This window comes from Gavia stellata, chromosome 16 (assembly GCF_030936135.1).
Source record: "Gavia stellata isolate bGavSte3 chromosome 16, bGavSte3.hap2, whole genome shotgun sequence".
NCBI classification, from domain to species: Eukaryota; Metazoa; Chordata; class Aves; order Gaviiformes; family Gaviidae; genus Gavia; species Gavia stellata.
This window is the reverse complement of record NC_082609.1, coordinates 21,846,053-21,903,655: the sequence shown is the minus strand read 5'-3', so window position 1 is coordinate 21,903,655 and position 57,603 is coordinate 21,846,053. Positions and strand designations below refer to the sequence as shown.

At 49.0% G+C, this 57,603-nt stretch overlaps 1 protein-coding gene across 1 annotated transcript; it reads right to left on the bottom strand.

Annotated features, from left to right (window-relative positions):
* Positions 1-45,991: 45,991 nt before the first annotated feature.
* Positions 45,992-46,954, bottom strand: PURA (purine rich element binding protein A). Its single transcript, XM_059825474.1, has one exon. The coding sequence runs from the start codon at positions 46,952-46,954 to the stop codon at positions 45,992-45,994; it is 963 nt and encodes a 320-aa protein (XP_059681457.1).
* Positions 46,955-57,603: the final 10,649 nt, after the last annotated feature.

Genomic DNA, 57,603 nt, shown 5'->3' with positions numbered 1-57,603 from the left:
CCTGAGATACACTAATGTGATCATTTGAAAACGTTGTCTGAGATGCTGGAAGACAGAATGGCTTTTGCACCTATGAAACCAGTCCCCTTTGCACTTTTCTTTTACCAGTGATTTTCTCCCTTGCTTTCTCCTGTTCCCTGATACGACCTACCGTTATTAGCAGACGTGGGAAGGGAGGTGTGAATCCTGTTTACTGGGAAGCCTGTGCTGCCTGGAAACTCTGGTTTAGCAACATTTATCTCCCATAGCCCTCCCCACGCCTGGCAAACTCAGTGGCCCTATAATCACAGCTTTTGTCTTTGGTGTTTACTTTTTTTCATTCTGATTGCCTGAAAGACAGAAACCAGTGGGAAGGACTTGACCTTGCAGAGGACGAATGCGGAAGCTGGACCTACACAGTGCGTCAAGCTGTAGAGGAGAACCGTAAGAAGGGGAACAGCAGAGTGCAAGACCATTGCCCAGAAGACTTGCCGTGGTTGCTTGCCCCTATTCTCACCACCTTTCGTACCTCTTGCCACACAGTGATTTGGTTAAACCTGTTGCAAAAGCCTTGTGAAACACCCCACTGTCTTGCAAGATGGTTATGTGAGACTACAGGTTGCAGGCAGGGCAGTGCAGTTTTGCCGGCTATTGGTTTCGGCAGAGGTGTCTGCAGGGCAGAAGGGATCAGGGAGGAGACATCCTCATCCTTTCTCTGTGACAGTGCCAGCTGAAGACATCCCGGTCTATCTCACACTCCCACCAGCCTGTGTGTTCATTCCTACCACATGCCAGCACCTCCGCACAAAAATACCCTTTAGGACCTTGTGGGCAGATCCAGGATCGATATAACACCTGAAAATGAAAATGCTGCCTGGGAGGATAAAGTCAGTGGATCTGCACTCTGTGTGCTGAAATCCCAAGGCCTGCCTGGGACAAAGGTCTTTCTTACTCATCACCTGTGCTATCAGGAAATTTTTCTGACTTGCTTGATAAAAATTAGCTGTTTAAAAGTTCAGGTCCGTAGTTTCTTTCAGGGACACAGATGGCTTTAGAAGGCGGTATTTGTCTGCCCTGCCAGGAGCTGTGCCCGGATGTCTGACCTGAATCAAATGAGCACTGCTAGATCTGGGAGTGGATGGGGCTGGTAGCCCTGATGGCAAACCATGGTCCCATCAGCAGAGAAGGAGCAGCAACGCAGGCTGCAAAACCCACCTGTGAAGTGGGTCACTGCCGTGCTGGCTGGTCCAGCCTGGGTCATACCCTCCTGGCATGATGCTGTTGAACAGCTACAATGTCCCTTCATATCTTGCCAGCCTCATCTGGGTGAATCCAAGCCCTGCACTCTAAAAACTGGCTCTGCGACAGAGAAGTGGTGGTTGTTCATCCCTCCTTCCTCAGGATGGGTTCTGATGTGCCTCCTGCTGACTTACAAAACTCTCCAACTGCTCCTTGTCTCAGTTTCCCTGTCCGGTGGTGAAATGGAGTATTATCGGCAGCATCTCCCTCTCTCCCTTCCCCTCTTCAAAGGGATGGGAAGCACCACCTGCTAGAGCAGTGCAGAACGCTGTTACATTGCTAGCTGGGCCCTGACCCCATGCAAGATAGTCCTGAAGTTGATCTGCTCTTCTGCTTGCACATCCCAGGGCTCTGTGTCCTTCCCAAGTTGCTGTCTGCTGCTGGGTCTCTCTGAAGACTTGGGTCTCTGTGCTTCATCATGCTCAGTGTCTTTTGATCTCTGCCTGCTTCATGCTCATCTCTCACTCCCACCCAGTAAAGTAAGATTTATGCTGGAAGATAAGATAGGAAAGCTGTTATATTTGGGTATGTGAAAATAAAACATCATCAAAGGCCAGGCTGATCACTAATGGAAAGACAGCAGATTACCTGGCAAAGCCCTAAGCTCCAGGACCCCCATGTGGAGGTGCCGACTGCAGGGGATGCTAGAGACATAGCTCTTCTCCTGCTGTATCAGGGAAGAGAGGCTTGGGATGTATCTCAAATACATGAATGCTCCCTGCACTCCAGTGTGGCTAGAAGTAGATCATTTTGCTATGCCTCAGTTTTCCTATCTGCAAGTAAAGGCTGAGCGCAGGCCACCTCTGAAAGTGTGGATTTCAACCCACCGTCATTTGTAAATGAGGTGAAGGAACTCAAGGCTGGGTGCTGTTGAAAGGACAATGTCATTTGTACAGGAGAAAGCACGCAGCAGAGCCACAGGGTTGAGTTCAAAAGGCAGATGTGATCACTTTGCTCTCCAGCTGGTGTATTCCCAAGGGCTGTCACTGAGTGGTTTGGGCAGACAAATCCTGGTTGCTCTCAAGGGGATGGTTTAGTCCATTGCTACTACGGCCATCAGAGCTGAGTGACCTGATAAGGAAATACCCCTTACCTCCTTGATTGAGTGCTCTGCAGCAGCTGAGGCAGGGCACATTTCAGTTCAGCTGACTCCGCGCCAGAGGCATTTAAGCCATGGGAAACCAAGACAGCAGCAGCAATAAGCCAACAACAATACATCATTCCTGGGCTGGCCTGACTGCAATTCAGCAGAAGAGATCGATGGAGGCTTGGCAGGGCAGATGCGGGCTACGGAAATCTTACCTTTGTTTAGGCCACAGGGCCCCTGTGTGGTTTTCTACAGAAGCCCTGAGCAATGCCAGAGAGCCCTGCCAGCTGCATGGGACTGCAGGGAGATGTGGAGAGCAGCAGCACTGCAGGCCTTGGATGCAAAGGAGTGGAGAAGGCATGGGGATGGTCTGAAAGTGATCTTTGTAGAGCCAGAGCAGCTCCCAGCCAGATAGCTAGGGGAATTCACCTGTGGACGCAGGATTTGCAGACCTGTCATATTTAGAGTACCTGGTGCCCATGATGTTGATGCTCTGCAGAACATACTGGCTGCTGGGAGGCCAGGCAGCAAATGCCATAATGCATGTAGAGGGGAATTGTCCCCGAGAGGTGCTATTTTAAGAGGAGCCTCACAGATGGGATCACCTGTTCTTGCCATAGTCCAGGCTCTCATGGCAGGGCTGTGTGGATCTAGCCCTCCAAAGGGCCAGGATTTTCATCTCCCATCAGGACCCTGTTTCATGGCTCTGATGCTGGCCCCTGCACAGCTAAGAGGCTGCAGGCAGAGGCCTGGTGTTTGGAGGACGTTAGGGCAGACCAGCACTGCTCTTACTATAAACAGGATCTTCTTAGCTGAACTGATGCAAAAGAGCTTCAAAGCAGCCACAAATCAGCTTCAGAGCAACCCCAGCTGGGCCTGGACCTCAGGCAGACCCCTGCTGCCTCCTTGCACTGTAGGATTGAGGAGCAGGGGCTGGACATGACCCACTCCCCGCTCCAAAGGGACCTACCTGCATGGCCAGGAGGCCAGGGCAGTGCTTGGAGTGGCCTAGATAGGTCAACTGCTGCCACCGCAAAGAGTGTGATGCACGTGGAGGATGGCACTTGCCCATGTGGATGCAATGCTCTGAGGCCAGGCAAGTCTGGGGAGAGGAGGGTGTGCAAGATGAGACTGAGCACAGGAGATTTCAGTGTGGGTTTTAGCAGGGTCCTGCATGATGGCTGGAAAGGGGGAAGAGATGAGATTTCACAGGGGGAATTATATCTTCATGGTTGCAGTTTTATGCTGTTAATAGGTAAACCACCACCCTTCAGAGCAGACCAGCTGCCGGTACCCTGTGGTATCCAGGAGCCCTTGGCTCCTGGAAGGCAGACAGAAGAGCATTAGAGAGAAGACAGTAGCATTGGCGCTCTCATAACAGTGCCTTGTGCTTCCTACAAAGCATTTTATCCCAAGAATGCTGAGTTCTTTGCAAGATCCTAAATAATTAAGCCTCAGGGCAGTACCACGCAAGATAGAAATATCTCCCTCCGTCCTAAAATTCATCTGCCTGGGGTGGCCCACAGTGGTGTGACCCAATGGGTAGGGCAGGAAAGGAAAAATTGTCCTAAGGCCCCCAGCAAAATGTGCTGGGGGGCTCAGAGTAAATAGTGAGCTGGGATTTCCCTGGGACACCCCCAGTTCTTCAGGGACATTTGATGGGATACTAAACCGTTACCAGGGTAGGAGGCTGTGGCTCAGCAGCAGTCCTCTCTGGATGTTGATTTTGTTCAGTGTTTCTCTATTAGTAGCTGGAATGATCATGGTTTCTGGCCCTGGTCCTGGAAGAACTGGGCATGACACATACCTGGAGAACAAACCTCCTCTATCCCAGGACTCTAACTGTTGCATGCGAGAGTTGCTTTGAGACCTGTGACCGGTGTTGGAAGCTCTCTCTGCCACTAACCAAGGGGTTTTGACTCAAGCAATACCAAACTTCACAGGACACCCACACAATTTGCCTACAGCCCTTCTGCCGGCACTGTCCCAGGGCCAACCCCGACCCACAGGACCTGCTGAAATCAGACCCTTGCAGAATTGTACCCTGGCTGCTGACAGGGCCCTTCCCTTGCACTTGTGAATCTCATTCGCACACTGTTTATATCTCATGGGACAGCATGTAGGTGCCGCTTGCTATTAATAAAGGGCTATGCCAGCCCCTTTTCAGCCTGCTCCCCTATTGCTGTGAACTGACCTTACTTCCAGATGCCTCAGCAGCAATTTAGCAGCTTGAGGGCACAGGGAAAGCCCACATCTGTCTTTGTGGGTGTTCTGGTTTGTTTCCGATATTGGCTTTCCACCTCCCAGCAGTGGGACCCAGGTCATTTCAGCCTCGTCTGTGCTGGAGAGGCACAGCATGGCAACTTCTGTATTTGAACTCCACTTTTCTGGTGCGAACAGCATCACTGCTGTGTTGCCATGCAGCTCAGCCCAGGAAAATCTCCTGCTGCTTAAGATGCTGGCAGAGAAAGGCAATGGAGGGAGGGAGTTGAAAACTGAAATCACTCTAGGAAGTATTGTGAGTAGCAGCTGAACTTGGGGAAAATCTGAAAATCTGGGCTCTATCTGAATGACCTTCACTGCCAGCTGAGCCTGTTTAGGTGTGGAGGAGCTGGCTTGGGCTCCGGGAGGCTGTGCCAGAGGGATTGGCTGCTCCCCAAGCAGCAAACGCTCCCTTGAGCCCAGTTGCATGGCCTGGGTTCCTGGCCTCTCCTCTCCAAAAGAGCAGGTTGGGAATGGACTTCTTTCTTCCACCTACTGTGAGAGTCCCTCTCCTTGCTCATGGCTACCCCTGGATGGGACCCCGTGGTTCCCAGATCCTTTAGGGTGCCCAGTCCCCACTTCTGACACAAGACTGGAAGGTTTTCTGCAGAAAGCCTGGCTTGTGCAGCTCTGTTCCCTGTTCTTACATCTCCATTTCTCTCTGCTGGGATGCTTTATCCCTCACAGGGCGAGTCCTGTGTTGTAGAGCCCCTTGTCCCACCTGGATTAATGGGATGACTCTTGAGTCCTCGAACCTGTGTAGGGAGAGAGGGTCCATCAGCTGAAGCCAACAGTAGCAGCAAAGATCTCTGCTTTATGCCGAAGGACTGTACCCAGCAGCAAAGGGGACTGGGGTGATGGTTTGTACCGACATCCCTCCAAGGTGCCTGCTGTAGTTCGGTTAGTGGAGACAGGGCCAAATTTTCTTCCTCTGGTGACAGGAGGCTTTCCAGATGTTGGGGTCATGGTCACAGGCACCCAAGGACTGTCATAGCCATGCTGATGTGGCCCGAGAGTCCCCAAACCCGGCTAGAATGATGCTCACTACCTTGCTCAGCAAGCCAAGCCTTGCAGCTCATCAGAGTAGGTTTTGGAGCCCGTGGACTGTCCTTCCAGGGGGATTAATGCAGATTTGTGTTTGCTGGGAGGTCTGGAAGCATCTCCCAATGGGGGTCCTGACATTAAAGCATCCTCACAAAGAAAGCAAACTATGGCTCCTCTGTTGTGGGACATGTGTAAGCCCTTGGCCCCATCCAGGGGCCTGTTTGTGATGTCCTGGAGTCCCAGACCCAAGCACAGCTTTGGCTAAGCCTTTTGGTTGGGGTTTATTGGGCTCACCAGGCCTGGGCTGCCATGGGGAAGCTTGGAGAGGGCTGCAGGGCTGGACAGGTCAGTTTTTAGTTGCTCTGTGCTGTTATGAGCACTCTGCCCTGTTGGGTGTGCTAATGGCCACAGTGGTGCAGATGTCCTAGCATGGATGAGGCTGAGCAACCTCTGCAAGAAGTGCTGGAGACACTGGCATAGCTCATTGCACAGCCTCGTAGCTGCCGCTGCTGGCATCCCTGTGTCGTACCAGGTTCCCCTCCCAGACACCCAGGCTTTTGCATCTGCTGCTCGAGTCCTATGGCTCCACAGCCGGGCTGGCTCTGGCATTTGAAGTTTATTTGAAGAAATTTAGATCCGCAGTCCTCGCAGAATCATGCAGCCCCAGGACCCCTCCTGCGCCTGGTTACTGGAGAAACCCTTTGCCCCAGCCGGGACAGGAGAGGGGGGGACAGGCTTGTTCTGCAGCGCAATGCACTGGCACCCTCTAATGACACAGTTATGTATATTCACTGGATGCCTGGGTTGCTCGCCGCAGTCCTTCCTACCACGCTGGCACTGACTGGTGCACTGCTCGCAGGTATTTTGGAGGCTTCAGTGGGGCAGGGCCACAAGCTGGGTTCCCCCTTCTTCCACCCTGCTCTGCTCCAAATCCTCAGCCTCAGCTCCCCGCGCTGCAATTTCCCAGGGCGTAAACAGGGACTGTGCGAGGCAGCAAGAAGGGTTTGTGTTTGTGCATTGCTTCTGTCAGGTGCGGTGTCAGAGAGGACAGTTCCCATCCCTCTCAGCTCCAGGAGCAAAGCCACCTGTGGTTGCAACTGCACCACTGGAACGGGAGAGCTGGTGAGCTGCTGCCACGTCGTGTAAGTCCAGCTTTTGGCCACGCTGCCCAGGCTAGCTCAGGAAGCCCCTTTGCTCTGACTTGTCCTGTCCCAGTGACACCGGGAGGGTTTGCCAGCTTGGTTTCTGCAGGCTCCAATCTCTCCTTCCCAGCCCACTTTGGGACAAACCCAGAGAGTGTGTGGCTGAAATGGGATTTCTGAACTTCATCCCATATGATGCTGAACCTAATGAGAAACTCTGCTGCATAATAGCCACAACATTTGTCTGCTTGGTAACATCATCCTTTGGCCAATGGTCTGGGTGGCCAGCGTGGGCTTTGGAGATGCACAGCTGGGCACTGTGTCCTGCATGGCAGACTGGGGGGAGGCTGGGCTTCTCTGCCAGCTGCCCCAGCCCTGTTGAACCCCCACAGTATGGCTCTGAAAGCCCGGTAGAGTTAAATTCACTGTAGCAGAGTTTGGTCTTGCTCAGCAAGATTGGTTCAGCCATGCTCAGCAAGGTGTCAAGACACAATGGCAATGGCACGCAGCAGCTATCTTGGCATGGGGTGGACAAATACGGTCAGCTCTTCCCTGGGTGTTGTGTTAGGTTGAAAAAAAGGCTTTGGTGCCCTGGATTTGAGTCTGGACATCTGGACTAGCAGGGCATGTCCCAGTGCTGTCCTGCCAGTCTCATGGGCAAAGTCAGCATCTTTCTACCTCTCGACACTGGAGAGAAGAAGAGGAGCTGGGAAATGGTCCTGGCAAAACCAGGGTTGTGCATCCTTGTAAAAACAGGCCAACAAGACTCTTGAACAGTGAATCAACATCAGGAGCAGGGCCAAGTGCTCCAAGGGATGCCTTTCCCTCCTGTGGCTGAGACCCAGGCAGCAGAGTGCAAGGGAGCGAGCACCGGTCCACGTCCCAGCCCACCCCTCCAACAGCTCCTGGGGGAACTGCCCAGCACTATGGTCCTCCCAGGAAATATCCCCAGAAGCCTCTTCTTGCAAGGGTGGATGGTTGTGGTTGGGCAAGGCTTTGGGGACTCTATACAGAACAGGAGGATAGGGATAGGATCGGATTGGAATGGGTATGACTATGGATATGGATATGGGTATGGGATGGGGATAGGGATGAGGATGTGAAAGGAGTGGGGTGGGATGTGAATGCGGTGGGGATGATGTGGATGGGATGGGGATTGGTGTGGCGTTTAGAAGGGGTGGGGAATGGGATGAGATAAAGATGGGGCGTGGGATAAAGATGGGGAGGAAAGGGGAAGGCGGTGGGATAGAAGTGGGGAGGTGAAGGAGTGGGAGAGGAGGGGAAGAAATGGGGCTGAGATAGAGATGGGGAAGGGAAGGGGGTGAGAAAGAGTCAGCTCTTGTTCAGAGGAGCACAAGTTCAGACAGCAGCTTGCACTAGCTCAGCCACATTGGACACAAGCAGCATTGGAAAGCACTGAATGCCTTTCTCTTGTGTTGTTATCCCAAGGGGCTGTGCTGCTCAGCCAGCCAACTGTACCAGCAGGTTTTTATTTTACATTTGTTTTTCTAATGGCTTGGGTGGCCTGAAAACTTGACCAGTGAATTGTGACTGCTCAAGATTGGGTAAAAAGCCACACAATGGATGTGCACTGCAGTGTGGCACCAGGGATGAGTCACTGAAATTGCAATTAGGAAAGAAAATAACAGTGGGTTTACAAGCTTCTTTCCAGGAGCATTGCATTTCTCCTGGATTACAATGATGTTTTTGACTGGTTTATGAGACATTGCCCCATGTCAAAAAATACATAGAAATGGAAGAAGTGGTAGCTGATATAAAACAGTTTAACAATAAGGCAGGAAGAAAAAAATGGCATCGATTTTTACAGTGACAGCATAGGTGCTTTGGGAGGGAGATATAGGGGTGAGCAGAGGAAACCATAGCACAACCCAGGGATGTGGGACAGTGGAGTTGTGCCCTGACATGGAGTCCAGGGTGATGCAGGTAACCTGGGCAGAAAGGGCACATAGGGAAGAAGTCCCCAGGAGTGATGGGAGTCCCACAAGTGTCCCCTCCTCAGCTGTCCAACTCTCAGCACTTTGCTGGAGACAACCTCTGCAGAGTGCAGCAACCAAGGAAGATGCATCACCCATGGGTTGCAGTGTGGCAGGGAGTCCTGGAAAGCAAAAGTCAAACTTTTGATTGCCTTCCAGTAGCTTTATTTTATCTTTCTAGAAAGGCATATACTGCTTTGCAATGAGCAGGGGTGTAAAGCACTGAGCAAAAAAGCTCTGTTGTTAATGGGCCCATATATAATCTTTACGGCCTTGCACTAGCATCAGGTTTCAGCAAGTCCTGGCAATGAGGCTGAATGCAACCCTCCAGTCCACGTGGTGCCAGAGAGACTTCTGACCCCTGCAGTTGCTGTCACCTCTTTAGCAAGCTGCCCCAGCGCTGGGAGGAAAGGCCAGCAGTTCCCAAGGGGCTCAGCAGGGCTCAGACACGGGGAGTCCATGTGCATTCATCGGGCTTGGATTCATTCAGAGATCAGCAACTGCACAAGAAGTTCTGCGAAACCCGGGACCCTGGGGATTCAAACATTACCTTCACCCCAGCAAAGAGACGCAGCTGTGCCACCCACACTAGGACCAGGGCAGAGGAAAGCTGCTCCTCACCCGTCCCCAGGCAGGCAGCAGGCGTCAGCCAGCTCTCGCCTGTGGGCTCTGAACAATCCTCAAGTTCATTTTCTAGGATTTACATGTTTTTAATTATTTTAATTAAATACAGAGATGTTCCAAGGTGGAGACCAGACAGCTGCTGCTGCCATTGGGAAGCAGAGCCCTGCTTGCTTGCTGTGATCACTCCCCCGCACCGCCTTCATCCCCAAAGTGACAGGACACAATACTAGGAGGGAGCCATCAGCACAAGTGCCATTTTCCTGTGCCGTGATGCTCTCAGGCAGCCATCCGGCAAGCCATCTGGTCTGACCTCCGAGGACAGACTCCCCAGCTCACACTGTCCCTGGGAAATCCTGGCAGGAGGCTTCTGGGGTGCTGGCATTTCTTCCCTCTAGTTTTCCCTCCTTTTCTGGGGACTCCCTTCTCCTGGAGCAGCATGTCTGGCAGCCACCATGCCCATGCCACTGATGGCAACCAAAGCAGCATGTCCTTGGGTTGTGCTTGGTGCTGGTGACACCATGTGATGAGGTGTCTGCCAGCTACTGGCTCTTTTCAGTCCAAGATTTCATTAGTCCTTTCTGTCCCAGGACTCCCAGATGTGCTAGACCTCAGCCCTTGTTGGAGCACGGTTTCTATCTCCATCACTAAGACCACAGGAAGAAGCAGATGCTAGTTAGTCCCCATTATGCAGGGTTTGCACTGTATTAAACAGCAGCATGGCATGTGTCCTGATCTCCAATGAAGTGCCGGTCTCAGAGTGGCCAAACCACAGGGCAAGCTGTGAAATGAGATGTCTGTGCAGCACTTCACCCCGATGTGCAACTTTTGGCTAATCAGACTAATCTCAGTCTGCCTAATTACACCATATCCTTGTCCTGAGATCCCAGGAATGTGCTCCACAAGAGCGCTTTGTAGCTTTGACTGCAGGGCAACACCAACTTGCTGCTTTTAGGAGCACATCCCAGTTTGTAAGGAGCTCAGTGGTGTCTACTTCTGAACACCTCATTCCGAAGACAGCCAGAGCCAAGCTGGCGAGCAGCAGGCACGGCTGCAGGACATGACGTAGTGAGAAGCAGAGCAAAGATGCTCGGTCTCTTCAGATTAATTGACACAAGGGAAGACTCAGTCCTGGTCAACATGGGGTGAGATGTCTGAAAACAGCTGCCTTTTGGCTCCAGGAGGAGAAAATATGGAGGGTCCACAGCTGGTTAGACAGGTTTGGACTAAAAATACCCTGTCTGAGGATTCATGGAGGGTGATGTTGGAGTCTCAGATGCCTCATCCTGAAGGTCAGGACAGGGTGAGGCATGGACCATAGACTTCAGTATTCTGAGAGGAGGGTGAAAAGCAAGCTCACAACCCTGGTCTTCAGGAGAGCAGACTTTGGCCTCTTCATAGATCTGCTTGGAAGAGTCCCATGGGAAAAGGCCCTGGAGGGAAGACGGGCACAGGAAAGCTGGTTGATATTCAAGGATCACCTCCTCCAAGCTCAAGAGTCCATCTCAACAAGCAGGAAATCAGGGAAAAATGGCAGGAGGCCTGCATGGATGAACAAGGAGCACCTGGGCAAGCTCAAACACAAAAAGGAAACATACAGAGGGTGGAAGCAAGGACAGGTAACCTGGGAGGAATACAGATACACTTTCCAAGCACAGGATGAGGTTAGGCAAGCTAAAGCCCAACTGGAATTGGGTCTGGTAAGCAACGTCAAAGGTGGCTTCTGTAAGTACATAGGTGATGAAAGGAAGACTAGGAAAATACAGGCCCACTGTTGAAGGAGATGGGGGACCTGGTTACACAGGACATGGGAAAGGTTGAGGTACTGAATGCCTTCTTTGCCTCAGCACAACCAGCCTTCAGGAATCCCAGGGGCCAGAGACCAGGGGCAAAGTCTGGAGCAAGGCAGAGGTACCCGTGGTGGAAGAGGATCAGTCAGGTCAGGGAGTTAAACTGGACATACATAAGTCCATGGGCCCTGATGGGATACACCAATGAGTGCTGAGGGAGCTGTCAAATGTCATTGCAAGGCTGCTCTCAATAATCTTTGATTTATCATGGCAATTGGCAGAAGTACGCAAAGCCTGAAGGAAAGCAAATCCCACTCCTATCTTTAAGAAGGGCAAGAAGGAGGACCCAGGGAACTACAGGCTGGTCAGCCTTACCTCCATCCCTGGAATGGGAGCCGCTAATCCTGGAAATCGTTTATAGGCACATGAAGAACAAGAAAATCATCAGGAGCAGTCAGCATGACTTCACCATGTGGAAGGCCACAGCTGGAGTACTGTATCCAGTGCTGGGCTTCCCGGCACGAAGAAGAGACATGGACAGCCTGGAGACAGTCCAGTGAAGAGCCGCAAAGATGGTGAAGGGAACGGAGCATCTCTCATGAGGAAAGGCTGAGAGAGCTGGGACTGTTCAGCCTGGAGAAGAGAAGGCTCAGGGGGATCTTGTCAATATATATAAATACCTGAAAGGAGAGTGGCAAGAGGACGAGAGCCAGGCTCTTTTCAGGGGTGACCAGTGACAGGACAAGAGATGATGGGCACAAACTGAAGCATAGGAGGTTCCCTCTGAACACCAGGAAACACATTTTCACTGTGAGGGTGACTGAGCACTGGCACAGGTTGCCCAGGGAGGTTGTGGAGTCTCCATCCTTGGAGGTATTCAAAAGCCACCTAGACAAAGTCATGGGCAATGGGCTCTGCATGGCCCTGGTTGAGCCGGGGGTTGGACCAGATGACCTACAGAGGTCCCTGCCAACCCCAACCGGTCTATAGTTGTGTGATTCTGTGACTTGACACAGAAATGTCTGGGTGAGCTTTGGGGCAGGTAGGACAAAATAGGCTGTGGAGCAGGTGCTGCCAGGTGTCCATCCAAAGGTTGAGGACAGACAACCTGTGGAGGTTCCCTGCTAACCTGTGCTGACTGCACTGGAGGCAGGACAGTCACAGAGCTGCTCACTTTGCTGCTTTTGGTGCTGAGCCAGGACATGCATGTGTGTTTCTTATGTTGGACTATGATCATTCACCATATGGGCACTGAGGTATATGGTGTGACCTGTCTCCATTGCCTGGCTGACACTTGGATGGCGAACACCTGGGCTGAGCTCACCCAGGGAAGAGCAAGTTCAGAGCATGACAGTTTGCAGGGTAAGCTGATGTATCATATGGGCCAGGAGAAATTGTAAGTACTTAAATATCTGCTTTAGTCTATATTTAAACAGCTACATACCTACTTTGAATTTTCAAAACTGCTGTGCGCTGAGCTGCTCCTGTGAGATACAAACTGTTGAGCTGGCTGAAATACAAATTAAAGATGTCAGCTTTGGGCAACTTTATTTCACAGTCCTGGGGCTGGTATTTAACACACACACACACACACACACACACACACACACACACATTTTATGTGAGCATCTCATCTGAGTGCCAGGAACAACGTACACTGAAATGAAGTATTGTCAGCCTTGCCCCTAATTTACAAGGCTTTCAGCCAGCCAAGTCCTTCCTCCAGAATGAAAGCCCTTGGCAAAGCAGAGTTTTAACCAGATGTGAAGGGTCACTCCTCCTTTTGCTGTCAAACCAACCCATAGTAATATGCAGCCCATAGCTGACAGCTCTGCACCTTCCTGAGCAGTGGCTTGGGTGGTCCCGTGCCGCTGAGGGGGCTGCGTTGCAGGGTGGTGAGACCATTTCCCCATAGGGACTGATGTGAGAGAGGAGGGATGTGCACAAGGGTTTGGACCCTGCAGTTTAAACACGCGGGTGCAGCCCACGTGTGGTGGCAAGTGGAGAGGCTGGTGGGTCGCTGTGCGGTGGCTGCGGCCCCCCTGTGCCCCTCTGCCCTGGAGCAGGAGGGAGCCCCTGAGATGCTGTATCCCACCAGCATGCCTCCGACGTCTGCCCACGGTCCGCGGGATCCCAGACCCGGGGAATATTCCCCCTTAGACTCACTTTTAGTTTGCAGTTCCCCATTTCTGCCCTTCTCATGAAGCAGAAGAGAAAGAGCCAGTGTAAGTGTTTCCCTTGCTGGGGGAGCTGGGTGGCAAGACCTCGTGGTTAAAAATGTCTGCTTCATGTTCAAGTAAGTGGTCAGGCTGGATTTCGATCCTGTTGTGGGCATAGCACGCATTTTCTGTTATATCCCCCTTCTCCCCCACAGCGGTCGAAGCTATTGTGCAGGCATCTCTAATGCTTTTTTCTAAAGAAAAATTAATGTCTCTGTAAGCTATTTTATAGAAATTAAATAGAACAGTGAGTTGCAAAAGGAGTTTCAGGAAAAGCAGTGTTACAAAACCCGGTTTCCTGCGGTGTCTCTGAGGGCTTGTACCGCGGTTGAGCTTTCACTGCAGTCTTTCCATACTGGAGGAGCAAGTTTAGGTTTTGTTCTCCTGCTCGGCCACCACTTTTCATGCAGCACAGGGGAATGCAATTACCCTGATACCTCACACATCCTAATTTTAGTCAAAATTGTCTGAAATACAAATGTTAGTGGAGAAAGAAAGGGAGCTGTGAAAGTACCCACTCTAAGCATCCTCAGCTGAGGTGGCTCTCTGCTGTTGGATGCTGCCGTGGAGGATGAGCTAACACATGTGCAGCAAACTAGGCCAAGTGCTCAGCTCCCGGGGCTGTCCTGGCCTGCAGCAGGAATGAAATCAGGGACATGCTGATGATTTTGCTGCAGAACCTGGCAATGAAGCGGGACATGAAGCACCTGTGAGTGCATGGGGGCTAGCAGAGCAGGAACTGTCCTGGCACTGGCGCAGATATCCCAGCACAGATCCCAGGGGGATGTTGAGCAGAAAGAGGGGGAAATCCCAGCAGTGACATAGGGAATTACCACCAGAGGGCACTTAAATATTGCTCTTGCTGAACAAATGGTGTTTCCTAGCAAGAGGCCAGCTCTGGATTGCCTGACAATGCACATCCAAGCCTGACTCATTGCTGGCACGGAAAGAAAAGGAAAGCACTCAGAAGGCATTTGAGAAATCACGCATGAATGGGAGTTTACTAGCAAGATGCAGAGGATTGAACTTTTCTTCCAGACTTTTTCAGAGAGGTCTGCCAGTGGGTCTCCACCCTGCCTAATCTGGAGAGCTGAGTGGTGCATCATTAGACACTGACCTGTGTGGTACACACAGGGCTTGGCACAGAGGAAAGGAGACCTTTTTTACACCTCGATCCTGCTTGCTATGAATATGTCCTGTCTGCTACTCATCATGAGTGCTGAGGAGAGAACAGTCACAGCTCTGGCAGGGATCCTTGCTCAGCACGTGCTATGATGCTCACCTGGGTGCATCTGTGCCCTGCTTTTTATTCCAGAGCTGGGCGGGGATAGAAATATGATCTGTCTTCTAGAAGAAATTGCAGGGAATGGGTAAGGAAGGAATTGGGTAGGATTTCAAACCCAGTTCTGAGAGCTCCTCAATACCCATGAGGATCTGGGTGCCAAATAAAGTCTGCAGATGCGAGGACAGCCACGTACTGCAGATGGAGAATCCATGTTACAAGGATGAAAGAGAAAAACTTCCATCCTCATTTTGAGAGCAAGCCAGAGCACCCTGTTCGTCACCCACATTTGCCTCAGGGAGGCACCCTGGGGGTCAGTAGTGGGATGTGATGATTTGGCCGGGGTCACAGTGCAGCTGCAGGTCTTGGTGCCATGCTTGGAGATCTGCTCTGAGCACAAAGAGCTTCATGAGGATCCTGGGGCCAAAGCAGCAAAAGCTGAAAGTGCTACAGGTGTAGGTGATGGAGAACTGAAAGGAGAGTGGTCTCTAGAGAGAAAAAGAAGACTGCAGATGACAGGAAGCAGATGCTGTGTTGGAAATGCTATTATTTGACTTCTGCAAATATCTGGAGAAAAGGGGCCTAACCCCGCTGGGAGAAGAGGGTCCCCAAGGCCTCGCAGGAGCACCCATGCGCACTGAGAATCTCACCTGCGTGGGCCCAGGGTGTTGGGAGGTTGGGAGCAAGGCTTGCTTTGCAATGTGGCATCTCCCAGCAGCTCCTAGGATCATCTCCCTGGTGATTCTCCTGCCTTCGAAGTAGCCAGAAGCCCAGAGAAGCCCAGTGGCCCATCCTAGGCTTTGCAGCAGGATTTCCCAAGATGCATAACTTGAACTCTTCTGGCTGTGGAAATTGCTTCCAAGGGACATGAGACAGCAGCTTGTGAGGAGCCACGTGTGTGCTGCAGCACGTAGGCACTTCTTTCTGGATGGGATATGGGAAGAGTGGGCGATGGTGTGGGGAGGCCGTGTCGGGTCCCCATCTGTGGGGTTCTCCCACCACCACCTGACAAGCAAATGCCCTCCTCACTCCAGCTGGCGCTATCGGCTTTGCCAGGACTAGGTTCCTTCACGCTCTTAGGTTTGGCTGATTACTTGCAATTAGCACTAATTAGTGTCTCTTTTGACAGTGCCTTGTCTCTACTTCTCTGTGTCTTTTCCTTGACACAGCATGCTGGGTGCTGGGCCCCATTTTGTCCTGAGGCACTTCCACCGATCTCAGAAGAAAAGCCAGAGGGTTATTTTGGGGCTGCAACCTGTTGTCCTGGTGGGCCTGCCCGTAGGGGTTTCAATTTGGGGGAGCCTGTTGCATCTCAGCTTTCCTGGAAGCTCCCTGATTTCTTTTGCTCTGCAAAGCCGTAGTGCTGGGTGTGCTGTCCCACTGCCCAGGTAGTTTTGGCTTTTTCCCAGGACTGTGGTATGGAGAGCAATGTTACAAGGCCTCTTTGACCGCTGCTGGCAGAATGGGTCCGTGGGGGGCACTGCTGGGCAGCCCTGCCCTTTCCCAGCCTCCTTGAGCCATCCTGAGCCCTTTCATGGGGCTGGAGCAATAAGGGCAGGCTGGTGGGAGCAGGATGGCTGGCACTGCCTGTCCCTGCTCCTGGCTCCATGGGAAAGCCCAGTGCAGGTCCTCGAGAAATTAAATACTGCTGGGAATTGGTGCAAGAGTGATCTCAGCAGAGGGTCACATTTACTGGAACAGTCTTGCCCTCTAGAAGAGAGCGAGTGGGGTAGCAGCGAGAGGTACAGGATGGTCTTAGGAGAGACCCTCTGCTTCCCTGTGAGCAAGTCCAGGAGAAACGGAGAGGAACCCCCAACAGGGAAGGATGTGAAAAACCAACATGCAAATAATATATATTTGAGCATTGGCTCTGCAGAGGTTTTTGGAGAAGGGGAATATAAGAAACCCTCAAATGATGCCCCAGATGACTTGAGCAACTCAACAGGGAAAGCTGATTCACAAAGTGTCGTGCCATTGGAAACCTCCATCGTAGCCACTTCCTCTCTCTTGTCTTGATGTGTTATGTTCACAGCCTACCCCAGCTCTGGATATCTGCCACTTGGATGGCGCGTGAGCAGAGGAGGACAGGACACGTCAATCCAGCACCACTGGAATATTGCATTGTCTGCAGGAATTTACCTTCAAGAGGGAAGGTGGTGCCTCTCCTGCTATGGGAAGTCACAGCCTCGGCACCACGAGCAGTTGGCCACCCTGGCCCCCGCCTGCACACGAGTGTGCAGACACTGTGCAAACCTGGGAGAGCCATGAGTGTGGCTGTGGTGCCACGCGATGGCATGGGCTGGAGGGGCCAGACACATCAGTGGTTAAACCATTACAGCAAAGTCTAACAGAGCTCAGCTCCGGAGCCGTCCAGCGCAGCTCCTGGTAAATCACAGTTTTCGCACATTTTCCCAAAAGTTCCTCTATCAGACTGCCAGGAGAAAGAAGGGCTGAACCCAAGTTTTTTGTGAATACCAGTGGAACCACTAAAGCATTGTTTACTAAACCCACAGTATTTTATAGCTGATTAATCTAAAAGGCTGCATAGGAAAGTATTATCACCTCCTTCTCCCCAGGCTTGGAACCTGATTGCATCAAACATAAATCTTGTAAATGGATTTGTACTTTTCTCTGGGAATTATTGAAATAGATGAGCATTTTATTTAATCTCACAACCATTAAATGTGTTACGGCTAGGTGGAAAATCTGGGCAGGAATAAAGTGCATCACATTTGGGATGGGGCCATTTCAGTGGGGGAGTGAGGGTTGAAGTGATTGCACCGTTAGCAGTCTTCAAGCACCAGTGAAAAGCGTCTGTGCCAGCCAAAAGCTGTTGGGAAGCAAAAGGGAAGCCCTGTTCCTGCTGGGAGGTGTTGGGGAGCCGGGTGCAGGGATGTCGTAGTAATGAACTTTCATTTGGATGTTGCTGGGTTTAGACACAACTTTGGTGGATCTTTGCACACATGCGTTGGCTTTGTATGTCTGGTTGGAAGAAGACAGGAACTGCCCAGGAACTGCCGAAATCCCCCATCCTTTGTGCTTTGGCTGGATTAGAGCCCTGAAAAGCTTTGATATGTATTTTTTCAATACTCACAATAGTGTGGTTTTGTGCCTAGTAAATAGCTGTTTAACAGCAGAACACACAGCGGTCGGCTTCACTCATCCTTTAGAAATGCTGAAATTGGAGAAAAAGATTTAAAAGGCAGAAAAAAGAAAAGGATTAAAGAAAAGATGAAAGGAAGCAGAGTCAGACCAGACACAAGCACCTCAGGAGAGCCAAATCCAGCTGTTCACGGTCAGGAGTGCGGCTGGGAGCAGAGTGCAGGGAAGCCTGTGAAGTGTCAGGGCTCCAAGAGCAGGACGCACTGAGCCTCACAGGGCATCTCTTTCCCATCTCCGATGTTTCAGAGCACCAAAGCCCCAGGTCGCCGCCATTTCCTCTTACCTCCAAACCCATGCTGAGCACCTTGCAGGTTTCCTTTCTTTTCCTCTCCAAATTCACCTTGGGCACCCAGTGGCCTTGGTTAGAAATGCTGGGTTTGCACATGGCTTGCTCACGATTAGTTACTAAAGCAAGTGGAAAAACCAGCTTTTTACCTCATTTCAAAGCTATTCAAGCCAAATGTTCCCATGTGGACATTAGGTGAAAATCACCACATTGTTTTGAGCAGGAAATCAGCTTTCCTAGAATAGGAAGAGAATAATTTTTTAGCCAAGCTTCTTGGTTAGATGCTGGGACACAGCAGGAGGGCTGCGCTCTGCGCCCTGGGAAAATGGTCTTCCTCCAGCCTGGTGGAGGGACAGTCCCCTTAGACCTGGGACAGCCCTGTAGACCTCTTAGGCTGTGGCAAAGGAAAGGTGTTGAGCAAAGGTTTGGCGGAGCCATGGCTGGCGAAATACAGGTGTGTGGAGGCGGCAGGGCAGCACGCCCTGCGGCAGAGCCTGCTGCACTTGGCTGACACCAGTGGGTGCCCCCTCCCAGCACAGCAGCTCCCAGAGCACTCCAAATGCGGGCTGCTGACAGAGAAGCAGCAGCATGCCTGCCTTTCTCTGCTGTAAATAATTACTATTAATATTCTACTTGAGATCAAAGCCCACATGCTGGACACTCACAGGAAGCAATGAGTTATTCCGTTCAAAATAGCAGTGTCATTAAAAAAAGTTGTGGCTAACTCTACTTTGCCTAAATGAGCAAGTCTTTCGAGAACTCACATATGTGAATGATCCAAGAGGATCACTGAGCTGCTGTTACACTGCTCAACAGATGGCTTACATTTTTCTGAATCACTGATTCCCATTTCGTGTCAAGGATCTGTCTGGGCAGAATTACCTCAGGGTGCACAACTGAAAGGCAAAAAAGCCAAAAAGCCAGTTCTGCTCTGACTGACCAGGGACCCCGACCCAGCTCTGCACCACAAAGGGGCCCAGCAGGAGCATGGCTGTCACTGCACTGCCTTCCCCGTCCTCTTTTTCCTCAGGTACCACTATCCTAAGGGACTGAGAGCTGCCCCAGTGCATCCAGCTTCACCCAGTAACAGCAATTCAGGTGCTTTCATTCAGGTCCAGCAATCCTGGCTCCACAAGCAGTGTCTATCTGTCTGTCTGCCCATCACCAGGACTTGGGCTGCATCTTTTCCAACAACCTGCAAGGGAGAGCTGGGGTCAGAGGTGAGCACACAGGGCTGGGACACCTATTCTGCTCACAATGAGCTGTGGTACAGACTGAAATTTGCTGTTTGATGCAGGATTGTTTGTTTGACAAGCGACCTAAACTGCACGTGTTCCCGGCAGGACTGGGCTGCTGCCAAACTCAAGCTTAAAGGTGAGCTGGGGTGCTGGGCAAGGACACCTGGGCCATCACACCAGGGAGTTCACGAGATGCCTCACTGGGCACCTTTGTGATGTGAAGTGAAAAAAAGAACTAGAGATGTATCCATCTGGCTTCCTGATCCATCCCTGGAAGACTAAATTCTCTCTTTCAGTAGGGGATGGACAACTGGGAGACACATAGGCCACCAGTTCTCTAGTCTGAGGTTCATTTCCTCCTCCCCAGAGGGGCTTGGTTAGCATGTGGGCTCTCCTGAGAAAGCTTGGAGGTGTTGGCTACTCAAGCCATGTACCTGGCATCCCACTACCCATTCGGGCAAGATTAGGCATAAGACCATGTTGCTTGTAGGGAATGAGTCTGCATGAAGGACAGCAGAGCTCAGGAGACCCTGCCCAGCATGCTCCCAGTTCAATGGCACTGAGAGCTGAGTGGCCATGACTTGGAGCTAAGAAGGTCTCTTTCCTGCCTGTTCCTCTTCGCATTTCCTGCTGTGGCCAAGAGAGGTGCCAGGTTTGCGAATGATCCACACAACACATTAGCAACAAGGTTTGATGGCCTTAAGACTGACAAATGTCCTGGGATGGGCAGTGGTGGTTGCCAGATGTTCCCCCTAGCAGTCCCACGTCTAATGGCTGTGTACCCACAGCTGTTTCAGGAGGATGGACTGGGTAATCCTCCCACTCCCCAAAAAGCCATGGCTGCACTGCTCTTCCAGCCAGGGGCTGCAAAGACCATGCCAGGGATCCTTGCGTCCTGGCACTGTCTGCACTTGGATAGAGAAACCATGACCCAAGGTGGCACATAGGCGGTCCCCTGGCTGTGATACTAGCAGGACTCAAGGGTACATGTCTTAAAGGTCTTTTCCAACCTAAACGATTCTATGATTCTATGTCCTGGCTCCAAACAGGGTCCTTCACTCACTGAGAGACTTCCCGGTGCTGCTCCTGTCTGTAGCTCACCTTTCCCAGGTGCACTTTGCTATTGCCCAAATGATGGTGCTTCAGAAGCTTCTTTAGGTTCATGAATGTTTAGCCCTTGGTAGAGCTGCAGATTTTTAAAACCGGAAGGTATTTCTAGGGGTGCTTCATCCTATCTCCCGCTTTAGCAAGGGTGTAGAAACACCCAACCACCCCTTCCACATGACAGCACTGAGTTGCAGGGCTCTGCTCTCAATTTCGAGGTCTTGGGTGACTGTCAGTCCAACATCATTTGCTCAGCCTTATCTTAGGCATGTCCTCGGTGCTGTCATCTTCAGGCCACTCTCTCTTTCTACTGTTTTATGCATGATTCATCTACTACCAGAAACCTCTTCTATGAAGGTACCTGTAGAGATGCTCAGGTCAGCTCTTCTTTCTGCACTGAAGACGTGACACTTCTGAAGTTTCCCAGCACGTCACATGTGCCATACCTTGAACGGTATTTATGGAAGGGCTGCAAGCTTTTATTAAAATAATAGAAAACCCATGGGTTTGTTTTTTTTTTTTTTGCTGCCAGTAGGTACGCAAGGGGGTAACAAAGTATAATAATAATTTTCTACGTAAAGCAAATTAAGCTGGTATTTAGTTTACTAATTACTGACTAATTATTTGCTACTGCTGTATCCACTGTTACTAATTCCATCACAGAGAAGCAGAGGCTTGCTGAGAAATCATTGAGCTGCAGGCTAAAAACGAACTAAGGGAAGTCCGCCACAGAAAATGCAAGGATTAGGGGCACTTAGTGCCATGGGGCATCAGGAGGGCTGGGAGGAGAAGCAGGGCCACAGGACACCAAAGCTGGGCACAGGGATTCCCTATGCTCCTACTGCTCTCCATGATGGGACTCACAGCTCAGCCTGCCCACGACATTACTATTAAGGTGCTTAGACCTAGTGTTTGGCTAAACGTGTGTCTGCAGCCCCTTTGAATTGCACCTCCAGCTAAGGTTTCATCTGCGGGGTTTTGGGTACACAGTAGGAGCCGTGATGGGGAGAGCCCTGCACTGGAAGGTACCTGGGTGTTGAGACGCCGTTGCTCAGGCAGGGATGCTCCTGGGTGCCAGATCTGGCACCGTGCAGCCCCAGGCTCAGCCACTCCTGCCAGACACCACCATGACTCAGCCCAAACATAGGAGCTCTCAAAGAGCAGTGGAGGCTTGTCTGTCCCCAGCAACCCCCATTTCACCCTCCATTAAACTCTCAAACTCCCTTCTTGTGGCCACTGATTAAAGCAACGTGTCAATCACAAAGTCTTTGGGGACATCAGCATCTACTATGAGCCAGAGCACACACTTACAGGGTGGGGGGACACCACCAACCAGACAGAAAGTTGTTGTTATTGCTGCTAGCAGTGATTTTTGTCAAGAAGCGACATGATCTTCCGGCTGAAGGGTATTATCTTGGGATAGGTTTACTGATTGGCAAAGCGAGGGGGAGCATGACCATCAGTAGCTGGTTGAGATAAATCTGATCTGCCTCATTCAGAAAAGTTTCAAAGATCCTCTAGCACCAGGAACTGCTCACTCTTGGGGTAAAGCAGCTCCTCCTGTGCTTACGGGGAGCCCAGCAACCATGTAAGGCCATCGACTGCTCTTATTACCGTCGGGAGGCCATTCCACCCCTCTGCCGGTGCAGCAGTGGAAAGTGTCACAAGATGCTTTTCTGTGGCCATTCCTAGAAGAGACGCTTGAGGCAGGTTCATTTCCATGACCAAGATGACCAGCCTCAACTGGAAATGCTTTGTGGGATGCGAACTGCAGTGAAGGTTACAGCCATAGTTACTGTTTGTCTCACCCGGGAGGGTAGGGAGATGGCACTTCAGGGGATCTCCTGCTTCTAGTTTTAGTACAATTCAGTTTTTCTGGTCAATCCTCAAAGTGGTTGCTCCTCCCTCTGGGTAGCCCGGGTGTGATGAGTGCAGGCTAGCTCAAGGAGACACTTCTGGGAGGGACAGCGAAGGGAGGCGCAGGGAAATCAAGCGTCTGATGTATGGGCAGTAGGGCTGGAATGGGCTTTGCCATTCAAAACCAGCCCCTTCCTCTTTCCCTCCGTGTTTACTGCTCTCTCAGGGCATCCTTGTTGGGGGTCAAGCTTTTCTGGGCATCCGTTGGCATTGAGTGATCAGTGTAAGTGCTAACAGGCTTTTGCTGCAGTGCAACATGAAGACAGCTTCCCACAGCAGAGTCTGCATGACAGCTGCCCAGGAGCGTGCGGCTTCCTCCAAAACGCCCTGGTCAAACTCCAGAGCAGCTGTAGATGTTTGTGCACCAGCTTGTCCGGGAGGTGCAGAGCAATGGCTTGCCAGGAGTCACGCCACCTTCCTCCTTGCCCAACAGCAGAAATCAGCATCCGTCTTCGCCATGGCTTTTGATTCCCAGGCCAACTTAAATGCTGGATGAGTTACAAAATAAAATACAGTAGGAGACAAGCCTCTCCCACCCCTCCTGTGGGTGGCTACAACAAATGATCAGGTTGGTTTCCCATCTGAACAACTATTTGATGTTATCATCAGTATGGCTTCTCTCTTCTAAGCTCCTCCCTTTCCCCACTTTTAGCATCTCCATATCTTACACTTGGAGAAACAAATCTGGGGTGAAATAATTCAAATTATATCTTTACAGTTACTATGCTCTGCTGCTTTCAAAGGGAAGCTGTTTGGAGATGGATCGAGCTCACGTCTGTGCCTCCTCATTGCAATTATGCATTTCTTGAAATCAAGAGCAGTCTCTACCCTAAACACCTATATGGCAGTACTGGGGAGCTCTCAGTTGGCTTTCAAGTCACCCTTCCATGCGAGCAGTGGTGGTGGAGACAGCAAAAGTACCTGCTCTGGTTTCCTATGTCAGAAAATGCCACCCTGCGGCACTTCCTTTTTTCTTGAATAACCTACTTCAGCCAATTTCCAGAAAAGACGTCAAGTTCTCTGCAATGCCAAACAAGCCAGCGTGGAAGGAATTGCTTTGATTGGAAGCCATCATGTGAGGCAAAGCCAGTTCAAGATGCCCTGTATCCGAGTTACTGGAGTGTCTCCCCATCAGTTACAAACAAATGTGAGCAATTACTAATAACACAAGTTTGTGATCATTGTTTTTGTCCGATGTTCAGTTTGGTTTTTGTTTTAAGCAATAAAATAAGAAGAGGAGCCACCAGATGCAGCGGGATCAGAGCTGCAGGCATGTCCCCGGAGCGGGTCGGGCCATCCACCTTGCTCTCTCCTGTCCCCCGTATTAAAGCATCATTAGAACTGCGAGGCTCAGCAGTGGGTTGAATCACTTCCTGAGCTATGTTTGTAATTCCACATGCTAGAAAGAGAGTGTGGGGTGTGGGAAATAAAGCTAATGAGGAAATATTTTCTTCCAAAATAAGGGCTTTGCATGGCTCAGCAAGGTGCAGAGCAGCTGTTTCCAACTTCTTCTGAAGCACCAACCACTGGCCAGGGCTGGTAGGTATCAGCTTGGAGAAACATCTGTCCCAAATAAGTTTCCTGATGTTACTCAGAAAAATGTAGCCATTTTATCAGGGTGCTCAATTTCCCCCAAACTAGAAAGCAAATTACTAGGAATATACTAATCATAACCACGTGCTAGCTCTCATATGAGAAAAAGATGCATATAAATACACTATTCAGAAGAATAAGCGGAGAGCAGAATTATTCCTAATGGAAGCAGCGTGGTGTGGATGCGTGTTGTGATCAGGGAGCAGCTGGGTGTTAAAGGCTCAGGGAGAGCTGAGACTGCACTGCCGGGCCATGGGACAGAAATCTTGGACCTTTCCAAACCAGCAAGGGTGAAAGGAGCGGGAAGGGGAGCAGGTGGTTGGGGGAGATGCTGGCCGTGTGCGTGGATCAGGGTCCGGGTTCACCACTCCTCTGCTGAGTCATGGCTCCCGCAAGCGCAAGGCAGCCAGCAGCGCCGCTGCGGTGTGAGCACGGTCAGGGAGGACGGGAATCCTGCCCTGAATATGAAGCGTGAAATCCATGTCCAAAAAAAATTTCAAATAGTGCATAATGTAAGTGTTTGATAGGCTTTCTAACCAGGGATCTAGCATTGAGAGCATTAAATTAAACATTAGGTGACTTAGCATGCTGTACAAGAAGGCCTGGGAAATGAGAAATGCGGGGAGAGATTGCATTATTTATAGTTTCATTTTTTTCCCAGTTTTGAACGCCTAAGAAAGAACAAGCCTATGCAGTGCTTAGAGGGGGACACAGTGTGGCCAGACTCTGCATTTGCAACAACTGCTTGGTCCTTTTACATGGATTTCTTCATCCAGCCTCTCACTAACGGCACTCCTGCTGCTTTCCGCCTGCGGCCAGAAACCCTGTCAACCCCGCTCCACACCGGGCTGGAACCCCTAGGCAGGGCATCACCTACTCCATCCTCCACCCCCAGGAGTGCTGGAGTGCGTTGGGAGCCGCGCAAGCCAGCTCCCCCACGTCAGAGAGCAGCCCCTGTTCTCTGCTGCTCGGAGGGGTAGAAGCCCCCCAAATTCGCCTTCAGCCTCGATGATGATCCAAAGCACTTGTCCGCTTCAGCTTCTGGTGACTGCCCGGGGACCCGAGGGCCTTGAGCAGGGCCATGGGGCCAGGAGCACAGGGCTTTCCTGCAGCCTTGTAACAGTGGAAAGCAGGACCAAGCCACACTGGAACTGTGTTTGACAACTTGTTACCTTGAAGGATGATGATTTACTTCTATCCCAATGCTTTCTGCTAAAACAAAAATTATTTATATATACATGCACCAGGACTCAGACCGACGAAAACTCCATCTAAGCCGTACCATTTGCCGCAGGGCTTTCAGTTCAGAGCATCCTGCTCTGTCTCAGCAATGTAATCAGTTGTTTGGGATATGAAGGGGCAGTCTCATGACGTGGAGGGGTTTGGATAACGTTAGCTAGCACTCCTGTCAGACCTCGCAGGGAGAGGCATGCTTTGCGTCTTCCTCAGAATCTGATTTAAAACACAAGGATGCATTGAGAAAACCTGCTTTGGAAGATTTTAAAGAACAGCACAAACTAAAAAAACAGCTGCCGAAATTAATTTCCAGCATTAAAAATCAGAACTGATGAGAGCCATCTTAGATCAAATAATTTATTTAGTAATTCCATGTAAACACTTCAGATTTACTAGCAAATACAATGCTTGCTGTTCTTTTAAATAGATCATTCAAAAAATAAGAATCTATTATTAATGGCAGGTTGACTAGAGATCTCCATACTACTGTACAATAAGGAATTTGTTTTCTAGTGGATTTAACATCTCGATTTTTCTTGTTGTGTTTGCTTTACACAAAGCCCAAAGGACGCATGTTTGAACTGCTCCCTGATGATGCCACTGCGGACTGGGGTGTTTTGGGGAAGGTACGCAGGCAAATCCTCCCATCCTGGCATTGGTATAAGCTGATGTGAGAGTGGGATGGCAGAACTTGCGTGAACTCTGTTCACAAACACACGCCTTTTCGGTCAGAAAACAGAAAATGAACTGTGGAGAACTTCTCTTTGGGATGTATAAAAGCAACAAACTCCATCGTTGGCATTTACTTATCAACACAGCAGTACACATACACGTATCCACAGTCTCGGAAAAGCATCCTATGAGCTGGAGAAAGCAGAGGTTCTGAGGCTTGGTACACCAGTGCACTAAAACCAAAAGAATGATACCTTCTTACATAGTCAAATGAAAAATAAATATCTTTATTTTCTGCCTACTTTATTTCAGTTTTCAAATAAATTTTAAATAAATCTGTACAAAGTATACTGTTACAGTATATATTCGTAAGTTAACTGAAATGCCTAAGTGTAACAACACTACAATAAAGCAGTATAGATTGGCACATCTCTAATAAAGATTAACTTTTACACTCAAAAAATACCAAATCCTGTGAAAACCCTTGATATATTTTTGGTATTTTTATGCAAGTTACGTTGCAAACATATTACAGACCAATTCTCCCCTGCCTTAAAAAGAAAATCACTTCTAATGTTTTTTTCAGAGAACGTGAACATCTTTATGCTGTTAAAGGGACACCATCAGGCTAAAAGAGAGAGAGATTTAAAAAAAAAAAAGCAAAAACTTTGGTCAAAAATTGGCAAGTTTTAGACTTGTGCACTTCTACCCATCTCACCGAGCTCCGACTGCAGTCAGTGCCAGGGATGGCAGGAGCACGGCAGCACTGCTGGGTGTCTTGCCTCTAGCTGGGACCAGAGAGAGTCCTGGTAGCGGCCGGATTTCCACCCCGCGCCCCGGCTGCAGGGATGCAAACTGCTGCGGGAATGCTTCCAGCCAAATACCCAAACCAATAAGAAAAGGATTTTTTCCCCTTGCGATTGAAAAGGAGTTAACACACATGTACTGGAGGTGAGTTTTGCTTTTTTTTTTCCCCCCTCCCTAAAACAAGAATGTAAAATTGATCTGACAGTGTCCCTTTGCTCAAAATAAAGACTTCCATACTATGTAGATTAGATATTGAAGCAAACTTGTTCACAGGGTGAAAGAGCCAGGTACATTTCAAAAGTCAAGTTTTCAAATCCAACTGAGCTCTTGAAACCTCCTCATATTTCGTTAAATAATTCCAAACTGGGAATTGGGGGATAAATATTACAGATTAGAGCGAGAGTTTTCTCTCTTGATCTTTCCAATGATATATTAAATCAGTGTTTACATGCTGAAAGTTAATCTTACATTAGAATGTAATGCAATATTGGCTGCAACATAAACCTATAAATAAATCAACTACCATAGATTAAACTCTGTTAAATATTTCTAAGTTAATAAAATATTGACAGTATTATAAAATTACAGTATTTACAATAAGAAAAAATCTAGACTAATATATACCTTTAACAGATCTCTTCTCCAATTTGGGATTGCAACGGAATTATGAATATATGAACAATTTATTAGAAAGTTGCATTGCAATTATCATTTTTCCATTAGAGCTAGAGAGGCTAATCTATCACTGCCTTTGAAAAAAAAAATAAGTGACTTCTGATGGTGGGGTGTAGCTTTTGAGTACCAAACTGGTAACAGGAGTCCTCCGCAAGACGTCTGAAGATAATGTAGGACCAGCCTCAATTGCTCAGATTAAAGTTGTATTACAGAACTGCCAGCAATCAGAACCACCCAGGCTGCAAAAGGGGAGGAAAGGTAGTTTTCAGCTCAAAGTGCACAGCTGGAAGGGCTCCCCTCATTCTGGACTCCAACTAGGGCAGCAGGAGCTTCGATCTGCACTCAAAAACCTCAGCTTTTGGGTTCATTAGGAGGAAAGCCACTGGTGCTCCTTAAAGGGACATAGTTAGGTTGCAGCTACACCAAAAACGCTCTTGCCAACCATGTACGATAAACCAGACTAGGCATTTGAGATCCTCTTTGGCTTGCTTTTTTGGGAGGTTGCTTTTTTTTGGGGTCGGGGCTGTGTTGGTTTGGTTTTTTTTTTGCTTTTTGTTTGCTTGGGAAAAAAAATTGGCTGGGACCGTGCAGTCAACTCATTTTCTATTCCTCACCAGCTTCTCTCTTTCTTGAGTATTAGCATAACGCTGCTGTGTTTGGGTCGCAAACACTTGTGGAAAAAAAAGGAGGCTTCAACGCTCCCAAGTCGATTTGTCTTGGTATAAACCAAAACTCTGAAAAAATGACCTAAAGCAATTCCCGTCATTAAAAAGCGCCAGCTGCTTTTGGGGTCCCAGACACCTAGCAATGTCCTTTTAAGGATCAGACCTTTTACTTGCCCTTTCTCCCAGCCTTGGAGGAAGAGTTTACAACGAGTTTAGGAAGGGCAATGCTCAAATTCTCTCCCTCCTCCCCACGTCACACTTGCTTTCTAGCAGTAAATTAGAAAAAAATGGGGGGAAAAAATAATTTGCAAATTCCTTTCCCGCCCTTCCCTCCCCCAGTCCTGCTCAATGTAAAACAGAAATGGCATTTTTTAGTGTATATTTTTGGATATATTTGCTCAGCCCCAAGCCTGAAGATGCTTGTGAGAGACCTACCCGCAGGCTTCGGAGAGGTGAAGCGATTTATGCATTTGCAGGGGTTTCTACCAGTTCCCGTAGTGGGCAGTCAGGAACACCTCTGTCCTTAAAAGCAGGCTTTAAAATGGTAAAAGAATAATTTGTAAACTCGGGTCTACATTACCAACAGAAGGCTCTAGGTCCTGCGGGCTCCAGTTCCCAGAGATGCAGAGCAGGAAAACTAGAAAGAAAACTCGGTACCTTTCAATCACCTGCTGGGTTGTACTGGGGGGGAGCGGGGAACGAGAGAGACAAAATGACAACTGACCTTATAAACAAAGGTATGTTTAGGGCTTCTGGTTTCAGGAATAAACCGATATTTACTGGTAAAAGTCTGCCAAAAAACAAAAACAGAAACACAGGATTACTGGTAAATATTGGTTTATATGGAGAAGTTAAAAAAAAAAAAAAAGAAGTCATCGTGCTCCTGATCTCCACGTGCTCCTGGGCAGGAGCCGAGAACCGCCCCACAGCATCCCTACACTTGGCAGCATCTTTGGCACCCAGACACCTCAAACCAGAAGCCTTGTGTTGAGAGGAAAGTCATGTTTCTTTCCTTTACTCCCCTTAAACTACACGTTTCTTTCTGGGCTTCCCCCCCCTCCTCCGCAAGGCTGGTCCAATGGGGGTTTGGCTCAGGAGGTGGAAAGTCTTCTTCCGAAACCACTTGGAAATGAATTTGTACATAATATGGTATCTCATCACCAAGGCTGCTGGTGCCTGAGCCTCATCTGCTCCCTGAGATACCATAAAACGTACAAGACTGAGTGTATATTTTAAATAAAGCATTTTCTTGTAAGTGGCATAAACCCATTCATTTTATTTACATGCTTATTTATTTCCAAAAATAGAGTTGGTCCACATTGGACAAGAGAAATCAAGAAGCCATACAGTAGAAGAGTTAAAAGTCCAACATTTAACCAAAGTACAATGAAATTCCAGAAGTCTGTGGCTGACTTGAACCACAGAAACATACACATGAGCCACACAGACATTTGTACATAGAGCATTATATTACCAGTAATATTTGCAAACGTGAGGTCAAGATGGCTAAAAACCCAGCAGAACCGAACCAGGGGTCATGGCTGAATAGAAGCGGGTGGTGAACGTCTGTCACTACCGCGGGGAAACACCACTCTCCAGAGATTTTGTTTCACTTTGTGTTTTTTTCTTTAACTGAGAAAGTCCTAATTTTTCTGCCCTGGGGATCAAAATTGAGGACATGGTGAAAGCCAACCACACGTAGCTCCCTAAATGCACACTGAGCGGCTGGGCAATGCGCAGGCAGCATCACCTGCGGAGATGCCGGGGGTCTTGTACCCGTGAAGATGCAAGGAGCGCGAAACAGCGCAGATGCCAAATGGCACTGGCAATCCCCGGGGCTGGCTGTGCCAGGGCTGAGCTCTGCTGGAGGACAAAAGCCCAGCCTAAAAACCGTCAGGTTTGATGCTGAAGCAGGGCAAATCTGCAGGGCAGGACCCCCATCTCATCCGCCCAGACAGACTGACCCTGCCCGCTGCTACCTGGCCTTAAAGATCACCTGGAAAAGAAAAAGTAGGTATTTATACCCTTGTGGTGTGCTGTGGGGTGTCTGAAAAGGGTCTGGATGGGTTTTTGTCTTAAAACCAAGGATTTCCCTCCCTTGCCGTGGGCAATTTTTGGCATTAGTAATTCCAGTCCTGTCTACCTCTTCTGGAAGACCACAAATAATCCAGCCTGAACAGACCTACAGTATTAGAGGATGTTGCGTCAGACAGATGAGGGAAGTGATTTTTACTCAAACAATTTAACTTTTTAACATTTAAAAAAAAAAGCAACTCAGAGGCCTGATTGACAGCAGAAGAAAAAAAATGGAAAAGATGCATTATCTCTACGTTATGGCCTGGTTTATCTAGGTATTTCCATAGACCTCACTGTGATAATATCTCAGTGTCTACAAAGGATGGAAAAATAGATTTAAATCTGTATGTTCTCCTGCAGAGAATCACAGCAAGTAAAAGGGGGAAGACAGTTGTAGCACTCCTGGTACTTCTACAAACAACCCCCTCTATGGGGTAGAACCCCGTTAAAAGGGTATAAATTAATTTTCCTTTTTCAAGTCATCTTTGACACTCACAATATTAAGCCTAGTCCAATGTGAATGCTTGAATAGAGCTAATTTACAGAATACCAACGATAATTATCTGTACCTAACATGATTTAAAGGCAAGTATACTCAGTACATTTAGAAAAAAATACTATTACCAAAATGCCAGACCTTTGACAGCAGTTAAAACAGAAGCAGCCGTGCAGTTTTCTATGTGGACAGACAGCCTTTAGCACAAGTCGCTATTATCATCTGAGCCTGTAACAGACAACTTTATCTCTGATTTGTCTTCTAGAACGTTTCTAATCTCAGATGTGAAATACATTTTTAAAAAGAGATGGGCCTGATCCTGTGTAGTTGGGTACATACAACACTCCCCAATGAAACTCAAAGCCCAAATTCCTAAAGAGAGAGCACAAGAGATTTTTTTTCTTACATCAAATAACTATCATGCAAGCATACCACGACGTTTTTATATTAAGTATTTCAAAGTCAGCTGGTATAATTTAACTAGAAGTGAGCAATCTAATGAAATTAGTATTTCTAGGGGGAGGGGACAAAGGTTGTGCCAGTGACAACCACCAGATTACCCAGGGAAAACAGCACAGGGATACCGTGGGGGTCTAATGAACTGTGTTACAGGAGAGTTCACGCACAGCAGCCTCTCAGACCTTAGCACCTAAATCTGTAATACGCAGTTATTTTCTATGGCAGTGTGTACACCTTCACTTCATTTGCTTTTGTTACCCAGAATCAGATAATTCTTCCTCCTGAATGAGCAAATCACTTAAAGCCTAGCAATATTGTTGGAGCATTAAAAATTGCTATTTTTTTCCCTGCCTATTGCCTTGCATCTCCCAGGGTCAGCCCGCACCGCTACATGCTCACAGCACCAGACCTTATCATACTCTTCTGAATTTTCCAGTAATGGCCAGGCTGAAGTCGCTTCTCTAGTATAAACCAACCACTCTGCTCTTTCAATTGCCAATTCTTATATTTAAACACTAACTCTAACCGAAAGCCTTGAGGTACCTGCAGTTAACCTGCTCCTATTGCAAAAACTGATCATTTATCAAAGCACTTACTCTTTGGTACCATGATCTACCAAAGACAGGGAAGGTGGGAGAAGCAAGGGTATTTGCCATGACTTCTAGACTTTTAAGAAGCCTAAAACTAAGATAGAGCAGCAAAGGGTTGCTCTAGCTCACACCAGTTAGCTGTGGGTCCTCCTACGTCTCCTGGGCAGAGAGGTAACACAGCATGCGCACACACACACAGAGACAACCCTCCCTCAAGAACAGAGCTAGACGAGACCTGGAAAATGTTGACCTTACCTCTCTCCCCGCTTCTTCCCTTTCTGCCCATTGTCAAAACCAAAACCTTTTAGGTTTTTCTTGGTAAAACCAAAAGAAAACAGAACATATCTACAACATTAGTTGCTGAGGCGTGCTCTGGGATCTGGCAGACCTGCAAGTCAAGCTCAGGGTAGGAATTTGAACTGGGGGTGTCACATCACAGGAGAAATCTAAATGCCATGCTACCCAGTATTCTGGGCTTGTTCCTCCTCTTCAGTCAACCCGACTTTGCAGCCTGGACCTAGATGCGCTCACCAGGAAAGTTCAGTGAAAACCAACCCTTCTCCACCTGGCAGCTTTGCTTTTAATGAATTGGTGTTTTTCAGAGGAAACTCATTTGCTCAAAGGCTGAAGACCTACTCAAGATGCAGACCTGGAAGACTTCGACCACAATCTCCAACTAGACACTTGTCTACCTTGTGCTGCCCAAGTGATCAACATCAAGAGGGACTCCACGATATTTCTCTTCTCATGACAAGGATAATTTTTTAATAACTTCTTGGGAGGACTTGATAAAAACCTTTTAAAACATCCAAATAAAGATCAGTTGATACTCCACCTCCTGCTGTTTGTCAACATGTTCAAAGATTCTGGTAGATTACCCAGAAAATAAGACTGATCATGGAATCACAGAATGGTTTGGGTTGGAAGGGACCTTCAAAGACCACCTAGTCCAACCGCCCTTCTTTGCAGAAAGTATGTTGCTTTCAGCGTATCACATACTGAAGTTACAGCACTTCAGTTTCTCCTTCTCAAACCGGAGTTCAGGGTTGCTGATCTGCAATTCCCGGTGCCCCGTTTAATACTTTAATTAAGAAAATAATAATTTGACATTAGGATGTCATCTAGTCATGGAGAATACTAAGCTATTTTTTAACAGCCCCATTTTTGCTAGTCACTTTAGCATTTCAGTCTCAAGCTCTTTTAAAACTTCTAGATAGACCTGTTGCTCTTCCACTTGAATTTACTACTTTGCTCCAGCATTTCTGCCTCAAACACTCGAGTTTCAGAGGGAAGCTCCTTATCTTTACCATCCAAAAGGACTAGGTGACAGACAGGTAGGCTCTCAAACATGACCTGTGCTCCAGAATGATGCGAGAAGTCACTTTTGCAGTATGAAGTAGCGCAGAAAATTAACTGTGCCTTCAGTCCTGCACGCTCAGATTTTCTTCCCAGCCTTCTCTGCGATATACTTAAGATAGCGTTTGCTCCCTAAGGCCCCCGGCTCTTCAAAGCCCCTCCCTAAACTGCTTTATTTCCAGATCACGGGTTACCTGCCGTACAGCATGGCTCTTTCAGTCTACTTTGCAAGAGTTGGACTTGCGACTTTCGATGGAGTCTTGCTAGACTCCAGAAGTCCCTTCTTTTATAAACTATTTTACTTCATAAGTTTATAACTATTTTACTTTGTAATTGATTTCCACTTCAGCTCTGAAGCTCCTTCATGACAGAACTCTGCCTAACTTGGATATCTGTAACCTTTCCAGGTATCTATGGGGCTGCTTTGACAAGTCTAAGGCCTTTATTTTTCTGATCTTCTCCCCTGCAATATTTTATAACACAAGACTCACTTTTAGTCCAGCGCCTTCCACCCCTGAGGATGCTAAACCTGTAATTGTACTGTGGTCACTGCTATTTAATGACTCAACAGTAATTATATCTTGAACCAGTTCTTACATTTTAGTCCTAAATCAAGGCTAACTCTATACCAGGCTGTTACAAGAAATGATCCTTTAAGTAAATCAAGATGTTTGTTCACCAAAATGTTAGCCAGCTCCTTCCCAAACAATCCGGCCAGATAACGTGGACATAATTGGATTCACTTTTTCTTACAGGTTTATCAAGACACATGAGCCTGGTTTTCTCCCAAGCCCCACGAAATCCATAACCACCTTCTTGTCTGGAATAGAAAATTTCCTAATACCTCCGTGTCATTAAAACATGGGATTTATATCCAACATAAATTTGGCTGTGTGGTCGTCACTTCTCCAATTACCTCTCAGATTTTATGGCAACTTTTTAGATCTAGTGTTCCTTCACACCTTTATGACCTAGCACGCCTATTCGGTATAGTTTGATGGCAGGTAATGCAGTATTTTACTGATTTTGATCACGCCCACCATGTTTCAATCAGACCGGCTATGCCAAGGTCTTTTTACACCGCCAAACAGGCCACAACAACTATTTTTCTTTCATGTTTCCACACTGGTATACAGACATTTTTCTTGTTTGGACCACATGCCCATTTCTTATTCCAATCTGCAGCCCAACAGCTGGTTGCTCCTCCCGCATACACAGCTCTGCTCTCAACCTTCTTGTACCCCGCACCGAAAAGTCGCCCTTTGCCCTCCAGGAGAAATGGGCACACGTTTTTGTTCCCTGCACTCCCGTTCAGTGCCTTCGCCCAAGCCCTGACAGCCTCAGCCTTCTACCAGCACTGCTTAGTCCGTCCTCACAGAACCCTGTCCACTTTCTGTGCCACCAGTCTAGGGACGCTTCGGCTGAAATGGAAACCAGCCCATGCTGCGAAGTCATGACTCTTAACTTCACCTTCTTATCATACCCTTCCCATCATCTTCCCAGGCATGCATTAAGACTTTAGGAAGAGGTACTGCCACGTCCTAAATTCTGTCTTCTTCCCAGGCACCCAAATTTAGCTTCCCAAGTATCTCAGCTTCAAGGATGACAGCCCCAGTCTTGCCCCAAGCACTCTGATATCTTCCAGGATCTACTTGTCCACGCAACAGGCAACTCGTCAGACGGATTTCCTAACCATCGGGAGCGGAGCCTGTTATCTCCCACGACCAAATCATCTGCCATCCAAACCTCCCAGAGCTACTACCCCAGCTTCTGGAGGCATCTCCAGAACACAAAACAACTCCTCAAGCAAGGCTTTAGTATTAGATTGTAAATCTCCCCTTTAATCCTGTCCAGTTGCAAGTCAAGTTTCCACAAATAAAAGGCAAGGCAGCCAGTGCCGAGGTGAGGCCGGACCACGACCATCTGCAGACGATTTCATGCCATCTCTTCTCTACCAGCTCAGCAACTATGGCCTCAAGACACTTTCTGGTGCTTGGAGTGCCTCCACTTGTTGCACTGTATAGTATTTTATCAGAAGATAGTCACTCACAAAGGGTGTCCTCTCTGCACTCATGTGTGCAGTTCCTAGCGCAATTAAGCCAATGTTCTTTGATTCCCATAATTAAGCTAGGATTTTTACTTTATGACCATATAAAGTCCATCTTTAAACTAAAAATAGACTGACTGTTAACTGATTCTTCTTTTAATTACTTTAAACCACCAATTAGAGACTTTCATTGGACAAGATAAGCTACATATGGCCTTGCAGAAGCCTGCAAGGACTCATTTACCAGGACTTTTATTGACAGTTGCAGCTCAGATGCCAACTTTTTTTTTAAAAAGATCGAATGAGCCTCTGAACACAGCACTGTCAAAAGACCTATCCACAAACCAAACTGTTTGCATGCATGAAAGCAGAGATGACAATTACATGAATTTGCAGTGCTTAGTTCAGAATTATTAATGCTAGGAAATAATTCAAAGCCTCTAGTCCCTATTGTGCTCAGAGACCTGCCTGGTTGCCCTTCAGCAGCCCTGGCAACGGTGATCCTACTGTCATTTATTATTTAAATAAAATAATCCTTTTAATAACAAGAAATTTTGACCTCATTTATAACTCTGTACCTGACAAGGCACTGGCTTCTTTTCTTCATCTCTGGTGCTGCTCACACAACATTTTTCTTAAGTTGACCTGCCCACACAGTTCCTGATAAGCCAATGCTACGTTGCCAGCTCCCCTCAGCATCACTTGAGTGGGAGGTTTAAATAACAGATTTCACAAAATCCTTTATCCACGCTTCCTAGCCCCGGCATTTCTTGAAGTATTGACAGATCAGCAAGCCTTCACATTTCGCCTAGAAGTGAGACAGCTGGACCTGCTTCTGCTGGACTGACGCAGAAGAGAAGACGACCCTTGAAAACCCAGTGCCGACCTCTTGACCCCCAGGTGAGTCTTGAGGAGTCTGGACCAGCCGACGCTGACGTGCTGATGCACACTCCCAAGGAGCTGCTGGTTTGACCTCCTCTGCCCATACTAAATGCCCAAGCAAAAACCAAACCCAGGAAAAGCAAGTTCCAAACCTCAGGAGACTACGGGCAATAAAGCCAGCAGCTTGTGTCACACTCACAAACTATTGTGCAACCAGGACAGAGCACAGAGAAATAAAGCATATTCCATGGTGAGACACTACAGCAAGCCCAACCTGGGGGAGAGAAAGACACTCAAACCAACGCGGCTAACCTTCAAGTGACAGCGCTGCTCCAAGATGTCCTATCCAGACAGGTCCTGCCCAAGATGCACAAACGCTGTCCTGCACTCTGGCACACGACAGCATGCCTTTCTACCTACAGTTAGAAGAACAAAACCCACCCCAGTCTTTGACCAGGGCTAACACACCAGCTGGAGGGCACTGCAGATATGATGAGCACCCGGTGATTTGAGCTCGAGTCGCACATCAAGACGTTCACCAGCAACGGAAAAAAATGCCACTGCTCATTTTCTCCACCCTCAACTCCCAGCAATATAAATTACCCAGGCATATATCTCATGTAGACTTAGCCTCCTCCAGCTGCCGCGTGGAGCCTGCAGCTTCATCTCTGCACTGGCCACATCAGCACAGCTGATAACACAGAAGGAGCTGAAAACACACCAGTGGGGGTCAGCCCCGCAGCCGAGACCTCACAGCTCGCATGTCTTTGCAGGCCAGCCCCGAAGCCCCCGTGCTTTTGCACTGGCCCACCCTAAAGCAACTGCGCATCGGTCCAGTCAGATGATAAGATGTCTCCAAGATGTCTCTGAGAGCCCAGGCTCAGCTCCCAGACCTTCCCGCAAGCGTGACAGTGCCATCTCACAGTCGAAACCACTGACGTGTGTCAGTAAGACACAATGTCTTGCACCAAGATGGTCACCCATGGGGGCTGCTGCACCGTCTCTGCACCATGTCCAGTACGAAATCCAAACCCATTGGGGTCACCATGGTCACAGGGATTCAGATGCCATTTGCAAGCCACCTTTATGAACAGCTCTCCATAGAAATCAACGTGCTGACCAGAATGACATTCCAACATGTAGAGGTTCCTCCCTGAAAAGCCGCCTAAATCTCTCCAAGGCATGCACTTTGGCTTCCCGGTGGCACGCAGCGGATCAGCTCCCACAACAGCCGCCTCCCTCCAAGGTCTCGCTAGCCAAGAGGGACACATCCTTCCACGCTGCAGATGTAACTCTACACCTCTCACCTCTCCAATCTGCGACAGAAAGAATGAAGCTTTTCTTTGCTTCCTGCATATTTCAAGATAGTGTTTCAAGAAAAAAACCCTTCCGCGCCACAGCCAGAAAGGCTCAGCACAAACTCCCACTGCCAGCGCTGCAGCCCGACCTCTTCTCACTTCAGTCTCCTACGTGGCCTAAGCCTAAGAAAAGGCTAAGGTGTGTATTTTTGCAAAGCTAACGTCAGCATGGACAGCAAACCAACTGATGACTAGCAAAGCCAAGGAATTATCTGAGTTAAGACTGAGTTACCTGCTGGGAAGATCCAGAAGATGCCCATCCAAAGCAAGCGCTCTCCCAGCTGATGGCTGATCCAGAAAGGAGCAGAAGTACACCACATGTCATGAACCTAAGCCTCAAGACAAGGAAGCGCAAAAATGGCCAGCCATCTACATAGGCGGTCTCCTGTTTTATCTAGGGCTATGTCTACAGGAGCAATCAGCACAGCCAGAGCCAAGTTCGACAGCAAAGGAGTCACTGCTCAGGATCCGACAGTCACGTTATCTGCGTTTCAGGCATTTTACTCTCCCATGAGCTCTAGCTTGGTCTGACGGACCTAATGCCCACAGGTTGGTTGAGCTTGTCTTTTGGCTTAGTTAAACCCAAAACAATTCAGGTCATGTGCTCTGAGATGGCTCCCCGATAAAACCAAGGAACGTTGCGCAGGGACAGCAGAGTACTTTGCTGCAGAAGCGCACGCCCGACCCGAGCTGCAAAGCTACCGCAGACACTGCCACGGCCCCGGGGATGTCCGGTGTGGGGCCTGGTCACCCAAAATGAGACAATACCCACACGCAGGCAAAACCTACAGCCAGTCTGAGCAGGGCTCCATCTTGGCTGGACGTGGTGCCTTCCAGAGCAAAAGGCTCAGGACCAGATCCCCTCTCCAGGCAAAGGAGCACCAGCAGTATCGATCCGCAAGGGGACAGTGAAGCATTGTTCGGGGATATCCAGCCATTCGCTCTGTCTTGTTTTAATCAGTCAACGTTCCAAAGACAGATAGCAGGGCCAGAAGTCCTCTATCTTTATCTTTTCTCACTTAATCTCCAGCTGACATTTTTCCATGAAAACATGCCTCATTCCTCGCTGTATGAATTCAGTTCTCCCTCTTCTGTGATATTTTGCCTCAAACAGGCTACACAACTGTTTACTACTTTTACAGAGGCAGGCACGACATGCTCCGACTCTCCCAAAAACCACGACTGCTTGTCTGGCTTCAGTCAAGTACGGACACCAAATTGCAGAGATGGACGAGCAGAACTACCCCAGCCAGGGAGCCCGCACCTCAGCCCCACGCCCCCGCCACCCCGTGCTCCCCTGGGATCAGCTGCCCGACACCCCTCAGCTGCCCGCGGCAAAGGGTCTGCCAGAGCTGCTGTCATCTAGCTCTTACGTGCTTCTCCACACGTGGCACCACCTGCCCTCCTCCCTGACCACCAGTTCAGATGCTGAAGCACTCAAACGACGGCCACCGTGCATCTTGGCCGTCCACCTCTGCCAGCCCAGCCCTCCCGCCTTGCTCTGAAAGCCTTTTCCCACCCTCCACATGGACAACACCTCCTCTGCTGTGACTGCTGGGAGCTTCTCCCCTGGGACAAACACTTTTCACCCGGCCTGGTACCCGCCTGAGTCTGCTCAGGCTCAGGAAATGTCTTCGTTAGCGACAACGGCACCATACCTGCCTGCGGGAGGGCACGTCCGAAAGCACACCTGCTCATCCTTTCCCTTCCAATGTACTTCTCCAGCAGCAACTTTTACGCCATCCAAATTGCAATAAAATATCCAGTATACCACTGGCGAAGTAACTCTGCGAACGCCTAAAAATGGATGATTTGGCATTTACTTCTCTCTGCCATCTACCGCTGTTCAGACCTGCATTAACGACAAGCAACGCACGGCCCAGTAAAGCCTCATAGTCCACTTGTCTTTTGCAAGAAGCGGGACGCATTGCAGACCCCGCTGTAGGCTGACTTTCCCCCAGACTGTAGTGCTGCTAAAACACAGTCCCATTGGGAACCTAAATGCTTTGAAGAGATAAAAAGTAAAAGAGAAGGATAGGCAGGCTAAGAGAAACTCCCAGAGCGGACCCAAGACCATCTGGCATGAACGGCACGGGAGCGGGGAGGCAGCACGGCTGACGGGAGCAGAGCAGGCAGCCCGACTCTGGCAGAGGAACTTCAGCTGCCACATGAGAGGAGCATCCTTCCTGTGCCATCCGGCCATCACCCTCAGTAATTTCAACATGAGACATCCCACTTTGGAGGAAAAAAAAAAAAAAGCCATGAACTTCAGGTCCAAAGATTAGGCTCTGGTTAAAAGAGGCTTCTAAAGAAGGTTATCATTTTGAAAGTCCGTTTAAATTAACCTTAACCAGCTTTAAACTATATATACGTATCTGCTTGCCACGTTCGCAACCCACGCACAACATTTTGCGGTGCCAGTGAGCTAAATCATGTGCAAGTGAGCGGAGTAAAAGGAACCACAGGCTTGAAAAAAAGCTCTGGGCTGAAATTATCTTTCATTGTTGCAAGTGGCACAGGAGATGGCAACAGCAGAAGGAATCAAGAATAAAAATGGAACTCGCTTGTTTACCTTGTCGGTTTTGTCAAAACATTTTGACAACGCTTTGCATGCAGCCCACTTCTCTGTTCTGCTACCAAAAATTCAGATCCTTTCACCTATCTTCACGCGTTATAGAAGAAAGCCAAGAAGAGTAAAACTTCTAGGGAGAGAAGTGCATGCGCAAAAACCACAAAGCCCAGCACGAGAACTTAAAACTATGCTGGACTCCTCTTCCAGATAGTCCAAACACCAACATGAACGGTGACCCTTCAATTAAACAAGCTGAGTTAACAAGGAGCAGGCAGCCAGCAGAGGAAGATAGTAAGAAAATAAAAGGAAAGTTTGGGTAAGCCTAACAAAAAGCAAAGCAAAAAATAAAAAAAAAAGGCAAGCAAAAAAAAAGAAGAAAAAAAAAGAAAGGAAAAAAAGGTGCAAACCAGGATTTTAAATTTGCAATTAAAAATAAAAAATTCTTGACAGTGTCGTTTTAACAGAGAAACTCTCCAGCGCTTTAGGCAGAGCCCTACCTCTCAAAAAGCAATCCAAGCCGGTAAGAAGCAGCAGGTTTTTGAATGAGCAAATTGCATAGTTGTGGAAGAATTTGCTTTTGCTGCCTTCTTTCCAACTCACCTAAGAGACTCGTTTTCTACCCACTGGACTAGCAAAACCCAGGAAATTGGTTGGTTCTAGTTACACTTTGAGTTTTTGTGTTTCACGAGAGCCCCGTGAAATGTAAACCTGTTTTAGCATTCTTGTACATTAATGTCAGGATTCTCCACTTCTAGCTCCCACAACTTCTGCCACAGACAAGTCAATCAGATTTGGTATATGCCCTGGAACGGGAAATGGGAGGTCTGGGTTTAGAGCAAACAAGCAAACAAAAACCAATTACGTCAGTGCTTTGCAACGTGTTGGATCCAAACTCGGTGGATCTGCTGAAGTCTTCAATCCAAAACACTTGGTAATTTTACTTTTTTAAAAAAAAAAAAAGTTTAACCTATTGAACTTAGAGAAAAGAAGAAACTGGCAGACCTTTGAGGAAGGGAGACAAAGCGTGTGGGTGCAAAAACGTAACGTGCCGTAGTTCATCACCTTAGAAGAAATCAGCGTTTTGCTTTGTTTGGTTTTGTTTTTCTTAAGTGCCAGGGAAACGCGCTTCCCAAAGGGCGGCTGTAGGGTTTACGGGCACCAAGGTGGAAGCATGAAGTGAAGACATGCCAAAAACATCAGGTTTTCATAAACCCTTCTTGAAAAAGTGCAGTGTGTTTTTAGTAAAAATGCACATCTACCAAATCTCCACTGACCGCAGGCCACTTGCGTATGGAAAGTCGCATCAATTTGCAGCGTCAATGCTGCCATTTTTGCCTTCTCCTTCCACCCTCCTCCCCAACTTTCTTTCCTTGGGAGACATGCAGCGCCACTGCATTAGAACGTACAAGAAATGAAAACAGTGAGTACGACTGATATAGATCCATTGACTTTTTATTACAAACGTACTTGATCACTTGGCTTCAAAAAAGTTTAAATCAACCCCTATTTTCTGTACGCCAGTACAAAGTAAAATCTATTTTACAAATTAAATACCTAAAAATTTGACAAAAATATTAAAGTTTGATGGAAAAAACAGTTATAAAAATCTTAAATCCCCTTTTAAGAAGGTAAGAGATAACATCCCCTCCCAACCCCACAGTCCTGTTATACAATATTAATAGTCATTTTTTTTAGAATAGGTAGGTATGTTATATCTTGCTGTTAGCATACAAGTCACTCTAATAGCTTTATCTGTATATACTCCAGTTAGTGCATGAATGCCATCTGATTGAATATAATCAACTATCTTTAACTGATCCCTAATTTACATTTCATAGCTTGCATAGTTTGAAGGGACAAAGGTTATACTACAGCTAATCATAAAAAAAGGTGGTTACAGTGCTATTTTTAAAGGCAACAAAGTAATTGCTCCCCCCCCCCCCCAAAAAAAAAGAAGTTATCGGTCGGCTCTGAGCAGGGGTTAAAACCACCGGCAGCTTTCTGCCTGGCTCAACAGGATCGCCTCTGCCTCGCACCCGCTGCCCGCACCGGGCAGCCCCTCTGCACTTCACAACAGTCAAGTTACAGGCTGCGAACCGCTTCTCGGTGAGCGCTACACCGAGCACATTTCAACCCCTGCAAGGGATACGCGAGAAAGTGACACTGTCAAGTATTTTTTTTTTTTTTTTTTTTTGCTTTTTCCTTTTTTGAAATTGAATTTTCCAAAAAAGCTCTCCACCGCACGTGGGTGTATGCCTCGCTGGAAGCTCAGCGTCCTGTCCGCAGCCCACAGCGGAGTTTCTGGCCACTGGCGTGGCTGCCCCATGGCTCCCGCCTGGCCGAAGCCCTGACCCTCCCTGGCACCCCGGGCCTGGGGCTAACCCAGACCAGGTCCGGCCAGTCCCCTCCTGCTCCCGGGCAGCGGGAGGGCTGCCTCTCGCGGCAGCATCGCAAGCGGGACCACAAAGACGAGGCAGGAATCAACAGCGGCTTGTTCTGTTTCTTTTTTTTTTTTTTTCCTTTTTATTTAACTTCTCAGAGACAGAGCAATTTGACTTTTTTTTTTTTTAACCAAAAAAATAATAATAAGGACTCTGAATTTGGAGAACATTTCTCCGCTAGCATAAAACCACTTAAAGGGCGGTTGTATTTCAATTGTAAATTACTTGACAGTGTCCCTTTAACTTAAAAATAAAATAATGTCAGTATTGCAATGAATTTCAAGTTTTCTTGCACGTAGTCATTATAAAGTAGTTTTTATCATGCTCTTGGACCTATTCTACAAGACATTTAAAAGCATATCATCAAGGAAAATATAAGGCATACTTCTCAGGAATTAGATATCTTGGCACATTTGAGCATACTGTCTTTTTTTAAAACAACACATATGGTCAAATATACCTTTCTTTTTCTAGCATTAAACAGGGTTTTCTGAACTTTGTTTTAAATACTGAGATATTAGAGCCTTGGTAAAGTACCGAGCACCTCCGGGGAAAAAAAAAAAATAATAAAAAAAAAAAGGCAAAAAATAAATCAAAACAAAAACAAAACCAGAAGCGAAATCCCACGAACCTTTACAGTCATTTTAGTCTTTCATTATCATAATTCATCAAGTCCTAGAACATACATAACGTGCGTTAAAAGAAGAAAAAACCAAAAAAACAACGAAACACGCAGAAGAAACCCAAAACGAGACAAAAACTGACCACAAGTTCTCGGGCACTGTTCACAAGACTGCCAGCGGGTTGTTACAGGCTGTACTGGTTTGACTGGAACCGCGCGGCCCGTGCGCTTCTCGAGTCAGCCGGATCCCGGGAAGGATCCGGGCGGCGCGGGTGAGGAGACCACAGGGAGCAGCCTGCCTCGTTAGCGATGCTCCCAGGAGCCGGGAGGGTACGGAAGGATACTCTGCCGTGCGCTCATTGCCTCCCGCTACTTATTGCTGGGAACACAACGCAGCAACGTGGAACTACCGGCGCCGGACCGCGTCCGTCGGCAGCGCAACAACTTTTGGGAGGGCAGCGAACAGCAGGACCGAGACAATCAATCAAGTAGCAAAACCAAAGCAATTAATTTCCTAACTACGGCTAGCAGCACGGAGAATGCAGTCCCGCACACATCACAGTTGAAGTACAATAATCGATGGAACTGCCCGTCCAGACCCTCCGATTCAAAAGCAGGTTATCAGACAAATGTTTACATGCAATTGAGAACCATTTCAAATGTCACATTACGCACTCCGAAAGCTTATTTTACTACTGGGAAATAGGAAAAGTGCACATTAAAGCAATTTTAAACATTTCCAGTGATTGTTTAAAAGAAACAGAAACACCTCACTACCGGCATCTCGTATTTAACTTTCTGTGAACACTAACAGCAAACTTCTTTAAAGGGAAATAATGCATGGTACAATGGAAACAGCTTGTTTTGACACTTACAGTACATCTCAAAAAAAAAAAAAAAAAAGAAAAAGGGAACTATAATTTCAAATGGGAATAAAAAGACAGCAGGAAATAAAATTCTTTAAAACAATCCTTTTTTTTTTTTCCCCCCACCCTTCCGAAACTCCATCCTCGACCATCAGTGAAGAAGCGCAGGCAGCTCCTGCTCGTACAGGTGGTGCCTTCTGCGCGCAGCAGCTAGGTCTACCAGACAGCTAACCTGGCCAAGAGCTTTAAGAAAAATGATTGCATCCCAAAAAAACTTCAGAGTGGAACGAGATCCTAGTTTCTCTGAAACACTGTCTACTGAATTCCGGCCAAGAAAAGAAAAGAAAAGAAAAAAAAAAAAAAGTTTTGTTTTCACTGTTTAAGGCATCTTTTTTTTTTTATATAACGTTTTCTCTTCACTCGTAATGATGATAGTCATGCAGCAGTTTAATGATAAAAATATATTAATATTTTACTATACAGCAGCAAGAAGTTAGTCAATTAAAAGCGCACCAACTTTTTTTTAAAAGAAAAAAACCAAAACAACAAAAACAACCTGTAAAAGTCTATTATTATTCTTATTCTTATTATTACAAACAATTTCAATTTGGAGAACACACCTGGACAGATTAGTGTTCTGACAAATCTGCATTTCCCTACCCTAGGCTTCGACCAGAGCCCGCGAGCGCGCACGCCGGCGAGGAGGCTGGGACGGGGAGGGAAGAGCACGGCTAGGCTCGCCAGGTATGTAGCCAGTAATAACTAGCACCACAGCTACATGGAAATCCGTTACAGACACACACCGGCTTGGCTTTCGCTTTTAAACGAAACTCCGAACCCCATGGCTCAGTAGGATTACTCGGCAATTGCGTCGCACTGATTTCTAACAGGCCTACAGAAGTTAACGGCACTGGCAGGGATCAAAGCGTAGGTTCGGACCTCTCACAAGTTCAGGAGACAGTGCTAGTGCCAGTGGCGACACGGAAAGACTCGCTACCCGCTGTCCAAAAACAGGTTGACTGGAAACCGCTGCACGTCAGGTTAAGTACTTTAAGTACACAGAATAAAAAAAATATATTATGAACAATACAAGTACATCTCATATACACAATAATGACAATACGCCTACTCAGCTGTAAACCAAACAGGTGCAGAAAAAAATATTACGGGATGAAATTCTTTACTTTTCTTTTTTTTTCCTCTCTCTCTTTTTTTTTTCCTTTTCCTCTTTTCTTTTTTTTTTTTTTACTATTTGAATAACTTTGGTTCAAACGTAAAAATCACAAGTTAGCAAATTTCATTTAAATGCCTTTTTTAATAATTTTTCTTCATGTTCACAGAAGTTTCACTGACCATTTTTATATGTTTAAGGTCCAGATGCAATGCATATTGTATAAAAGAGAGCACTTATTGTTTACCTTGCATGAATTAAACCTACGTACCTTTTAACTCTACAAACTTCTGCATAACATTTAGACAAAGCTCAGACACACAGCATGCCTAGCCCTCATATATATATACACATCTCTAATCACAGGTATATAGGGTGTCAAATATACTATAGTAACCTCCATGTAAGGTTCGAAATTTGGTAACAAAATGAGAAGAAAAAACTAAAAATATTATTTTACGTGTTCTAAAATATCTCTTTTTTTTTTTTTGTGCTAAAGTCAAATGTTAGCTCAACATGAAAAGGACTTTTTTTTTTATATAATTCAGCAATATTATAATCTTGACCATTTTTGCAAACACTTTTAATAATAATAGCTTAAACGTGTACAAAAGTTCTCGGTTAATTAGGGAAATAAACACTCAGTTCTTTATATTTTTAATCAAGTAGGAAACACAGTTCATATATAATGTTATTACTTTTTCTGACTCTTTTTTGTGTGTTTTGTTTTGTTTTGTTTTTGTTTTTGTTTTAGCAGCTGCTTACTGTTTGATACGGTGGGTAAAGTGGAGGAACATCCAGCGATGGGTGGCGGGTCGGAGGCGCTGCTGCCGGGCGGCGGGGGGGCGCCGGGCGGGCGGCGCTGCCGGGGGGGGCGCCGGGCAGCGGGGAGGGCTTCTCGCCGCCGCCCCCCCGCCCGCCCGCCGCCCGCCCGCCCTCCCGCCGGCGGCGGGGCCAGTCCGCGTCCCGGGGGGCGGGCGGTCAGTCCTCCTCGGGCTCCTCGGCCTGCAGCAGGGCGCCAGGCGGCCCGGCGGCGGCGGCGGCGGCAGCGGCGGCGGCCTCGGCCTCGGGGGGCGGCTCGGCCCCGGCGCCCGCGGGGGGGGCGGCGGCGGCGGCGGCGCGCTTGTCCCGCTGCTTCTCCTGGATCTTCTTCATCTCGTCCGAGTACTTGCAGAAGGTGTGGCCGAACTTGGCCCAGACCTTGTAGGGGACGGTGATGGAGTTGCGGTAGGTGGGCTTCACCTCGCTCACCCGCATGAAGACGCCGTACTTGTTGGAGCCCACGTCGAAGAAGAAGCGCTTGTTGTCCACAGTCAAGGAGGTGCCCTCGGGCAGCTCGGCCGGCTCCTCCTCCACCCCGTAGTCGTCGATGAGCTTGGCCAGGGCGTCGCGGAACTCGATCAGGCCCTGGGCCGGCAGGGCGATGGTCTGGCCCTGCGTGGAGCCCAGCCCCGGGCCGCGGTTGACGGTCTGGCGGACGCGGAGGAAGCGCCCGCGCTGGTTCTCCTTCAGATCCATGTAGTACTTGCGGTTCTCCCGCACCAGGAACTCGCTCTTGAGCGCCCGCCGGGGCTCGTCGGCCGCCTGCGCCAGCTCGGGGGGCTGGCTGGGCCCCAGCTGGGCGTAGTGCTCGATGAAGTCGCCCAGGTAGTCGCGGAACTCGACGGCCACCGACATGGAGAGGGTCAGGCGGCTCTTGTTGCCGCCCGCCCCCACCTCGGCGATCTTGAGGAAGCGGCCCTTGGCGTTCTGCTTGACGTCCAGGTAGAAGCGCTTGTTCTGGATGTCCACCCGCTTGGAGGCCAGCTCCTGCGTCTCGTGCTGCAGGCCGCCGCCCGGGCCGCCGCCGCCGCCGCCGCCGCCGCCGCCCGAGCCCGGCCCCCCGGCGCCCGCCGCGCCCCCGCCGCCGCCGCCCTGCTCGCTGCCGCTGTCTCTGTCCGCCATGATGCCGCCGCCCGCCGCCGCCGCCGCTCGGCCTCGGCCGCCGCCGCCGCTTCTCGCCCGGCGCCCCCCCGCGCCGCCGCCCGCGCCGCCGCCGCCGCCTCCTCCTCCGCCGCCGCCGCCGCCGCCGCCTCCTCGGCCGCCCCCGGCTGCCGCCGCTCCGCCCGCCGCCGCCGCCGCCGCCGCTGCTGCAACAGCCCCCGCGGCCACCAGCCGGCCGCTCTCGCGAGATCTGCGGGAGCGAGGAGAGGGCGCGGGAAGGCGGCAGAGAGCGGCCCCCGACGCCGGCCGCCCCGCCGAGCCGGGCAGCAGCGCCGCGCCGCCGGGCGGCCGCGCCGCGCACCGCCGGCCGCCGCCGCCACCGGGCGGGGGCGGGCTGTCGTCCCCCACCCCCCGTGCCCTGCCGTGCCGTGCCCACCCCCCCCCCCGCGGGGCCTCGGCGGCTCCCGGCGGCGCTGCCCGGCCCCGCCGGCAGCCCCCGGGGGGCGGGAGCCCGGTTCACCGGGCTCCCGCCCCCCGGGGGCTGCCGGCGGGACCGGGCAGCGCCGGCGGGCTCCTGCTGGCGGGGGGGCTCCGGGAGCGGCATGCTCCCGGGAGGAAACCGTACGGGCGACCGGGGAGGAACGGGGTCCGCCAGCATCCCCCCGCACCGTCCCGGTGCGGTGATCCCAGCGCCGGGATAACGCTCGGCATCGGGGTACCGGGCGGAGGGGCTTCCCGGGTGGCAGCACGGAGGGGGGATACGGATTTCTTGGGGCCTGCTAATGGAATTAATTAATACGTCTGTGGCGCAGCGGGGGACCGGGAGTCCCGGACCTCCCGGGAGCGGAGCAGGGATGGGGCCCCGGGTGCACGGGACAGCTGCCCTCCGAGCATCCCCATGGCAGGCGACCGGTTTGCTTTTTGTTAAACACTGCTTCTTGGTGGGTTTTCGGGGAGATCCCTTTGCTTCCAGTCCTTGTTACCGAACCCTGAATGGGTTTTCGAGGAGATCCCTTTGCTTCCAGTCCTCGTTACCGAACCCTGAATGGGTTTTCCAGGAGATCCCTTTGCTTCCAGTCCTTGTTACCGAACCCTGAATGGGTTTTCCAGGAGATCCCTTTGCTTCCAGTCCTTGTTACCAAACCCTGAATGGGTTTTCGAGGAGATCCCTTTGCTTCCAGTCCTTGTTACCGAACCCTGAATGGGTTTTTGAGGAGATCCCTTTGCTTCCAGTCCTTGTTACCAAACCCTGAATGGGTTTTCCAGGAGATCCCTTTGCTTCCAGTCCTTGTTACCGAACCCTGAATGGGTTTTTGAGGAGATCCCTTTGCTTCCACTCCTTGTTACCGAACCCTGAATGGGTTTTCCAGGAGATCCCTTTGCTTCCAGTCCTTGTTACCGAACCCTGAATGGGTTTTCGAGGAGATCCCTTTGCTTCCAGTCCTTGTTACCGAACCCTGAATGGGTTTTCCAGGAGATCCCTTTGCTTCCAGTCCTTGTTACCGAACCCTGAATGGGTTTTTGAGGAGATCCCTTTGCTTCCAGTCCTTGTTACCAAACCCTGAATGGGTTTTCCAGGAGATCCCTTTGCTTCCAGTCCTTGTTACCAAACCCTGAATGGGTTTTCGAGGAGATCCCTTTGCTTCCAGTCCTTGTTACCGAACCCTGAATGGGTTTTCCAGGAGATCCCTTTGCTTCCAGTCCTTGTTACCGAACCCTGAATGGGTTTTCCAGGAGATCCCTTTGCTTCCAGTCCTTGTTACCGAACCCTGAATGGGTTTTCGAGGAGATCCCTTTGCTTCCAGTCCTTGTTACCGAACCCTGAATGGGTTTTCCAGGAGATCCCTTTGCTTCCAGTCCTCGTTACCGAACCCTGAATGGGTTTTCCAGGAGATCCCTTTGCTTCCAGTCCTTGTTACCGAACCCTGAATGGGTTTTTGAGGAGATACCTTTGCTTCCAGTCCTTGTTACTGAACCCTGAATGGGTTTTCCAGGAGATCCCTTTGCTTCCAGTCCTTGTTACCGAACCCTGAATGGGTTTTTGAGGAGATCCCTTTGCTTCCAGTCCTTGTTACCAAACCCTGAATGGGTTTTCGAGGAGATCCCTTTGTTTCCAGTCCTTGTTACCAAACCCTGAATGGGTTTTCCAGGAGATCCCTTTGCTTCCAGTCCTTGTTACCAAACCCTGAATGGGTTTTCGAGGAGATCCCTTTGCTTCCAGTCCTTGTTACCGAACCCTGAATGGGTTTTCCAGGAGATCCCTTTGCTTCCAGTCCTTGTTACCGAACCCTGAATGGGTTTTCCAGGAGATCCCTTTGCTTCCAGTCCTCGTTACCGAACCCTGAATGGGTTTTCGAGGAGATCCCTTTGCTTCCAGTCCTCGTTACCGAACCCTGAATGGGTTTTTGAGGAGATAGCTTTGCTTCCAGTCCTTGTAACCGAACCCTGAATGGGTTTTTGAGGAGATCCCTTTGCTTCCAGTCCTTGTTACCAAACCCTGAATGGGTTTTCTAGGAGATCCCTTTGCTTCCAGTCCTCGTTACCGAACCCTGAATGGGTTTTTGAGGAGATACCTTTGCTTCCAGTCCTTGTTACCGAACCCTGGATCCCAAATCCTGAATCCCAAGCCAGCTCCAGCCCAAGTACGGATGCTTTTTCCTGGTCCTGTGGGCCAGGAAGCAAACTGGCAGGCTGGGTTTGGCTAAAAGTCCATTCCCTGCCTGCTTCCCTGCCTGCTGCTTCCAGGAGAGCGAGGGCTGACTTGCATGGAGGGCATCAATGCTGCCTTGAGCACCCCAAAAAACCTGCAAGTGGGGTACGCAAAGCAGTCGTGCTACGAGGCAGATTTTGTGGTGGCCCGCGGGATGTGCTCTGTGCTGATGGAAACGTATGCATGTGTGCTGGATGAACGCGTACGTTCGTCCAGGAGAAAGAGCTTAAGTCCCTAAGACCTCTGCGTGTCTTAGATGTTGCTTAGATATCATGGGGGGAACCCCCTGTCTGCCCCATCATTACGATTAAAGCCTTTTATTATTAGTGACTCCATGGGTAAGAACAAAAAAAAATAGAGAGGAAACCAGTTTCATTTTAATACAGAAGCGATGTTTCGGAGCTGCAGTGAGCTGCAGCTCACAAGCTGTCAGCCTCTGTATGTCAGCTTGCAGAAATGCCCTGAACGCCTGGGACGTGCAGTGCTACGTGGATGCTGTGTTTGATTTTCAGCCCGCCCTAACGCGAGACCTCTCCCGATGGATCCCCGGCGTGGGAACTGCGCGGCCAGGCTGGCATCGCCGCACTGCACCCCTGTGGCGGACTGAGGGCTGATGCTCTGGCGGTCCCTCTCTCTCGATTTGCTCTTTTTATCCTGAAGACAAACGACATTAAACAATTTTAACTGAGGCCTAATGATGACGCCTCTTGCTAACGCCAGCAGGTATCCTTACAGACTCTAAACCACGGCTTTATTCATGCGGGAGAGCTGGTAAATATATAACTGCTGAGGAAATGCATTTGGTGAAAGCCTGGCGCCGAGGAAGCACGTGGCCGGTCTATCTCTGACCACGGTGGGGTGAGAATTGCTGGTGGTGACAATGCTGATCGAGTGCAGCCAGCAGCAGAGGTTATTCTTCCTCCCCAACACAGGCCAGCATTATTGCTTTCCGAGTGGATGCGCTCCAGGTGGATAACTGGTGATCCCGGGAACAAAGCTGCCAACGTTTCTCCTTTGGTGGGACGGTGTTGGTGGGACCCTGCTTGCCCAGTGTCATTCTGTGTTGCTAGTCACAGCAACTACCTAATACTCTGGTTTTGAGTCTGAATTTTACTTGAAGACAGGCATTTGCTTATTTAAGTAAACAGAACAAAGCAAAACATGCGTCTTTGCTTCCCTATAGGTAATCTTTTTCAATAGGAGCTCTACCACAGCAGCCCCTCCCGGGCGGCTGGCCATAGCTGTGCCGCAGGGACCTGCATCGGTCTGCCCAGCCCTAAAATGAGGTAATGTGGCCAAGGCAAACCTGGGATGACTGCTTGAAGAAAGCGATGTGCAAAACAGGATGGACAATGGAGACGGACAAACACAGAAGCCAGGGGAATCTCTTCATACCTCATGTAGGTACTGATGGCTAAAGACTGGATAGGGATCTCGCAGGGACCTCCTGGGTCACATGCTGCCCTCCCTTGCTGTTGTAGTCATGTCAACATGTCCCATATGTTTATCAGGCTTCACATTGGCTTCTTCTGTGGGTTCTTCTGAAACCTGTCCCAGACCTCTTTGCTGTGAAAAATCAAATCTTTTCATCCCCATCCCGAATATATCAATGGCTTCTTTACAACTCTACAGCTTTCAGCTTGGAGCTTTCATAAGGTTTTCTCATGTTTTCTCCCCTTCCATGCATCTCTCGGTAGCAATTACATCCCCTCCAGCCCCTGTTCTGGTAGTCTAAATAAGATTTAAGTTTTGCTAGTTCCCTCTCATAAATCCTTTCTTTGACTGTTGTAGTTGTCCTTTATCACACTGGTTTCAGTTCCTCCGAAAGACAGGAGAGAAGGTTTTCAGAGTCATGGCTGGGGTTTCAGGCTTAAGATCAATGGGACTTTTGTTTCAAAATCCAATTCAGAGGGCTTTTAAGAACATATCTGATCATTACAGCGAGCATCACAAAGTTTGGAGCCCAAGCCTGTTATTCAGCTACAAAACAACAACCCTGCTGACTCCAAGAACTTGTACAAACATTTATAATCGCAGGAGGGAATCTAAGAGCCATTCAAACAACAGATAAGATTCGTAACAAAAGTGGCTGAGATGCAATTGTTATTGTGCAAGTCAAAGAAAAGGCTGTCACACATACAGGATGTTGCCAAGAAAGATGCATTCGAGTCGCCGAGCCATTCTTCTCCCGTCTGCCGTCCGAATTCTCCTGCAGTCTTCCTGGATCTATTTAGGCTTAGTTGGGTGATCCACTGGATTAGACTTGCCATTGGACACGGCATTGTGCCAGGATGTGTCAGATCTTTGCCTTGGTCCAGTCCTTGTTCAGCCCTCCCACCATGGAAAAGGGAGCATATTCTGGTTCAGAGTATTTCCTGAGATGTGATGGGACTTGGAGCAATAAAGCAATCAAAGCAAAGTTGCCATTACCATCTCTTGGAGCCGGAGCAATTAGAAGGCAGTTACAGCCGTGTTGGGGATGTCTGAAGTTGTGCAAAGGCTTAGACCAGACCCCAGACCCGAGCATGTAACAGGATGGTGAAAGCTTCCTTTGCTTTCCATCTGGGTCTTCTTCAGAGCGTGCCTTTGGAGAGGGGAGTTCAGGATGGCTTGTGCACTGTCTGCGAGGCGTTGGTTGCCCCGTGAACAAGCCCCATCATGTGCAGTGAACAAGAAACTAGCACACCACATATGTAAGTCATTTATGAAGCCGGGAACGATGAACTGTGCACACAATAGAGTTGCTATTAGGTCTGTCGATCCTAATTAAAAAAATACTTCTCAATGAAAATTATTTATAAAAAGAAATCACAGTGACCCTAAATCAAATTATTTGTGAATGGTTTTTAGTCTCCCAGATCAGTTAAAACTCCTGTGTTAGTCACTGGACGTCATCCAAACTACATGCTGAATGAATAACATGTCTGCCAAATTTCATTTTTTTTCACCCTCGCCCAGTTTGGTACAGGACAGTTAAAGTCATTTTTCTAAATATCTTTCAGAACATCAAGCAACTGTAAAATAACAATGGAAAAGCTTGGCCACGGTTAACTACAGCACTCCAGTTGTAACCGCTTCTCTTAAAAAAAAAAGTCACTCCGGTTCCTTTGATGATTTCTTTTGGGTGAGCACCGAGGCAGGGTTTCCCCCGTGGGAGTACTGGGGGGTCACTCTGCCTGTGATGCCACCCCACCGGGGAAGCTGGCTCCCAGGTGTTCAGGACTGGGGCACAGCTGGATCCACACTGTCCCTGGGTCCAGGGTTTGTGTCTTCCTGACCACCTGCTAGAGACTGACATCCCGAGGACATATCAGCCATTCCTTGTCCACAGCTACAGTTCACATGGCAAGCTGTAAAGACACCTCTTTTGCCGGCTCTTAAAAAAAAAAGGGAAAAGAAAGGGAATCGGTGACTGCACAATGGCAAAATGAGTTCTTGCTTCTTGCATCTGCAAAGATAAAATGCTAATTCTTCTAAGCACCATGTGAAGTCCCATCCAAGTGAGTTAAGTTTGGCATTACAGAATCATAGAATCATTAAGGTTGGAAAAGACCTGTAAGATCATCAAGTCCACCCATCACCCCAACCCCACCATGCCCATTAAACCATGTCCTGCAGTGCCACGTCCACACGTTCCTTGAACACCTCCAGGGATGGTGACTCCACCACCTCCCTGGGCAGCCTGTTCCAATGCTTCACCACTCCCTCAGTAAAAAAAATTTTTCCTAATACCCAGTCTAAACCTTCCCTGGCACAACTTGAAGCCATTTCCTCTTGTCCTATCACTTGTCACTTGGGAGAAGAGACCAACACCCACCTCACCACAACCCCCTTTCAGGTAATTGTATAGAGCAGATAGTTTTCGTGATGGCTTGTTGCAATTATGCAGCGTCCTTTCTCTTCTGCCTTGACTGGCCTGCAATTCTCCCCACTACCCTTTTCTCAGCAAGTTGGCTTCCCCCTCATCGGTTCTTTCTCATTCTGACCATGGAGGACCCTGCAGTGTCGTCACCTGCAGAGAGAGAGGATCCTTGCCAGTTCTTGGTTCCCAATGAAGTTAGAGGGAAGCATGGTTCTTCAGCTCCCCGCATACTCCAGCATGTACTGGCTGCTGTTCTGTTGAAAACCAGCAACAAATGGCCACCAAATCTTGCTGATTTTCAGCAACTACGATTTATAAAACCAGGGCTCTCTGCTCCTTGCCTCCTCAGGAGGAGTAAGGATTAAAGCACAGTATCACGTACAGTGGTTAGCAAAGGTTATGCAACCCCTAAATGTGACCGTGCCCTGGTCCAACACCTATCTCCAGATGGACCAGGGCTACGTTCAACCCGCTTTACAACAGCCTGCCTCTGGGTATCCAGCTTGCTTGTTTGCCTCTAGTCAAAGCAGTGCAATGCCTGACTGGACCTGCTGCTTCCCTTCCCTCCTCCCATGCTCATGGTGTTGGCTGGGAAGGTGCTCCATCCAGGGGTGCCCAGGAGGACGGGCACAGCTGGCTCGGCGGGACAGCTGGCTCTGGCTCCTGGTGCACCAGCTGGCTCATCTTTTTATTAGGATGAGGGCACTCCTGTGTTTTTTGCTGGACGATTCCTGTTGTTCTCATACTGCCTTGCTGGTGTCTCCAGAGCTGTGGCCAACTGCCCGGATGGTCCTTGCCATGACTCCGGGTCCTTGACTTGTACAGCTGTGCAACAAACCAACTGACAGCCTCTCCAGTCTTGCTTTTCTTTCTGGTCTTATGGACATGCTGGGGTTTGTGGGCTGTGAATCCATCCCCTCAAGGCACGTTTTTGGAAAGTGTGCGTTAGAAATCACTGGCAAGCATCGTCTGCAGCACTTCTGGGTTTCCGAGCCCTGCCTGATAGAGATGCACCCCGCTCCTGTGCCAGAATACCTGATTTATCCTGCCATTAATTTACAGCCTCCAAAAGCTGCTGGATCACACCAAGTGGGGTCACTAACACGTTCGAGAGCAACCCAGCCATTGCGGGTTCCCGCAGAAAAATGGGGTGGGAGAAGGCAGTGCTCTCCGCACCGTGTGGAGAGGAGCCTTTGCTCTAGAGAATTCCAGGTATGAGTGTGCCATGGTCCAGACAAACAGCTGTGCCTCCTCTTGGCTGAGGGAGCTTTTTGTAACATCTTGTTTTTGAGGTTAAGACTCCAGCCCCTCCCTGATGCAGCTTCTTGCAGGCTGGTGATTTGTTTCCACTATGTTAAACCCCCTTTCCTTAAAAAGCATGTGAGGATGTCGGCAATTCCCAAATCATGCACTAGATCTTTTACAATCCTTTGAAATGTCCTTGGTGTGTTCATGGGTCCAAATAGCCTTCTGCAGCGTTCAGACAACCTGTGGAGAGCTATGCAAATCCATCATCTCACCTATCATTTCTCACCACTTTAATCCCTGGGTGGTACCCAGATGTCAGCTCAAAGCTACTGATGTCTTGGGGTTTCTTTCCTCCAGTTTTTCTGTCTGTAGCGTTGTCTCAGTGGGAGTGTAGGGCATTAACTTGACACATGTGTGGAGGAAGTTTCCTGTAGTCAGTGCATGTCCCCAAGTCCTTGCTCTGCTGCTGGCCCAGGGCAGCTGAGGATGCCAAGGTGACACACTTTATTTTGTGAAAATGGCTTGCGGTTGAGCTTGTCTTTCAGCCTCCTGCCTGTGCAAGTGGAATTTGACAGGTGGCTGCCCTGTGGAGACCTCTCCCTGGCTGGACTATGGTCTGGTGCTGGTAGAACAATTCTTCAGGCTCTTTACTGCTGAGCCTGTTGGATGCTTTGAGACAACTGGCGCTGGAGGACTGGTGTAGCTCTGCCACAGCTCCTGGTCAGAGCTGCCATGATTCATCGTAGCCAGGGAGGTGTGAGGAAGGCATCTTTGTGCCCCATGGCTTACTGTGGCCAAGCTCCCCGTGGGGCTACCTCATCCACCAGGAATGTTGAAATATAATCATATTTGTCCTGGTGGCCCTCCATGTCTCTCTGACGAACGCTCCAGGCACCATCGCTGCAATGAGTTTGTGGTTTCCTTGCTAGCACTTCCTAGGCCCTATCACCTTGTCCTGAGCAGTGGGATGTTTCCAGTTCAGGAGTCAGTCTTCCTCATGAAGCACTGCTTCCCATCGCCCTGCTGAGAAAGTGCCTCCCCCAGCTCCTAGTGGGCATGGTTCCAATGTGATACCACACCTGAGCTGGTAGAGAAGTGGAATTTAGAGCCCTTGGGGGTCCAAAGCTGAGGCAGGGCTGCCTCCCCAGTGCCATTCCTCCTCGCTTTTCAAGGCACACTCGTATACACCGCAAATGTAGAAGAAAGCTGTCAATTAAGACCATCATCTGGGGCCTCAATGTTGGTGGCATTGTCCAGATCATGTAGCTAGAGACATACCTTCTCAGCAGCTTACTTATCCCTCATCCAATGTCTTTCTTCTCAAAGTACCAGCCAAAATACTCCCTTCGGGCAAGTGGGATTTACTGGTGTACTGCAGGAGGCAGAGCTTGGCTGTAACCCTGTCTGCCCTGACCTCCTGAAGTCCCTCAGTGCACCCAGCCCTGCTCAGAGGCAACAAGGCCACTCATGGAGCTGAGGCAAAGGGGAATCGGTGGAGTTGTCTTAACTGACTACTTCCATCTTGGGCCAAAGAGACCCCAAATATTTGTGAGGGCGAGAAAGAAGATTTAGAACAAATTGCAGTTTTGAAATGAGATTTAGAACAAATCACAGTTTTGCAGTTGTCAAGAAAAGGATGTTTTGACTTTTTTTTTTCCGCAAAAGAGAAGTTCTTCGCCCGAGTTCAGCCAGAAGTGATGTTTTACAACTGTACAGGAGCATTGGGGTCCACAGCATCACAACCCTCCCTGCAGAGGCCATGCAAAGGACGCTGCGAGACAGGATGCCAACCCTAAAGGTTTTCTTTTTCCTTTTAAAACTCTGAATTTTAATACATTTTTTTCTTTCTGGAGTAGCTAGGGTTACCCACTAGGGTTTTTGCCTGGCTTTCAGAGTGTCAAACTCAGGCCTCAGAAATGGATGTCTTTCCTTCCCTCATATCCAGAAGCTCTTTGGTGAGCTTCAGAGGCTGTGGTTCCTCCGAAGCAAGCACCAGCAAGCATGTGAAGCATCATATGAGCCTGGAGATTTTGTGCTGTGCTCAGTTGGGAGCTGTTACAATGCTGAGCTGGGAGCCCAATTCTTTGTGCCAGAGAACATAGAGGGACGAGTTCCCCATTACCTTGGAGGAGACATCATAGCTTTGGGGATGCAGGGTGGGACACTGTGTGAAACAAAAGGTAACACACCACACTTAAAGGCCTCCCCACCCTCAAAAAAAAAATGCAAGGAAGCATCAGCATAACGCTGTAGTGCGTGCTTTCAGCCAGATACCATGAATCAGCTAAGTGGGACTAAAACCAATCTCTCGCAGAGAAGATGAAATCATTGCTTAGCATAAAACATGGATTCTAAGGATGTATTGACATGGCAGCAAATGCCTGGGTCTTGAGATAGGATGCTAACCTGACTGTTCCCACTCTGAGAGGACACAGCGAGTCCTCAGCTCTCAGGTGAGCTGGCTGCTGCCAGCATGGCACGGTACCCACTCCCCACCCTCTGTGGGGTTTTGTTTACATGGCTCCGAAAGGAGAACTCCAATACTCACACAATAAAGAGCAAACTCCAACTGAGCAGATCAACCCATACAGAACAGACAAATGCTTAGATTCATTACTGGATTGCAAGTAACTGATGCTGTTGACTTTAAATGTCCCTATGGTGGTACCTCTTGCTGCATTCAGATAATCATCTCCTGGACCCTGCAGCCACCTAGTGATGTTACTGACTGTGGTTATGAATCCTTGATCCTTGCGGTGGTAAGGTGCAGTCAGCATTGTCTAATGGATGTGTTCAAGGCTTGTTCTAGCAGTGTAAGCTCATTGCAGAAGCTCAGGACCTGCCTTTTGG

Bases quoted from the DNA above. Each gene is read 5' to 3' on its own strand.
- PURA (XM_059825474.1), bottom strand. From the start codon at position 46,954: ATGGCGGACAGAGACAGCGGCAGCGAGCAGGGCGGCGGCGGCGGGGGC.